Consider the following 63772-nt stretch of genomic DNA (forward strand, 5'->3'; position numbering starts at 1 on the left):
TCACTCTGTATCACTGCGTGTCACTATATCACTCTGTGTCACTCTGTATCACTGTGTCAAGGTGTCACTCTATCACTGTGTGACCCAGTGTGACTGTGTTACTGTATCACTCTGTGTCACTATATCACTCTGTGTCACTCTGTGTCACTGTGTGTCACTATATCACTCTGTGTCACTCTGTGTCACTGTGTCACTCTGTCACTGTGTCACTCTGCATCACTGTGTGTCAGTATATCACTCTGTGTCACTCTGCATCACTGTGTGCGACCCAGTAGTGTGACTGTGCACGGCGCTTCATACATATTCAGTGCAGCGAGTGAGAAGTGGGTTCAGCCCCGTCCTGCTCCTGCAGCATCAGCGCTCACACTCACTTCACCGTCGTCACCCCGTTTTTACCGCATCATCGCCCCGATCAGCGCCGCTCTCCGCGCAGCCATGTAAGGGAACGGGTAAAGAGCAGCAAAGCGTGGTAAAAAAGAGCAGTAAAGAGGTAAGAAGAGTCCGCTGCAGGACCAGCGGTTTACTCTGTGTCTCGGCTCCTGGCTGGGAGCGCTTCTGTGTCGCTTTTACTGTAGTAAACGTGGGACAGTCTGTATACGTACAATACGTGACTCGTGCGTGGGGGTTCATTGATATTTGCCTTAGTTCATATTAATTCATATTTGTAAGTGTTTTTCCAGCGCAAAACGCACGTGACCTCTGTATATTTAAATTTAATCAGCGTAACGCGCACGTCTCTTACTTCTTATTTCTGTTATATATTTTCTAACTTTGTCATTATGCACTTTTTTGCTGGATAACTGTTACTGTCTGTCCCAAGCTGTCACTGCTCACCGCCCTCCTCCATGTCCAGCGTGAAATACCATGAAATACCATGCATGATGATTTTGAACTTCCTCAGTCTTAGTTTTCACCGCGTTACGGTGTTTTACACTCACTTTTTTACAGTCGCCTTACGTCATCACAAAAAAAGCAGTGTTTCCTTGGGTCTCACTCTGCAGCCTTCAGTTCTGCTCAGTAAACTGAACTTTTTACCACGTTTCCAAGCCCAGCAGTACGACTGTACAGTGTTCACCACAGTCCGGCAACACTATAATAATGTTTAAAGCTAAATTATGGGAATATTTTGATGTATGTTATATGTGTCATCTTGCTGCTGTATATAACATGGTGATACACTGCTGATGGGGTAAATAATAGTAAGGGCACTTTGTTCACATTTCCCCTTTAATTCATGGACCATCGCAGAGACTGTTGCCAGTTTCGTTAGAGCCCTTCTGGAATTTTCTGGGACTTTCTTCTTGAAATCTACGACGGCCACGCGAAGAAACGCTCGACACAAGACTCCAAGATTGGAACTTGTGCGCTTTGGTCGCAGGGCCCTTCCATTTGTGACCGTATTTTATCGTTTCCGTCGTTACTTTGTATTTGAACGAACCCTGAATTCAAAGCATCTTATATGTTACGTGAAGAAGGTGTAGAAAAGTTGGGCAGAAACAACAGCTGGGATGAGTCTGCACGTAGAGTACGGTCCCGAGTTCGGATTTCCACCTCCTTCCATCGCCTTCCACCAGCTGTCCATCGAGGCACGTGCCCCGCCGCCCCATTGAATTGTGGGATATCAGGTAAAGCATACCTGTCTGATTGCAGGAGACGCGTCGGAAGAGCAGCATGGGAAAAGGCTTCTTAGTGTGTGTGCTGCTGCTGGCCATTTCCGCTGCGGCGAGGGCCCAGGTGAGGAGAAGGAAAGGCCAAAGGGCCAGCAGCCTCGTTCTCCAGGATGAAGAGAAGGGTGAGGAATCCACCTCTGGGGTCCTTCCTCCGAGCGAGGTTTAGTACTTCAGCCACACGGACATCAAACATCACGCAGAGTTTCGAATGAGAACTGCAACCGTGTCCTTCCGACCTCTAATCCCATTGTACCTTAAACGCGGTGCACACTTGTACCTCTGACCACTGGGTATCAGCAGGAAACTGCATTCACAACATGCACTAGTATCACCGCTACCCATTTGTATTTCATTTGCTCGGGCGGAAATATTTCATTAGAATTCTGATTTCTATAGGGTGTCATCAACGCCAGTATAGAACTCCTGCCAATATCCATTCAGCTGTAAACTACCGATCAGCCAACCTCATGGTTCGCTCACGATTTAGTCCATATTATACCGGCTGCCCGTTTCCACTCCATTCCCTCGTGCAGAAATACTTAAGTCCAGTAATGGTTTCTGTAGGACATCTAGAGCGCCAACGTGGAACCCGTGCGACTTTCCTTCAACTCAGCTGATTTAAAGATGCGTAACCTCTGCTCTTCAGGTACCGCGTGCGCGATGGAAATTGCATTTCTCCTGGACAGCTCTGAGAGTGCCAAGACATTGCTGTTTGTGAAGCAGAGGGAGTTTGTCCTCAGCCTGGCAAAGCAGATCGTGCAGATGCGGCTCAAGCCGCACGGGCGGGAACTGCGCGTCCGCCTGGCCGTCCTGCAGTACAGCAGCTCCGTCTCGGTGGAGCACAGCTTCCGCGATTGGCAGGACCCGGACACGTTTGAGGAGCGGGTCAACGCCATGGTGTACATCGGCCACGGCACGTACTCGTCCTACGCCGTGGGCAACGCCACGCGGCTCTTCGTCGAAGAGACCAAGTCGGACAGCGTGCGGGTGGCACTGCTGATGACGGACGGTGCGGATCACCCGCAGAGCCCAAACGCGGTGGGCGCGGCTGCCGAGATGAAAGCCCGTGGCGTCAGGCTCTTCGCCGTCGGGCTGTCGGACCGGGCGAGGGAGGGGGTCAACAGCGCCAAGCTGCGCTCCATCGCCAGCAGCCCGCCGTCGCAGCACGTGCTCAGCCTGACAGACGCCTCGCTGGAGAAGAAACTTCTCAAGGAGCTTGTGAGTGCGGCGGCCTCACGGGCCGAGAGCCCGAGGGCCCTTCCCCTCCGAACAAAACAGTTGAACACCGTAGTAAATGCGCTCACACCTTGCGTTCGTCTAGCTCGCAATCCATCTTAAACACCGAGTCTATTTCATTCCCACTTCATTCCCCGCTGCTCTCACATGAGTCCGGCACAATGATACCCATCCTGGAAATTGAACCTACAACCATCTTTCTCAATAAGCCCAGTGTCCAATTCTCGGCTTCATGTACTGGAATTAAATTTTCCAGAACTCTATGTATGGTGCTGTACGATCCTTCACATGCCGTCGCGGGGTGGTATTCGCACATCATCTCAATGCGGGGCACGCATCAATGGGGGATTGTCGCCGACTGGGTAGTGGTTCCCCTCTCCCGCTGTTCCGTCTGAATTTTCCACAGAAGTCCGAGTGCCAGACAATAACATGGATTGTGTTGCCCCCCCGAAGGTCATATGGAATGTGTCCCAACAGGGAGGCCACAAATCATTTTTTATTTTCCAGAGACAACATCAGATCATAAGATTAAAGCTCTGCTGTGACACTGAAGGAAAATCACAAGCATCACAAATTCACACAGAAAAACCGAAGTCATCGGCTCAACCCCCTCGGCTGTTATTATCTTTGGTCCGTGATCACAGCGGCGATTTCTAACCGTTCGCCTGTGTTTGTTCCTGTTGATCCTTTTCAGTCTGAAGTCGCCGCCGAGGGAGTAAGTACTCGCAAGTCCAACACTTCTGCATTCTCCCGCTGCTGTCTTCCACAAATGTGAAATGTTGCTCCTAACGAAAGGGCACAATTCTCTGCACATGTGGGCCTGGATGGAAACTTCTTTTCAACCTGAGGTCAGATGTGTTGTTGTGGGATTCACTGGATCAGTAGAAATCTGACAAAATGCACCTTTCAAAGTAAGTGCTATCAGTCTTATATAAAGCGGTTCTCTTTAGAATTTATAAAACAGGCATCACAGTGGAGGCAGTGATTTATAGCATGCGGTTTTGTCCGGAGGGGAGTGTGGTGGCGCGGGGGGCTCGGCCGGGTCCTGCTCTCTGGTGGGTCTGGGGTTCGAATCCTGCTCAGGGTGCCTTGCGATGGACTGGCGTCCCATCCTGGGTGTGTCCCCTCCCCCTCCAGCCTTGCACCCTGAGTTACCGGCTTAGGCTCTGGCTCCCCGCGACCCCGCTTGGGACAAGCGGTTTCAGACAATGTGCATGTCTGTGTGTGGCTTTCGTCTGCCCCTCATCGTGAGTCTCTCTTCCAGTGCCAGCAGCAGAAAACTTGTTTGTGTGATAAAGGCGAGAGGGGACCCCCTGGCTACTCAGTAAGTGCTCTTCCGTTTGGGACACAAGGCCTTGCTCCACGTCTCCTGTCCACCTCTCCCTTGCACTTTCTCAGTGCGATGGGAATTCCACATTCTCTATGTTTTCCTTTCCGGGTTCCATTTGTGGCCCCGTTGTTGCGTCTCCCTCGTCGAATCACAATTTTCGGAGGCAGGATCAAGACAGCGGACATTCCTAGTTCCTTTCTTTAAGTGCTAGATATACATTTACGTTTATTTATTTAGCAGACGCTTTTCTCCAGAGCGACGTACATCTCGTAGAAAACACGATGTGTGCATTAAATCACCAGAAAGAAAGACCTGGACGCAGACGCGTGATTCTAAAGCCCAGTTAGTTTGTTACTTTCCACCATATGAACCAAAGTACATCCCAAGAGTAGCTGCATAAAGGTTTATCCGAATATCGACAATTCCTCATCACATTCCTAATCTTTTTTTATAGCTGTAGATCATGGATCATATAGATATAAATATACTCCCAGTGTTCATGGGATAAGTGCAACCTGATGATGGGGCGTTTCTAGTTCTTGGACCTTTTCCGGTTAGAATTTATTCTGGAGCACCTACGTTAGCCCTGCGCTACGAAGTTCGGAAAGTCTTGCAATACTGAGGTGCACGTTTAGAGAAAAGGTGCGGCTCCTATTGAAAATTTCGGAGGTGCGCTTCTGAAAAACATCCCTTTCCAGCAGTGCTGAGAGAAAGCCGTAGAGGTGTAGGAAAGTTGTGTAGGACGGATGAACGAGGAGGGCTGAGCATCGGGAGCCTTGCTCCGCGTGCTCTGTTGTTGCTGGCGGAAGAGGAAAGGCTGGGATGCGTCTGTGTTCTGGTTCCACTCCTCCGCTTGGACCCCGTGTGGGAATCCAGGCCCAGCGAGCCACAGAAAGCCTTAGATCCGCATCCAGGCAGGACATCTTACAGCGCAAGTGTAGCGGGTCTCCCGTCCGCCCCCGGCCCTCCCACCGGCGCCGTTTATAAAGGCTTTGTTTTCACAAAGCCATTTTTCAAGGAAATATTTTGCGGATCTGACTGAGGGGAGCACTGCGCAAAGAGCCCGCATCGAAATTAGAAAGAGGACTGGGGCGAAGAGGTTGAATCAATGTTGTCTTTACTACAGCAGAGTGGAGATGCGGAGATTTGCACGCGAGCTCAGATGTACTGACATCGATCTTGTCAGAGGCGCGCAGTGAGACTGAAACGAAAACAATCCCCCCCGACATAACTTCTCTCGGTAGAATTTTCGCACCTTTCAGATTAATCAGCCGTGTGCCGATGCTGTCAACAGAAGAAAATATGAGTTTTGATTATAGTTAAATCCATCGTCACTGTCTAGGTAATTATGTTGTATCATGACATTCTTCCCCACCACGTGCTGTAGAATATGTATATTGTGTTGACAATACCTGTCGAATATGACGCTGCATTGTAATTAATTCAGCGTCTCACCATGTTTCGAAAGTCTGAAGGTGTTTTTCTATCTAGGGAAAAAAGGGGGATCCTGGGGTTGATGGAGCTCCTGGTTTAAGGGGACCAAAGGTAAGAAGACCATGGTCAATGATCAGGGATCTTTAATGACCACAGATTGGTCGTCCATCGAAAAATCTCCTTGACACACATCACAGTATTTTTACCGTGTTGCGAGCACACATGAAAACGTGTGAGACCGAACATGGCGCGTTGAAGAGTCGTCTTCTCACCGTGACTTCTGCTCTGCCGAGGGGGAACCCGGAGCGAACGGCCGTCCGGGAATCGAGGGCATTGAGGTACGCCATCAAAAACCTTCCGTCCTTCTCTTCTGTTACTGTCCTATCCACACCTTTCATAGCATTCAGTGCCAGAATTAGCACTTAATATACAATGTAGGGTACAAAATTGAGCGTCGCTTCTATATGAACTGATCCATTTTCTAATATACAGGGGCTCATTTTATTTTATTGATTTCCTTTTATTTATTTATTTAATATAATAGAATGTCTGGGAATAATGAATTTGGTAATAAATGCCCCCATCTTAAAAAGCTTCATCAAGATTAAGATTTTGTGTTAATGTTAATTTCCTCGATTTCTCCAACTGTGTCATAATGTAATTCCACATGAAAGAATCTTGATTTTGATGAAAAATTATCTCAGTGTATTGCTTCTAGTTACTTTTAGAAGATTATCAATTATATGTAAATCTTTGTGAATGTAAAATTTTTTTATATTGTAAAACATGTCTAGGAAGCACAAGAATAAATTCATTTGATTATTACTGAACACATGAGATAATAATTACGAACAGTGTGGGACTACGCCAACACCTTTTGGTGGCAAGTAAACTGAAATAATAAGAATTATTTCCTTTTCAAAATATTGTCTTTTGTTGTAGGGAAGGCCAGGATTTAAAGGTGAAAAGGTGAGATTTCTTCTGTTGGGAATCTATTAATTGTTTAACGGATGGATTATATTTTTAATAATGCGTGATGTAAATTATATAATGTTTACACTTAATTTGTATATCAATAACAGTACATATTATATTATATTATATTATATTATGGGGGTGCAGTGGTGCAGTGGGTTAGACCGCAGTCCTGCTCTCCGGTAGGTCTGGGGTTCGAGTCCCGCTTGGGGTGCCTTGTGATGGACTGGCGTCCCGTCCTTGGTGTGTCCCCTTCCCCCTCCGGCCTTACGCCCTGTGTTGCCGGGTAGGCTCCGGTTCCCCGTGACCCCATAAGGGACAAGCGGTTCTGAAGATGTGTGTGTGTGTGTATATTATATTATGGGGGTGCAGTGGCGCAGTGGGTTGAACCGCAGTCCTGCTCTCCGGTGGGTCTGGGGCTCGAGTCCCGCTTGGGGTGCCTTGCGATGGACTGGCGTCCCGTCCTGGGTGTGTCCCCTCCCCCTCCGGCCTTACGCTCTGTGTTACCGGGTAGGCTCCGGTTCCCCGTGACCCCGTATGGGAGAAGCGGTTCTGAAAATGTGTGTGTGTAATATTATATTATATTATATTATATTATATTATATTATATTATATTATATTGTGTTCTCTTTCGAATTAGACAATACGTGGTTTGGTTATGAAAATGTGTTTTAATGACGTATCTGTAGCTACGGTTTATTGGAACACATTTGAGAGACATTTAGAAACGTATCATTACCAGAAAGCTTGAACACCGGTAGATTGTTGGGAATTTGAGAGGAAATTGTTGGGAAATGTTGGGAATTTGCTGAACTGTCTATGGCCCATGGTGTGTTCCAGGGCGAACGAGGTGAATGCGGGGCCCCCGGCCTGAAGGGCGAGCAGGTAGGTGCTAAGAAGGCCTCCTCGCACCCTTTCCGTCCATCTTATGCCTCACCCTGCCTTCCGCTGCTGCTGCGGTGACTTCAGAGGACTCATACATTTGACTTCCCGCAGGGTACGGAGGGACTGCAGGGACCCCGAGGACCCAGAGGAGAACAGGTTGTTCCTCCAAGTTGTATTTAAATCCTTCCTCTCTTAAAGAAATGTAGCCTTTTCACCTATTAACATTAACACATTACCTGCCAGACTAAAATTTCCACTTTATACTCTGTTATACCCATCTTACAGGTGTTTTGCACTCGTTTTACAGGTGTTTGGCAAATGTGTCCAAAAATGTGTTCTTGGTACCCACAGCATTTCCTTTACATTTAAGTCTGTGATGAGAGTGTGAGAGATACGTGTGTCTTCTCGTGTTTCTCAGATGAAGTCAGGTGGTATTAAAGTGTTGTCATTGCTGGATCACACAAAAGAGATCTTTAAAGGCGAAATGGTATCAGTGCCATTAAGACGCAGGAAGGAAGCCTTTTTTTTTTTTAAATGGAGGTACGTGCGTCCGAACGCAAAGAGCGTGCCATACGGAGCCCCAGTAGAGCATACCTGCCCAAGTGTCCTGAAAAAGCACCGATGGACCCGCGTCTTTCGCCTCGCTCTTCAAAAATGAAATAATCAAACAAAGATGCGGAAATCCATACGGAGCAAAAGCCACTTCCCAGATCTGCACTTATGGAATGTGAATTAGGGATTATACGTAATCCCGATCATAATGTGCCTACCTACAGATGTGAATCCACCCTTGCAGAGTATTATTCCAATTGGGGCGGCACACTTTGTCCTATAGGATTAACGCTGGGACCGGGGTCCTCAGCCACACTCTGCTCTTTGAATGGCAGCGCCTCCAGCGTTGGCGCGGCTCCAGGCTCGAACCAAACGGGCCCTTGGATCCGAGGGTTCCGCCCTTCTCCAGGCACTCTCCCGGTTGTTGCAAACAACAAATTACGGAAATCCGCAACACGTTCATTTGTGCAGTTTCAGCCCGAAGGTTTTAAGTATTCTGCAACTCTCCGATGTTAAATCTCTAATAAGTGATGTTTATTTTCACCCCCTTAGTTGACACTTCAATCTGAAGGGGTGCACAATTTGTAGTATTTTACCTGAACAGTGTAACGCTGCATAAGTTTCTCAAGGGTACTGTAACAGGGCTCCTTTGGGATGAGAACAGACGATGCTCATCAATATGCGACCAGTAAATTTCATGATTCTTCTGTGTTTCTTCTTATTGCTGCCATTATTACATTCCCAGTAAGTTTTGCTTTTTCAACCTTCAGTATTGTGCCTTACGATTATAAGCTGCTCATCTACTAGAAATTTTGCTGATTCCTGCCTTTTCTTCTCACAGGGCTCCCCTGGACCACCTGGAGATTTCGGTCCTGAGGGTCAGACTGGACCTAAAGTAATTAAAATGACATTCATGTCAGTGCCATAAAATGTGACTCATTCACTTTTAACCAGGAAAGGAATGGCAGTTATTCTGGGCCTATGCCAAATCGCAGAAATATCATTCTAAATGTCTGAAAGAAAAAATCGTGGCGAAAAAATGCTCCATCCGTGCAAGGCACAGAAGAATTTCACAAAGATGCTTGTTCCGTGCACTACTGACTTCCCATAGCGTCTCAGTCTCAGTCTCCCTCTAAACTTGGGACCAAAACATCAAGAATAGGAATGGCTTCAGAGAAGTTATTTATGGGGGATCTGGAGAATTCCATAAGAGGAATAAACAAGAGAGCCACTATGTCCCTCTTAAGTGGCACACATCCCATGTCTGCTGCAAAACCAGGGTCTAAGAAAAGGTCATGGGGTCACCAGGCAAGCTTAAGGACATGCATAAAACCCCTTTGTGATGGGTATGTCACTGTGGAGTCTTTACTGGCTTCCTGGTAAAGTTCACTCATGCCATTAAAATCGTGACATCTGACACGTTTCTGGAAATAAATACATTTGACTGATCGGAAGATAAAAACTTACAGATTTCATTGCTTTTCAGTGCATGGAAACAGTAGCCAGCGATGCAAAAAACAGTTAAAAGTTGTGGAAATGAAATATTTTACAGAATTGGCAGAGACACTCGAGGATAATCTATTGCCTGGAATTGGTTCTAAGGAAGTGGCACATGGTTTACTGCATTAGGACTGAAATCAGCCCTTTACCCCATGGCTGAGCAAGATGAACACAATTAGTGCAATTCATCCAGCCCAAGTTCTTTGTGTGGTTTGTTACGATGATCCTGACCTGCTTTTGGGAGCCTTTTACCTCATGACCACAGCACTGGTCCCCATACCGAGTAAAAAGGTTTCCTCATATGTAACACCTAGGGTCACCCTAGTGACTAACACATTAATCCTAACTCTCTGTGGCCCTTTTTCAGGGGGATCGAGGACCCAGCGGCGTACCTGGGCCACCAGGGGACACTGGCATTGGATTTCCAGGCCCAAAGGTAAAGCGTGTCTCACTTCCCAAACGAGGCCACTGGAATTATGGCCTTTGCTTAGCAAATATCAGCTTCAAGAAAACGAGAAGATTCTATAGAAGAAGACTCGTGTAGTGACCAGATAACGCCATGTATCAGGTCAGGGATGGACATTCGTTGCAACCTAGAGCTTAACAGGTCAATTTATTATTTGGAGAGAAAATAACATCACTTGGCTTCGTCAGGTGTGGCTGATTTACTAACCAGCAGACCCCACAGCCCTTGTGGGCCAGAGGTAGGGTTACAGATCAAGAGATGGACACACATGAGCTCACTGGATGCTCTCACTCTCATCAGCAGTGGATGTCAGTGGTCCAAGGGTCAGCACTGGTGGGGTTCCTGATATACCTCCTCAGACAGCTGTCCTTCTCATACCTGTGTGTGTTTGTGTCTTTCTTAGGGGGAGAAGGGAAACCAGGGTCGACCTGGTCCAGCTGGTCCCATTGCTGTAGGGGAGCCTGGCCTGCCTGTAAGTGTCCACAGTGTATTATACGCTCTTACATTCAGAGCATAGCTGCCCAATGTCAGGATACATGTCAGATGGAAGGCAGCAATGGACTCATATTCAATAATGGTCTGATATGCAAAGGATCGACCTCATGCTGTCATTTGTTTTAAATATTTTGACTACGCTGCCTGCACCTCTTACATATTTCCATACGAAAAATCTGCGGGACGAACTGATCAGAAAGATGCTGTTGTGTGTGGTTTTCAGGGTTCTCCTGGGCCTCCAGGAGTACAAGGGCCCCAAGGCATTGCAGGGGAAGGTCTTCCCGGTTCAAAGGTACACTACACCAGTAAATTTACCATTAATGCTTAAGATTCATGTCATAGTGCATACATAAATAAAGCTGTTTCATACTTTTTTATTTCAAACTTGAAATATATTCACGTGGCAGGATAGTATCGAGTACTTTGTTGAACAGAAAGTGTTTGGACTTAGATAGAAGTGTTCATTGTGACATTATTTTAGACTTTTGTGTAATTCGCTCTTCGTTGTTTGGCTGATGCCTTTAGCCAAAGCACCTTACAGAGTACGTGTACAATACATAAGTGCTTTATGAACAGAGATGATTTTTGCATTCATGTCTTGGAAAACTGTCTGCGGTGGCTCAGTGACTAAGATGTGAAATATCTGATAGTAGGGTGCAATTGCTGGGGGGATCGTAATAGCCGGACGCTAGCGTGTCCGTGTTCAGTTTGTTAAAGGGCTTCTTGTGCTGGGAGACCGTCAGACTGCTGCGTGGTGCTGAACACTTCCAGAACACTGTCTCTGTTGAATAGGATGCTTGGTCTGTGAATCCAGGGACTGGGTTGTTGCAGAGTACTCTTCAGAAACATTTTTAAATTAAAAAAAAATCTCAGATTCCCTCTTTTTTTTTTGACATTGCAGTTGTGGCGTGTCTGTATTTCAGGGGGATCGAGGGTATGATGGCATCAGAGGGCCACGTGGCCTGCCAGGCCCAGCGATAAAGGGAGATAAGGTGAGGTTCATGTCTGCAGAGTCAAGTCTCAGTCTGCAGAGGTTTTTCAAAGATCCAAGGGAAAGGTGTGCACTTTTTTACAATTTGAAAGGAACTCCCAGTAGTGAAAGATGGTCTGGGTGTGTTTTCAATCCTGGATATTCTATGTGACCTGTAGTGTGACAAAGAGCAGTCGGCTCTCTGGACAGCACCACGCCTTGAAGAATGGGAAACATGCATTTTGGGATGGAAACCGGAAGAGCCGTTCAGGGGTAGACTTCTTCTGCATGTGTCGTGATGAACATTTTGAGATATCTGACCTACAGCTCTCTGCAGGGGAACGTCGGACCTCCTGGACCACCTGGCCCAACAGGATTCCCAGGTTTCGGTATTCAAGGAGAAAAGGCAAGACCAATGAAATGTTGAACATTCAATAGACACGTCATCTCATCTCATTATCCGTTCATTTTTCCCCATCCGTTATTTCTCGTTTGGTTGCTCCCTGGTAAACTGCGAGTTCTGTGCTGCAGGTTCCTGAGATAATTGTCCCGATGTCTGTCTTCTAGGGGGTCCAAGGACCAGCAGGACCTCCAGGTCCTCGAGGGATCCCTGGAGTGGGTCTAGCTGGATCAAAGGTGGGTTTCATATCATATACCAGGAGAGATGAGGTTTGGCCTGTAAAGATGCTTCAATTTCAATTCAGCTCCCTTTAGTTTGGGGAAAGCGGGTGGTATAGTAGTTAGCGCCACTGCCTTTGAACTTGGGGGTTGTAGGTTTGAATCCCATTTCCTGCCGTTGTAGCATTGATCAAGTTACTTACCCTAAATGCATGCAGTGGAAATTACTGAGTTGTGTGAATAACTGTAGGAAGCTCAGTATGGTAAATCACTTTGCAGGAAAGCATCAGCTCAATGAACAAGGGTATTAGTAGGAAAGCACCCCTCACTCAACACAGGTAGGGCAAAAAAAGAGTGACATGTGACAGTTTCCTTCAGAAATACTGTACGCAGTTTAAAACAAGTGTGGGGAAGTGTTGGACTGTAAGTAAAAGGACTAGGAGCGTAGTAAAAAAACAGGGCTCGGAACTAGAACATTCTTTCCTGTTTTGTCACAGCGCTGTTTGCTCGCTCTCATGCCACTCTTGTACAGAGCCGTGGATTGAGCCAACATGTGGGCTGTACATTTTCTAAAGCAGTTCAGGTCAAGTACATTTCATTCAGGAGCTCTGCCGTTCACAGCTCTTGCCGATGAGTAAGAGGCTTCGCTGTAAATGTGTTTTGAAACCTTTGACTGGTTTCTACAGACCGGTACTGTTACAGAAATTCCAGGTGACTTACACCAACGCGAGATGCTTGTCAGTGCACCTGTCAGTCCACATATTTTTAAACGTCTCTGTGCGTTGACCAAAGACAACATTTTGTATATTGTTTGCAAGGTTCCATTTGTTGTGTTTTGTGATGCCGTTCGTGGAGATTAGATCGAAGCCCGGTTCCTAAATTTGAATGCTGAACCACTGATTGCAAAGTGTTCTGCCTTTACCTGGAGTATGGTAACTGAGTTTTTTTCATGTATTTGGCTCTTTGGAGGAGATCTGATTCAGTGGGATGTGCTTTTTTCTCCCCAGGGCAGCCAGGGCTTTCCGGGCGAGCAGGGACCCCCGGGGGAACGAGGAATTGGAGAGCCGGGGCCCAAAGTAAGGGGAGTCGGGAGGGTCCTGGTACTGAAGAGTACCTGACCTGCGTTAGAAAGAGCTTTTTTTTCTCGGTATAAGTCTTGAAGTGTGTCTGATTTACAGCAGCTAAAAGCTTTGGTAAATAGTTTACATGGTTTCCCATATGGAATAGTCATATTGTATCGTACAGGTTATGCACATTATGCACAGCACACGTCCAGTTAGTCGGACAGCTGGTAATATAATGGTTACAGATACTGCCTTTGGACCCAAATCCTACGCCCAGCTGTAATTCTCTTGAGCAAGGAATTTACCTTAAATTGCTCCCGTAAAATTACCTAGCAGTATAAGCGCTAAATAACTACAGTTAGCTTAACATTGTAGGTTGCTTTTGAGAAAAGTGTCAGTTAAATGTAGTGTAGTGCTATACCCTTTGGAAATTGTGCTGTAGGTGTGTCAGAGGGGTTCTACACACAGGGTCAGTGTGATGTGAGCTGTTCAACATCACGTAAATGCCTTGATTTCATTGTTCCAGGGGGAACCTGGGCGAAACGGATCAGCCGGCATCCCGGGAATCCCAGGGGAAGATGGGGCTGTTGGTGCTAAAGTGAGCATGACTACATGTGCAATGAAATCTACTGCGATGACTTACACTTTAGGGGGTAGCTGGTAGCGTAGTGGTTGGAGCTGCTTCCTTTGGACCAAAAGGTAACAGGTTTGATCCCCACCTCTAGCTGTGGTACCATTGAGCAACATACTTACCCTAAAATTGCCCTGGTACAATTACCCAGCTGAATAAATAATTGTGATTGTTACGTTGTAAGTCATTTTGGAGAAAAGCATCAGCAAAATTAAGAAGTTTACACAAGCATGAGCTGTTCTTCCTCTAATGTGGGATTCTGTTTCACATTAGTGTACTTCACTGTCTGTCATGTTTTTGCCCCTTCTGTAAACGCTCCTGTCTTAGAAAGTTGTAATTTTTATATATTAATGTCTGATTTCATAACTAACGTCAGGGAGAAATGGGGCTTCCCGGGTCCCGAGGGCCAGAAGGCACTCCTGGGAAAGGTGTTCCTGGAGAAAAGGTACAAAGTCAACGTACACTATGTCTACGAGAACATCCTGTTCAATGCTGTCTCTTTAATTGAGAGAGGATACACATCCTGGATATCCACAACTATGGACAAAGTCCAATTTGAGCTTCGTTGACTAATTCTGCTCCATCAGCCATTTGGTTATAACAGGTTCCTCTGAAATGTGGGGAAGGGGTTATTCACAAGAGACATGAAATGTGTCCCTTCTTCTCATCCAGGGGGACCGAGGAGACCGGGGTCTTAGGGGTCTGCCAGGAGTAGCGGGTGCTGTGGGTCCAGCGGGGGCCAAGGTGAGAAGAGTATAATGAAGATCCAGGTGTTGGGGTCATCGAAACATAACACCAAGTCAAGTAAACCCAGCAATTAAATATAAAGCTATAACTTCAGTTATGAATGGCCACTGAAAGCAAATGTATAGCAAATCCACACAGTCCAAATCAGAATTTCATACTCTGTATTATCCTACATTATCAAAAGTAAAAGCATTACCTTAGAGTATCAGAAGAAACCCCTCCATACTGCCTTTATTCACTTTTATATAATTGTCTAAATATGCGTATTTATTAGTTCATTTCTTTTTTCCTGTGTGATCCCAGTCATTTCATTCTTGTCTAGTCTATGTGCACTCTTACATTGTGTCACTAATCTGTTGTTCTTTTTCTGTCACTCAATTTGTGCGTGTGGGCTGTTGTAACCTTTTGCAATTACAGTACCTTTGGGATTAATCCAGTAAAAGTGGGGGTAAAAGTGGGCTCAGCTCCTAGTTTCACTTACATTTCCATGAATATGATTAATTTTTACTTTAAAAGCATCTCTGTTTCCTGAATTGGCTCTAAAACATCCCTGTTGCACTATTTTATTTTATACAGTGCATTATGTTAATATGCTTCTCATTTGTTTGTTTTCAGGGAGAACCAGGAAGTATGGGTCTGATGGGAGTTCCTGGTCCACCGGGACGTGGTCTGCCTGGGGTCAAGGTGGGCGACTCATATCCTAGCTGATCGGCGCCACATCGGGGGTTCTGTTGCTCCATCGCCTGATGCTTCACTCAATACCTCTGTGTACACTGAGTAGAGGTGTCTCCTCTGTAACCGCAATGTTGTGGGTTTCAGCCCAGAGTTGCACTGAAGAAGCCGAGGCTGTTCTCAACAGGAATGGTCTGAACTTGATTGTAATGTGAAGCTGCCCTTCAGCTGGCTGGTAGCATCTCCTGATGTCTCAAGTGGTTTTGAGTCTCAGGGGTATGGGGCGAGTCTACAGGCCCACCTACCACTGGATTGCACATGACTTCCACATTGCCTCTGTTGGCATCTGAGCTCATTCCCACTATGTGTACATGCTGGAGAGCTCCCCAGGTTATTTAATTCTGTGACGGGGACTACCAAGCGTCTCCAGCCGCTACCCTGTGAAAGCGGGTGGGTGGTGTTATGTGATGTTAGTGGCTGTTTCAATGGACCTCTGAGCAGAGGCATGAAAGTTGAGGTTACCTGTTTGCGCTTTGTTGATGGCAGGGCGAGCCGGGTCCAGCCGGGCCAGCCGGACCAGTGGGGGACCCTGGAATCGGATTGGCGGGCTCGAAGGTAAACCGACCCCGCCAGCAGTGAGAGTTGTAAGCATTTCAGTGTATTTGGCAAAGACCAAAAAGAGCTGAGCCCTGTGTGTGTGACTGTTTCAGGGTGACCGTGGATCACCAGGCCCTTTGGGACCACCTGGACCAAAAGGGGATGGCTATTCTGGGCCTCAGGTTTGTACAATCTGTGTGTGTGTGTGTGTGTGTGTGTGTGTGTGTGTGTGTGTGAGACACCAAACATTCTTTGTTTTCGTTCTGACTGGATTCCACTGCTAGTGGACGAAACCCCGAGTGGTTGCCATGATACTAAATGTGAGGATGGCATAATGGTAAAATTCTGTGCGCCTCCAAAAAAACCCTTCCAGGTACTCACACTTTTATTCCACAGGGGCCGCCAGGTGCACCGGGGCCACCGGGAGAAATCGGACCTGAAGGAATAGGTTTACCAGGCCCTAAAGTGAGACCACAGTCACAAATGCCTTAATATTTTTTCTTTAGCGTCTTAAGAATTCTGATAAGAGAAAGGCAATAACTTGGCATTTTCTCGATTCTCTTACATGTTTAGGGAGACAGGGGCACCCCTGGTCTTCCTGGGCCGTCCGGACCACCAGGAATCGGGTTCCAAGGAGCCAAGGTGGGAGCAAACAGTTATATGGTTCTTCCGCATGGTCCTTGGGTTCTTGTGCTGGTTAAGTGAACATCAGATTCTTCTGTTTGAAGTTTTCTTTCAGATTCAGTCCTTCACAAAGTTGTGATCTTTTCTACATTAAGCTTTTTTGTTTTTGGACATGGCTTTATGGTCCAGTACATGGGAATGGTCTCAGTTTTAAAGAGAAACCTACTTGTAAAGGTTCCCACCTTCAGAGTGCCACCTGTGCTGTTTAAATTCCAAGGTAAGAGGTAAGAGGACACACTGGTCTACAAGTGACACCTGTCTGTCTCTCCGAAGGGCTCCACTGGTCAACCTGGTCCACCAGGTCTTCAAGGTCCAGCTGGTGAAGGCATCCAGGGACCAAAGGTATGGTCTCCCTGCCTTTGATAGTCCTGTCCATTATTGAGTGAGCTTCTCAGAGGATGCTGACTTTTCACTTTCAGCAAAGAGAGAAGGTGTTAAAGAGTTGGTTCTAAGAGTTGTTATAGTTAGTTACAGTCATAAAGAAAAATTTATCAAATTTTTTATGCTTTTACAATTCTTAAAGATGAAGGGCTGATATTCCCTTGCACGTGCTATGCCGCGATTATCTGGTCATGCTGTCAAACAAAGAGTTTTGAGTTCCAAGGTCTAGACTCAGGTTTAAAAATTCTTTGATTTCCCAATCAATTATGCTTCTCAAACAAGGCAATGGACCCCCAGATAAGTGCAATTATAGTCCTGTGGTATGATAATCATTATAGATGACTGGGCAACAAGTATAACATTTGCAGTTTAACAAGGGTTTGTGATATCCTGACCAGTGCAGTGTGTGTCCTGTGATCTTCTGTGTTTATCAATTAGTTTATTGGTCCGACATTTTATGTGCATTTGAAATGTATGGTTCTTGGTGTGAGGGTGTGGTGGTGCAGCGGATTTGGCCTGTCCCTGGTCCCTGGTGGGTCTGGGGTCCTGCTTGGGGTGCCTTGTGATGGACTGGCATCCCGTCCTGGGTGTGTCCCCTCCGGCCTTGCGCCCTGGGTTGCCGGGTTAGGCTCCGGTTCGCTGCGTCCCTGCTTGGGACAAGTGGCTTCAGTCAGTGTGTGTGTTCTTGGTGTTTTTCCCCCTTTATGTGTAATATGTCGCGGCCTTTGATGGACAGAGCGGCTGCAATGCAAAACGAATTTCAGAGAAATCTCACAATGAAGTTTGAACATGTCATATGGTATTTTAAAAAAATTTAGACTGAACTTGCAGAATCCATAGACCAGTGAAACAGGCATGCATTCCTGAGATATGTCTGCATAATAACATTTTGTGGAGTTGCTCTTCATAGGGAGAGCCTGGATTCCAAGGAACACCGGGTCCTCGAGGACCCCCAGGGGATGGCTTTCCCGGAGAAAAGGTATTGGATGCTACACTGGACCAGTGCAGGATCTCTTGTTCGTCGTCATCGCTCATCCGCTTTCGATTAACCCTCCATTATTCCACAGGGAGACAGAGGCTTTACTGGAGAACGAGGGAAGAAAGGAGAGAGGGGGGATTATGGAGAACCAGGAAGTACAGGACAAGTGGTATGCATGAAAATCCATTCTGACCGAGTTACAACAAATTCAGACACAAGATGAATCACTGAAACACGACACATCGAGACCGAAGCTGGACACATGTATTGCGGTCATGCTTTCTTCCGGCACGTCCCATTCCAGTCAAAATCTTGAGTACACCTGCTGGGAAGAGCTTTTCTCACAAGACATTCGACAAACAGGTTTGATCAGGACAAGGCGCCACGCCTCCCCAGCTCTTCTGCTGCAGCTCCAAGAGACATGGGGCACTCGTGGGTTGCTTTGCTTTCACTCTCCTCTCCAGTTCTTTCCGTAGAAGCACTGCCCAGGTGTACTCAAACTTTTGACTGAAAAGTGTAAATCTTTGTAGAGGTGAGCGCCAGTGCACCGCAGGCACATATGTGTACGTGTGTGTACGTATATGTGTTTATGTGTGTGCACAACATGGACACGCTGTGGTCTGGATGGCCCAGTACGGCCCCGCAGACCTCCGTCCGTTCCTCGCGGAGTAAATGTAGCTCCACAGAGAAGTAAAGTGGACTCTCTCACTACAGGGAAGACCTGGGCAGAAAGGAGAACCCGGTTTAACTGTGAGTAGTTTCACAGCAATGTTTCGCTCTTCACTGCACATGCGGGTCCCTCGTTTATCTCGATTTTGACCTTGCTGTATTTTTTTTTTTCCAGAGAGAAGAAGTTATTAAAATAATAAGGGAAATATGTGGTGAGATGCTTTTTTTAAAAAAAAGATTATGGACGATGTTTTCTGCGTGTGCATTTCAGCAGTTAAGGAACTGTTTCTAAGGATCAGTGTTACTGTTACCTTAAAATGACCCAATATTTCTATGTAAGGTTACAAAAGTCCTGCATTCTAATAAATAAGCTGTCATTTTTGAACTTGATGGGAATCCTGGAATTTATCACATACAGGCTGAGAGAGAATTGAGTGTTCCGTGGAGTCTGGGTCAAACATGCGTAGTGATTTGATGGATTTTGACGCCTTTTTCAGGCTGTGGGATAAAATGCCGGGAGAGCCCCCTGGAGCTCGTGTTCGTGATCGACAGCTCAGAGAGCGTGGGACCCGAGAACTTCGACGTGGTGAAGGACTTTGTGAACGCCCTGATCGACCGCGTATCCGTGAGCCGCGAAGCCACGCGCATCGGCGTCGTCCTCTACAGCCACATCAGCATGGTGGTGGTGAGCCTGCAGCAGCAGTCCAGCCAGGATGACGTGAAGGCCGCCGTGCGCAAGATGCCCTACTTGGGCGAGGGCACATACACGGGCAGCGCCATCAAACACGCCAACCAGGTGTTCCAGGCCTCTCGGCCCGGCGTGCGGAAGGTTGCCATCGTGCTCACCGACGGCCAATCGGACCGACGCGACGAGGTGAAGCTGGAGGAGGCCGTACGCGAGGCGCACTCTGCCAGCGTTGAGATGTTCGTGATTGGGGTGGTGAACCGCACTGACCCTCTCTACACAGAGTTTGCCAACGAAATGAATTCCATGGCCTCGGAGCCCAGCGACGAGCACGTGTACCTGATCGACGACTTTATGACGCTTCCTGGTAATGGCTGTGATGATGGCGCCACGTAATCTCACATAACCAGAGAAACAATCCGCACTACATTCAGCGTCCTGTTTCATTACCTTTTTTTATGCATATTTACATATTTGCCTAGAAAACACTTTTAACTACACCATCAGAAGTCTGCCCAGCTATTTGGTTTTGTTACCGCTGCAGCAATTTACGTTAAGTACAAATTCAAGTCAAGAAACAAGTTTGCAGCTGTAGATCCCCACCTGGGATGGTAAACTGACACCTTTCAATGTCAGATTCAGTTCTTTCATTCACTCCCACATGGCCACCTGCTGACCAAACGTCTGAGCTATCAAACCCTTCTCTCCACCTCCTCATCCCTGTCTCCTCCCCCTTCCTGTTGTCGCCACCCCCTCATCCCTGTCTCCTCCCCCTTGCTGTTGTCTCCACCCCCTCATCCCTGTCTCCTCCCCCTTCCTGTTGTCGCCACCCCCTCATCCCTGTCTCCTCCCCCTTGTTGTTGTCTCCACCCCCTTCCTGTTGTCTCCTCCCCCTTCCTGTTGTTTCCTCTCCCTTGCTGTTGTCTCCACCCCCTCATCCCTGTCTCCTCCCCCTTGCTGTTGTATCCACCCCCTTATCCCCATCTCCTCCCCCTTGCTGCTGTCTCCACCCCCTCACCTCTGTCTCCTCCCCTTGTTGTTGTCTCCACCTCCTCATCCCTGTCTCCTCCCCTTTGCTGTTGTCTCCTCACCCTCATCCCAATCTCTTCCCTCTTGCTGCTGTCTCCTCCCCCTCACTGCTGCAGCCCTGGAGAGCAAGCTCCTGAGCAGGATCTGTGAAAGTGAGGATGGAACGCTGTTTAGCCCCATCCCGAACTCCTTCCTCCCGCCCGGGACACCTGTCGTCACTGATTTGCGACCCCAGGAGATTCCCAAGAGGACTGACACCCCCACTTTCAATGGAGACTATGTCAGGATAAGCAAGGAGGTGAGAAGACTGCCAGGGTTCTGGAAAACATTCAGTACGATTTAATATGAAAAATTACTTCAAATGTTAAAGGGTATAGAATTCTAAAAAGAATTATATACGTTAAAGTACATAGCCCTGATAAGCAAGACTTCTAAAACTATGGTTGAGCAATAGTTGATTTTATGTTTTTTAAACTACCACCCCCACCAACCCCCCAGCCAGGACCACCAGGGGAGCCATCGATACCACCTTTCCCCCAGGGTCCCAAGCCAGGTAGCCAGACCACCCAAGCCAACACAACCAGGACACTGAACGAGGATGAAGAACGCCGTAACAGCCTGACGGGTGACTTGGCAACGGCGCCTGTCAGCAGCGGAAAACGTCCTCTCCTGCCTGTCACCTCGGCGACAGGAGCACACATACCTGTGAACGAAGTGTTGGTTCTGGCGACAAGGCAGCTGTCCCCCACCCGCCTGCCTCCATCGACAGTGCAGGACAAATTCGTTTATGGTAATTTTTTTCATGTGTTTCTTTAATGGCGCAACTAAATCGTCCCGGCCGTACTGTCTTGGCAGTACGTGATGCAGGGATGCAGCACTGACCTTCGACTCCATGACTTCCTGCATGGCCAGTGTCACACGAAGTACTGCACTGAATGACCGTGCTTAGTGATGGAAGTGGAAGATGATACAGGGGTGGTGTCTGTTTGCTGCTATACACTCTGCTTACATTCACATTCATTCCTTCAGCTGTATCAAGCATGACTGTCTAGTGCAAACTAAAGAATCGACAGCAACGAGCCTGGCCAATGGCTTCGACATCCTTCAGCATCCTTGGACTATAGCCATACTTTGATGGACATTCTGATCTTTAAGTGAGAACACATCCATCACAGGACAATGCCCAGGAGGGGTGGGCTGCCACTGGTACTTGGATACCAGAGGTTCATTTTTCTCCCCTTCTTCTCAGCTGGCAGGAGCTGAGTAGACTTTGTTGTGAGATGGAGGTGGATCCTGTGGATGCTATGCGGGTAGTATCTGCAGGACCCCACGTCATGCATCAACGTTTTGAAAGGACGGACTCGAGCGGATCGATACTCCCAGGCTCTTAACCGATGAAGCAGGTGAAATGAGCGAGTTGCTCCGTTTCACAGAGAGCTCCCGACAGTAAGGGAACGGACCAGCTGGGAGGTGAAGGATCTCGGTTTTGGAGACATTGAGTTGTTGATGGCGGAGATCCATTTTCTTTCCTGATCTCAGGCTCCTCGTCTCTTCTGAAATGCATTCTGTTTACTGAGTACTATGTCACTTTGTAGAGAAACGTATCTGCTGAAAATTGAGAAATGTAAATGTACGAGTCGTGAAATGCGTCCGCTTAAATATATAAAATGACACCTGTCCTTCTTCGTTCTCGTTTTAGGAAAGGGCTGTGAGCAGGAGCTGGACCCGGGCCCTTGCCGGCAGTACGTGGTAAAGTGGTACTACGACAAGGCAGCCGATTCCTGTGCGCAGTTCTGGTTTGGTGGCTGCAAGGGCAACCAGAACCAGTTTGACACGCAGGCCAGTTGTAGACAGGAATGCGTGCGAGGCTGAGCAGAGGCAGAAGGGTGTGGTTGTGCCCCAAGCGGCACCTGATGCAACAACCCGAGGGTTCCTCTTTAAGGGGCCTGTGGAACCAGGAACACCAGCACCAAAGAGTCAAACACACATCGGGTCATTTCCAACCGGCTTGACCGCCTTTATACCTTACTGTGCACACTAGCTCTCTTTAAATGGCTTTTCTTTTTAAAAACTGGTCAAGCGACACGCAGCTCTTAAGGAAAATGAACAAAAGCTATGTACAAATGGGAGCCCAGTCGACTGTAAATCAACAGTGTTCTGTATGTTGATCTTACGTTTTCTGCGTGCGTTAAATAGTATTTCATTTTGCATTGTCATTTAATTCGGGTTATTTGTTAGATTTTATACGAAAGAGGTTGAGGCTATTTAGGTCTCACCATTTTTTGAGTGCATTCGTGTTCACGTAATTTTGTATTGTATATTGTCGTGCTTAAAATCATAACGGAGTATATAAATGAAGCCACTTTATTTAGTGATTATATCACATCGCCGCAAACCTAAAGGTTCAGTTTTTTTCAGTTTAATTTATGTTCCTGTCAATTTTATTTTTCTCAAATTACACAAAAATGTTCCATCTGTGATTGCCATGAAAATACTTTATACAATTTTGCATAACGTCAATAAACATAAGAAAAACATTCATGTCTTTAATGTAACGACGAAGATGGTGGACATGGGAGGCGATGCTTTAAAATACCTTGAAATTCCAGTACCATGTTACTGAGCACAGTGAAACTGCTCTTCATTCACATTCATCTGATACTCTGATTCGTGTGCGTTTCATTTCAAACGCTACAAATATTTGCCATGGAAGGAAATTTGTATTACTTGTTCTTAATTATCTGGTCAGCTGGTTTCAACAGGAAGACTCAGCAATTCAGTACACAGCTGTTAACTGGCGCAGCTGAACGTACGTTAGGTTCAATGAGTTATTAAATTGAAAAGCAGACTTGTTCTGGTATACCAAGCGCACCTTAATGTAATAACTAAAATACTAACATGGAGTTGTATGTGGACAGCCCATAAAAGGAGATTTTTAGACATATAACAGATACCAAGTAAAAGTTTAATTGGTAAGAGAGTAAGTTGTACAATACATATATTGAATTGCAGCATAAGTAACCAATCCAAAATTAGACATTTTTAAACTGAAATAGTACTTGGTACAGCTCTGTAAACACCAGCTTTTGGACCCAGAAGAAAATATAGCAAGACAGTTTACCTGTCTGTTTCTGTCATCCACCCAGCCATATAAACAGTGTAATTCTGCTTGTGTTTAAACAACACACACACACATTTTCTGAACCGCTTGTCCCATAGGGGGTCGCGGGGAGCCGGAGCCTAACCCGGCAACACAGGGCGTAAGGCCGGAGGGGGAGGGGACACACCCAGGACGGGATGCCAGTCCGTTGCAAGGCACCCCAAGCGGGACTCGAACCCCAGACCCACCGGAGAGCAGGACCTGGTCCAACCCACTGCACCACTTGTTTAAACAACATTAGGCATAATTATTAATACAAACAACTGTAATTCAACTGCCTTCTACAGTGTTTACTGTTTACATGTGGTGTTTGTAGATGTCGATCAGGGTTAGCATGTTCTGCCCGTGTCTGCATGCGTTTCCTTTGGGTGCTCTGGTTTTCTCCCACAGTCTAAAGGCCCGCTCTTCAGGTGGATTGGTGACTCTGAAGTCACCCATAGTCTGTGCAGGTGGGTGGGTGTGTGACTGACAGAAAGTGTGTTTCACTTGTGTATGGATGAGTTATTCATTACAATTAGTGTATGTAGCAGCTTAAGTCACCTTGGGTGAACTAAAGCATGGTCTGATAACACAAAACTGTTCGCTGGAAGTCGTTTTGGAGAAAAGTGTGTGCTAAATGAAGAGATGTAAATTTAAATGAGACAAGGAATATTGCATGTTTCTTTAATGAGTCAGTAAACATTCGACACCAATAGGAGCTCGAGGAGGAAACAATATTTTAATTCATTTTAAATGTGTTTTAATTTTAAACAGCACCAGTCACGTTTTTCCTGGAAGCGATCTTACTCTTTGCTGCCGAATCCGGATCAAACCTGAACTTGTACCCATAAGGACGGAGGTGGTAAGTGTAGTATTCCAGCTCGTACATCATTTGCGGAGAGATGTAATGAAAAGACACCGCCAGGTCTGAGCAGCACTGGGGACCCTGGAAAAATAGCATCTAGAGTTTAGGAACAAAGCTGAAACCAAGAGGGGTTTTACTTGAATTGCTGGTTTAACTGGTTCTAACATCCATCTCTGTGGGTTAGATACATTTAATTTTTACAAAACTCCATTTCTATTCAATGTGCATCCACTGTAAATGAGCCCCTAACTGTAACAGTCATGATTTTGCCTGTCGAGTACACCGTGTGGACGGTTACTCACTTCTTCAGGGGGGTAGTAGTCGTAATAAAGATACCATGGGAGTGAGGATTTGGGTTTCCTCACTATGTAGCGGTCTGGTGGAAATGCATGGAAGGTCTGTCTCTGCTCAGAGTCTCTGGAGTCTCCTGCTTCCACTTTCATGTTCTCCATGCAGGTCCCCAAGCCCACGTCCTCCAAGTCAGTGAAATGAGTGCAGCTGCCCGATTTAAAACCTTCTACAAATCTCCTGAGGGCCTCTTTGCTGAGAACATAGCCAGCTCCCCCGCTCATGTATCCTTGTTTAACGAAAGGGGAGAACCTGCGGCCAAAATATATTGGTTTGGACGTGTTGTGCTTTGACAGAAGAAAGCGCAGATTCTCGATCACCACATACGTGTCGTCGTCAGCTTTTAAGAACCAGTCCGCATCATCAAAATGATGCTCGTGGATGTAGTTGAAGGCCGCGATGGTCTTCATGTAAAGGTGATCTCTTCCTTCGGTGACATTGAGCCTCACTGTGGGGAAGTCGCTCTCCTCGGAGCTCATGAACAGCACGTGGTTGCAGTGCTGTGTCCACGTGGCCTGAACATGGCAGGTTTTGGATTTGAGGTTTTTCGGGCCCGTCATAACCCAGCACAGCACTCGCACCGTTTTCTGTAGGTGGACTGCAGTCCTGTTATCGTCCCCTGGGAAAACAAATGACAGCCGGAATGTCAGTGACAAAATCGTGGAATGGGCAGCTGGCAGGTTGAGGGGGGACAGCGGTGCAGCAGTTAGTCCTCCTGGGCCGTGAGATCGGATGCGGGATTGGATCCAGTTCAGCCTATGTGAGGTTCACATTCGTTTTTGCGGCCGTTCCCTCCTACAGCGCCGAGACATGTGAGGTAAGGACTACAGATTCTTTTTCGCGTGTGTGACTGCAATGTGATGGAGTGGCGCCCCGTCCATGGGGTACCCTGCCTCACTCCCTCCGCTTCCAGGACAGGCTCTGCACCACCGCAGCGCTGCACTGGACAGGCAGTTATTGATAGCGAATGAATGACGGAGCACTCCTCAAAACAGGTGGAGGAACTATGTAGACGCACACGGACATTGTGCGACAGTGTGTGAAATGTTCCCAGAAATGTCTGTGTTCTTCCCATGCAAATTATCGCCCATCTATCCTGTAGAACCTGCTCGGCTGGCTGACGTAAGTGCGTGTGTATTACAGGAGATTTCCGCGCACTACTAACAGAATTTATTACACTTAAAAAAACTGACTGCTTCTTATTTATGTCTATGTATATTGTAACATATATAGACATAAAGAAAAAGCATTCAGTTACCTTGTACCGTGTACAATAGACCCATTTTCCCGCCCAAAAAACTGGTCTATTCATTATTGTACACAGCTGTATTGTGGGTAAAATGTAAAGAAGTGTTCAATCACTGGGGGGGACTCAGGGCGAAAATAATGAATGAGCTAATTGATCTTGGCAAAGGAAAAGAAGAAAACCTGGGGGTGCTAAGCAGGCTAGGAAGGTTGGTGTGAGGCACAGGTTCTGGAGGGAAAAGATCCCTGAACTGACACCGTAGTACCGCTGCGCGCCCCGATATATGCAACGTGCCGACTGAGTTCGGAACCACACTGGGGGGGGGGTAATTCTAACAGTACTGGGATTTATGGAAGTTCTGTACAAGGACACGGACTGCTGCCTCGTCTGCGCCCAGCGACGGTAACAACTAAGTCAAGTCTAGCAGACCGCGCGCGCATAGATAACTCGCTCGGCTCCTCTTCCGCCCCCACCCCCCCCCAGCTCCCGCGTGCTCTCTCACATGCGCACTAAACAACTCTCACGTCACACGCATTTCCTCAAGCACACTCTAAAACATAGAATGCAATGAAGCTACAACACACAACTACTTACGATTAAACAAATAGCGCAAGGTATTACAATAAATTTGTAAACTAAGTTTCGCCATTAAAGCAGAGGTTAATACTTCTTTAAATATTCAGTTACCAAGAAGAAGAGATTTCAAACTTACCGTTCCGTCCGGGCTCCGACACACGTGTGTCAGTAATAATAATAATGTGTCTTTATTAAAATATCAAGTTGCGGGGTCCATACGACGTCCGAGTACAGTTTAAAGAAATTTGCGGGAAATTTTCACGAGGAAGGAGGCGCGCGCACGCTAAAGCGGGATACCTGCGCGAAAAGTTGCGCATCCAGCAACCCCCCTCCGCGGTTACCTTCGTGCAGGTGATGTTGCAGGGGACCTCCGTAGCTCTTCACGTGCCTGTTCCCCGAGAGCGCGAGGCGGTCAAAAGCGTTCAAAAATAGGTAAACGAGGCAGAAGCCTGATAATCCTCCGCAGGAGAAAAATATTTTCTGCGAGTAGTCCATCCCTGAGAAGAAGTATGTTGAGTATCTGCTGGAAATAAGAAAGATTGAAGGAAGCCGATCGATCATTTAGCATAACATTGTCATTGATAAAATAACACGGGGATGATGAATTGCCACATGATCATCCTGTCTGTGCGCGCGCGCGCGCGCGCGCGTGTGTGTGTGTGTGTGTGTGTGTGTGTGTGTGTGTGTGTGTGTGTGTGTGTGGTCCTGGAGCCCTGATTTCACCGGTAGGACCGTATGTGAAGTAGCTTAATCGCGCGGCGAAAAGTCCAAAAAACGCAGTTTGCCCCACGCCTCCTGCTGTCACGGCGCGGCGCGGCGCGGCGCGACGCGACACCTGCTCACGTAAGCACAAAGAGCATTTTAAACACGAGCACGGGACGCACCCGTGCCGTGGGCATTTTTCCCATTGCGTCCTGCAATGTTGACACAACTGCTACGCGTTCCTGGGGCATCTGATTTCAAGTGACACCACATGAAACTATATAAATGTAAATACATTTAGGCTGTGCTTACGATATGGTAAATTTAAGGGACACACACATACATACACCATCTCTGAGGCCACTTATTCCATGCGGGGAGCTGGAGCCTATCCGGCAGCGCAGGATGAGGGGACACACCCAGGACGGGACGCCAGTCCGTCCCAAGGCACCCCAAGTGGGACTCGAACCCTAGACCCACCGGAGAGCAGGACCCCGTCCAACCCACTCTGCACCACCTGGACGGGACACCTGTCCCCCTTCTCACCACAGTGAACCACTGTGATGCATACCACGTTTAGAAAGTGAGTTATCGTAGGTTATCATAGAACAAGGGGAATGTCTTTGACCAGCAAAATGTTTTTAATCTAAAAAAAAAAAAAACACTTATAGTATCTGTTGACATATACTAGTTGAATTAAAAACAGGCATCAAAAGGCGTCTGTCCAGTCCCACGTGAATTCTTATGCGGTAATGGCTATATACCCAAAGTCGCACCGTTCTGTACTAAAGACGTGTGAAAAGGATGGAAGGAAGTCTTTTAGGCCTCAGTGGAGGGACTCGAGTAATGGACTTTATTACTTGTTGCTTTATTTTATTTTCCAGCAGAATTATTTTACTTTCAGAGGCGCGACTGATCCGCGCGGACTCCAAGTTACCAGCAGCGCCTGCAGTAGCTCTCCAGGCCGCTAGGGGGCGGGCGGCAGTCAGGGGTCCCAGAGAGGCGCACAGCTCCACAGGCAAGCACTACACTGGTCACGTGACCATCGATCGCCTTTTCATAGTGAAAGAGGGCAACTTCGGAGCATCTCACGGAGCCGTAGGTCATTAATTAAGGTAAACTGGGTAGCTCCACCGCTTAGGCGCTTACTTAGGAAGACGCTGCGCTTTATTTCGCGCGCGCTCGATCGTGTGTTTGTGACAGGACGGGTGTGCGAGGTGAGTCTGGGCTGTGTGGTGGTGGTGGTGTAGCTCTGAGACCCTCAGTCGTCACTCGATAATCGATGGTTAGGAAAGAGTGGAAACGGTCGCGCTATGCACATGTAAACTTGTGAGCGCGTTCCTGTGTGTGTGTGTGTTTTTAGTCACGATGGCGAACGCGGCACACGTATCCAGGATTCTCTCCCTGTACAAGCGGATCCTGCTGCTGCACCGCTTCCTGCCCATTGAATTGCGGGCCCTGGGCGACCAGTACGTGAAGGACGAGTTCCGGAGGCACCGCGCTGTCACCGCGCCGCAGGACGTGCGCAGCTTCCTGAAGGAGTGGGAGGTACGGCCTGTCCCCGCCCACTTTCTGTGTCCCCGCCCCGTTGCCGTCTGGGCTCCCGCCCACTTTCTGTGTCCCCGCCCCTTTCAGGTATATGTTCCTGCCTCTTTTCTATGCCCCTCCCCCGTTCATGTCCGTGACCCCGCCCTCTTTCAGTGTCCCCGCCCCCCTGTCCCTGTCCCTGCCCACCCGCTGCTCCTGCTGCAGTTCCCCGACAGAACTTACCCTGATCTACTACAGTAAGAATACCTTGCAGTGTAAGTTGGAGAGCTCCTCCCCAATCCAGACTTTATTCCATACCATTAAAGATAAAATGCTCCCAACGCTGAAAAACACATCCACGTCATTCATAAATAAATGTTTCACAGCATAAACACAAAAGAGCTCTGATCACACACCTGTCCTTCCTGCTGTACAGAAAAGAATCAGGTTATAAACAATTGTAAAATTAACTCTTTAGGAATTCAAAGATGGCACTTTAAAACTCCTCTACCTTTAGAAGTGTTTTAAGAAGAACAGTAAAAATTTGTGATGACACCTTGGTACTTATGGGTTTATCTTAAACATGAACCCTCCAGCGTTACTGTATTATTTTCAGCTGTGTTGAAACACACATTCATGCAACACCATAAACACATTTAAAACAGTATTAAATATCAAATGGTATTAAAAATGAATACAATCACTTAAAACCAAACAAACTCTTTAAACAAACATCTGCTTCCTCCCCAGCTACAGGTACTGTAGGTCACTGTAATAAGTAAATATTTTTGCAGTTTCACTGTGCTTTGCAGGGCACTCGTACACAGCAGGTGGTTCGAATCCTGGTTGTTACTGAACACAATGAGAGTATTTAATTGTGGGATCTCATTTAGACTGAGGACTGTGAGGAAATCCTGCACGAGTTTTCAAACCATACCCTGTTTACATGTCCTCTTACCTGTTACCATGGGCTGGTATGAACACTGTGTGTGAACTCCACGGGTATGGCGCTGATGCTCTGACTTCTGTCCTCTCTCTCCCTACCTCCCCCTCTTTCCTACTACTTCTCTTCATTCTCAGTTATGTTCATTTCTTCATTTTATTCAAGCAGTTTGGGAGCAGTACTTTTCTCCAGAGTGACAGTAAGAGTACAACCTTCTCCACTGTTCTACCTGAGTCATTTATTCTGTAAACCACACGGTGGCGCTGTTTCTAAGGTTTTAAAGAAACAGGGCCACATATTCAATGTAATAACTACATTTATTCTTTTAGCTGATTCTTTTCTACAATGCAGCTTACAGTGTTAAGCTACTTCACAATTATTTACCCATTTATGCAGCTGGGTAATTTTACTAGAGTAATTTTAGGGTAAGTTCCTTGCTCTAGGATACTATAGCTGAAGGTGGGAATCAAACCTGTGACCTCTAACCACTGAAATGCCAGCTGAGTGCTCGAGTCAAATAAATCTGCAGAAGTAATAATGAGCATTAAGCAGTAAAAATGAGTGTAAACAGGTTGTAGGACAGAGAGGGAGGGAAAGGGAGAAAGGGTGTTGGCGCTGTACCTGTGGGGGGGGGGCACTTAGAGGGCAGCGAACCTCAGGGTGATGCAGACAGAAACTCAGCGAGATTGAGAAGTTTTGGAGTGTTTAATGAGGTGCCCTGACTCAGGATCGTGCTTGACAAGTGATTAAACAATTCCCACAACCTCTGCAAGCATACAAATGCACACGAGCTGGATCCGCTTCGAGGTTTATCTGAGCACAAAAGGGCAGCGCTTTTAATGCCAGCTGATGCTAGTCGCTGAGCACGGTGTTCTCAAATGTACCGCTGCTGCTCAAGTCCCGCGGAGTCGGAAAAAGACTTTAATGGGCTCGACCAAACCTGCTTCAGTAAATATGTACATGTAGAAATGTAAAACGTGTGATAATGAAGTAAATATGAGTAGTACTAGTAAGTAGTTTACTGGCAAGGGCAACAGGTGGGGCTTAAACAGCGACATACACCCATAATAAATCCTCCATTTTCAAAAACACTTTTTATTGACATTGATTCAAAAGTCACTTTTCTTGTACAACCCATAGTAAACATGGTAAAGTGCATTTCACCAACAGATACAGACACGTGATTCACAAAGAACAGTCAATTTGTCCCATACCACCATTTTTGCCAGCATACATCACACAAATAACTATATAAAATTGATAGATTTAAAAAAAAAAATGTAGTCATTACTCATTAATGTATTGAGTTTATGGAGCTGATAGATCAGGAGAGAAGTGGGTCTGAAATAGATGTTCTGAATGTTGAGAAGGATTCAGCAGTTCTGAGTGACAGAGGGAGAACATTTCACCACAGCGAAACCAGAACTGAGAACATGCAGGCTTTTAATCTTGCTACACGTATCGGGGAACGGGTCCATTAATAGTCTTGTAGGTGTCATCAGTCTCAACTTTATGGGCAGCAATTGGAAGCCAAGTGGAGAAAGACGAAAGCAGATGCATGGAAAGATTTACTACATTTACTTTGTGAATATTCTCAGTATTTGGTCTTTCATAAATTATCACACCCTCTTATATGGGTGGCACAGCGAGTAGCGCTGCTGTCTCACAGCGCCTGGGTGGTGCGAGAGAACATGGATTTGATCCCCGCTCAGTCTGTTTGGAGTTTGCATGTCCTCCCTGTATCTCTGTGGGTTTCCTCTGGGTGCTCTGGTTTCCTCCCACACTCCAGAGACATGCTGTTCAGGTTCCCCCTCCCCCACAGTGTGTGAGTGACAGAGAGAGTGTGTTCCACTGATGCATGGATGAGTAACCCCTTGTAAGTAGTGTATCTAGCAGTGTAAGTCACTACGGTGAATAAGGTGTGTGGGCTGATAACACTACATAGTATCCATTGTAAGTTGCTTTGGAGAAAAGCATCTGCTAAGCAAGTAAATAATGTATCTGAAGCACCGTATCAGCTGTCCACTGAAGAGCAAGTCAAGAAGCTTTTGTATCACAGCCATTGGAAGTGGTTCTGGATCCGACTGTAGCAGCACAGTGGCACGGGGGATGAGGTTTGCAGCTTCTGGGCTGTGGTTCAAATCCAGCTGTGTCCATGTGGAATGTGCATGTTCTCCCCATATTTCTGCCTGTGTGAGACACCTGTCCATTGCAGAGTTTAAAAAAATGACTTAGTGTTAATCTATTTACAATTATGTATGTGTTTAGGGAGAGCTGGTAGCATAGTGGTTAGCGCTACTGCATTTGGAGCAAAAGGCTGCAGGTTCAACCTCTGGTTCTAGCACCCTTGGGCCAGATACTTACCCTAAGTTGCTCCAGTAAAATCACCCTGCTCTATAAATGGGTAAATAATTGTAACCTTAACATTGTAAGTTGCTTTGGAGAAAAGCATCAGCTAAATGAATAAATGTAAGCTTATTTATACAGGTGGGTAATTTTACTGGCGCAATTTAGGGTAAGTACCTTACTCAAGGATACTACAGCCGGAGGTGGGAATCAAACCTGCGAGTGTTGGGTCCAAAGACGGCAGATCTAACCACTGAACTGCCGGCTATACCAACTTAGAGTCACCATCCCATCTAAAATGCATGAACCCTCTAAACACGGGGAGAACACGCAAACCCCACACTGAGTGATGAGCATTGGTTCATATGGTGGAAAGTAAATTGTACTTAAGAATCACATGTCTGCAACTACGTTTCTCTTTCTCCTAATGTAATGCACACATCGTATTTTCCATGAGATGTACGTCGCTTTGGAGAAAAGTGTCTGCCAAATGAATACATGTAAACCGAACCAGGTTCGAACCCACAGCCAAACAGCTGAGGCACTGAGACAGAAATGTTACCTGCCGCTTCACCGTGCCGCCCTGCCGATTGTCGTTTCAGCTGAGTTCCCTTCATGTTCTACAGCCCAGTTAGCGGGCCTTTTGTCAGATAATAAACTTTTATTCTAGGAACGCGGTTCAGTTTCCCTTTTACTCTGATCTGCGACTGGTACAGAAAGGATCTCACTGGGAGGCCCTTGTGGTCCAAGATATCATTCAAGGTTTTCCCTCAGAGCCACATGAACTTCAGGATGAAGAACATGATGCATCTGTTTAAAAATGTTTACTCTGCACTAAATAAACTTTGTTTTCCCCATATTGATCTTCCCATAATATCTGAGAAGATGCTTAAAAGTCACGATATTACCTTGTTTTTATGACACGAAAGGGTTGGAATGGACACGCTTCAATGCAGAGTGCTGTCCCCGATCAGTTTTTCTTGGCAGAACCCAGAATGGTTTGCCGTGTAACCGACTCCAGGCCTCTCGGACCCTCGCATTTGACACGTCCAGATTGGCGAATCGCCGCTCTGCCCCTTCAGTCGCAGTCGGACGGCGAAGGCAGGAGCGGGCGGTGGGCAGGCAGCCCCGCAAATGTGATTACAAGCACTGAGTGTTCAATCTAATCTGGTTAGAGAGGAGGCTTGTGGGAATTTTCTTTCCCTAATAAATCGGCCGTATGGAAATGGAGAAGCTTTCCCTAGAGACGCACCAGAGAGCGATGCGGCTACATAAAGCTGCATTCGTCCCGGCGCCGCGACCACACGGTCATTAGCTGATCGGCTCATAGGCCGAGCGGTGTGGGCGGAGCCTCTGCTTTTCTAAGCTCGGGGCCGTACCGACGAATTCCCGGCGGGCAGCGGAAACGGCTGTGGCGTTTCTGATTTTAGGAGAATTACTCCAATAACTTGCAGGGAAACAGACTGACGCTCAATGTACTGCATATTTAAACTTTCACTTGTAATAATTCATCACACCAGGCCATTAAATGACTGCAGCCAGGGTACCTTCTTGGTTGTGTGTTCCGACAGTGAGCTAAGATATAAAAAAAATTTAGAAATAAAAAAGTCGGTGTGTATTATGTTATTTACATTTATTCATTTACCAGATTATTTTCCCAAAATGACATATAAGTTAATATTTAACTGATGCCTTTCGTCGAAGGTGATTTGCAGTGTTAGAAACGCTAGATGTAGTAAACAATCTACAGTCATTTGTACAGCAGAGCAATGTAACACACACACACACACACACACACAATGAGCAATTTAGTCACCAGTTCACCTGAAACATGTCTTGGGACTGTGGGAGGAAATCAGAGCACCCAGAGGAAACCCATGTGAACACGGGAAGTAGATGCAAACTCCACACACACACACACCTACGTCCAAGTGCAAAGCCCAGGAGCTGTGGGGCACCAGCGCTACCCGCTGTGCCGTCACGCCGCCCATTATTGATGCGTTGCACAGCATCCGTCTCATTACGCCCCCCCTGGAGATGGTAACGTGTGTGTTGTGTACGGGTGAAACGTTGGGACTTTAATATGTAGGCGGCGCTGAATCGTTCAGTTTGCCCAAGAGTCACTGTTTGCGGACGCCGTGTTCTCAGGTGCTCGGAGAACACGTTCCTTGTGAAGATGAGTACATCTAATGAGATTACGAAGAATGGGGGCGAGGCGCGTCACTCGCGATTTGACACCCCTAAAATGTAATCGGTCCCGAGTTCTTTTCAATAACGCATCAGAACGAATCTCGTTTTTGTTATGAATATAAATGGGACTCTAGTGAGATCTGTCTCCATGTCATTACATCTCGCCTGCCTGCTGGAATTGGGCTTGATCCAGGGGACGTATCAGACTTGAAGACATTTGGTTGCTGAGATCATTATTGGGGAGTGCACCCATAGTGAGAGAAATGCTTGTAAGTTATTCTGGATTCAAAAACTGTGCTAAGTGCACTAATACGGTCTATTTATCGATAGAAAATGTGTGAACCTGAATTGATGATGAAAAAGTATGAGCAGTAAACACATCAGTCGTTTAGAGTCATTTGTGAGTGCATGTTGGCGCAGCGGGTAGCGCTGGCACCTCGCAGCTCCTGGGCTGCGGGTTCAAATCCGACTCTGTCTGCGCGGAGTTCGCGTGCTCTCTGCGTTCGTGTGGGACGTCGGTCCAAAGACGGGCGGAGGATGGCCTTGGAATACCACTTCCGAACCCGCCTCCCCAATTCATGTGAAAACCGGTTGACTTGTACTCAGCGGCACTTACCCTACCCAAGTGGTTTTCGCTCCCGTCGCTGGAATTTTCAATGAAACTAACGTGTCTGTTGCACATTTTTGCCTCTGTGTAGCCAAGGTAATCCTCGAAGCGCTCATTTGTGTTCTTTAAGACATCGAAACGTCAGCGGTCGCCTGTAAGTAGACTGGAAGGTGGCGCTCGGTGCTCAGGGAGGTGGTCAGTCCAGGGTCGTGAGCTCCATAACCCCCAGGCACATGAAACGGCACTTTTTCAGTTAATTTCTTAAGAAGATCTTTTGACTTTTGTGTATTTTCTTACGAAATTCGAGTCCTTTCAATTATGAATGGCTCTTCTTTTCGAGACCCGGGGACACTCCCCCGTGTGGTTGACTCACACACACCTTCTGGCACGCTGCCATCGTTCCATTAGTGACATTGAAAGTTGCGCTGCTCCAGGAGCACCGATCGCTCTCCGCTGTGCCCTGAATGAACAATCTCGCAAGCTTCTGTCCCGTTTCCTCCGCAGAGCTACAAGGACACCCTGCAAGCTCAGGTCCTGGAGTCAGCCGGGAGAGGCGGGAAGACGGCCGCCTTCGGAGCCAAGCTCTCCGAGGAGAAGCTGGCGCACTTTCAGGACGAGCAGATTGGCCAGTTGTACGAGCTCATGCTGGAGTCCCGTAAGCCCAGCCGGCAGTTCCGCATCCAAGAGGACGACCCCCGGAAGTAGGAGCGGAAGTGAAGCGGCTCCTCTGTGTGGTCGGGCCGCGTCGGGGGCGCGCTGACTCACCTCCAGGGGCGCGGTTCTTCCTCAGGGACAGTTCCGGAAGAAGCGCTAGACTCGAGCCAAGCCCACGGAGAAAGCTCTTAAGACTGTAATTATATTAAAGTGTTCTCCAAATGCTGCTCGCCAAGGCATTGCCCCCATTTCTCTGCCCGTGTCTTTCGCCTGTTTTCACGAGAGGTTGGAACCATCAACATGCTCATTGTGGCGGCTGTCCTCTCCGAAAACTTATTTCCGAGAGCCTCGAGTGGCACCATTGCGTCCTCGACGCAACCTTGACTTGTTCGGGGCCTTGCTGTCAAAAAAGCACGGACGGGGGGGGTCTCGTCTGCCTTCCCTCGGCTTAGCGGCCAATGCAGAAGGAACATCTTAGTCGAAGCCGCGTCGCGGTGTGCTTTTGAGGGATGAGCCGCCTTCGGCTGCTGCGCAGTGTTGGTTCTTCCATGCAAAGTGATTTATGCAGGTTTCTTTTCACCAGATTGCATGAGAGAAATATATAAACGGTTGTGTATCTGAGCCACATTTTTAAGACTACCTAATTTGGCTTTCACTGGTATGCTCCCTTATGTTGTGCCAATTGTCAACGACTCTTGTTTCCACCTTGTTGGCTTTTTTATTTTACTGCAGTCGTACTATATGCTGGGTCAAGTCAAACTCGAACCCTTGCCGCACATTACCACCTCGTAATGGGGAAATGCAGATTCGGCAGACATTTCCTTCAAGGGCTCCGGATGGTCTCTTGACTTGTACCGCAGTGAGCTTGTGTTAACGTAAACAGTCCGGCCCCCTACCATGAGACACATGGGGTCGATACGGCTCCAGGTGCGAGAAGGTCATATCACCTGGGCGGCGTCAGCTCAGACAGCAGAGACAATACCGCACCATCTGTGGAGATTAGAAGATGAGCAAGTCTGATCTCCATTCCCTCCTCCCATGTAGGAGGGAGCGATGGAAAGGATCGCACGTTTACCAACCTTTCAGTGCAAGTTGTGGTACTGAGAGACCTGGGTCAAAGCTGAAGAATCAGCGTGTTTATGTGCTGCTTGATTCGGACGATGGGAGCGGAATAATCCTAAAATAAAATTTAGACCTGCTCTTAAAAATGACAAAAAGCTACCGCCAGAGCACATGGACACCACTTCTGGGAATGGAAGGCACATTAAAGCGGCCCCCGATCACACCGTAGCTAATGAGCACTTAAGCGTGACAACGTGAGACACTTCCGAGCAAAGCAAGAAATAAACGTGCGAATTTGGGAGCAAGCTGTAATAGCCAACATGTTGTAAACGCATTAACGTTGAAAGATGTGCGGAGTCAGCCGTTCGCACCGAGGAAGGCCTTCGGTCACTTAGGAAGAACAGCCTGTGGCGTTCGTTTCTTGCAGCGTCGTTACGCAAATGGAGAGCGGGACTTTATTTAATTGAGCCCAGTAATTGCTCTGTAACAGAGATGAGAATATATTAGTTGAATGGCTCTCCTGCCGCAGATATTCTAGCGCCTCGTTTTCGCCTGTTTGAGCTCAGTTTCCCTAGATGTGAGAGGGGAAAGTAAACGTTTGAGCGTCTCCTCTTCTCCCCACTTACTGAAGGGTTGTTGACTCTCAAACATGGGCAAAGTCTACGTTTACTGCGCTCAAGGCGGTTCTACCCCGCGGGAGACGCCTGGTTTTCTCTGTCCGTGTCCTGCGGTCCAAGGTGGACGTGTGTGAAGAGACTGGAGGGAAAATATTTTTGCTTAAAATGACCACTGTGGGGTTACTCATCCTTTCCTTCATGATTTCAGGCCTTTTTTTCCTTCTTTACAAAATCTCAGACTGGAAACCAGTAATGGCCCGGTGAATGAAAGCTTCAGGGGAATCTCGGCTGTTAATAACCTAATTTAGTCTCATTTCTTAATAGGCTCATTTGCTCTCCTTCCAAATCCCATATTTCTGAGCTTCTTAAAATTTGGTACTGTAGTTTTTTGGGTTGCAGGTTTAGCCAGTGCCTTCCGTGTGCCGGGTCCGGGGTTCGAGCCCTGCTCGGGGTGCCCTGCAGTGGATTGGCATCCCGTCCAGGGTGCTCCCCGCGACCCCGCCCGGGACAAACGGCTCCAGATATTGGTTGGTAGCTTTTCAGAGGCTTTATCCTTAAATTTTCCTGAAAAGTTTCGACGGAATTGAGAGGGGTTGCTGTTGCTGGAACGGCCCCAAATCAGTTTAACAAAACTGTTTCAATCCCATGTACCTGTTTCGTGAAAGTCATCAGGAGTTGGGTTAGGGTAAGAAGAAAACGGGCCACCGCTGCAAGGGTCGGTCTTCGGCGTGACTCGTGGGTTTGAAAAAACATCCCTTAGGATGAACCGTTGGGTTGGAAGTGGGCACGTGCTCTTGAGCAGCCCCAAAACCAAACACGATGCCTTAAGAGCTGCAACAAACACGCAAACAATGCGGAGTCGTGGGAACGAAACGCGCCTGGGTACCTAATCTTTGCCCGTGTGTGCGGTACGCTTTTCTGGGTGATGCCGGTAAACAACACTCCAAAGTGTATTTTGAGTAAACAAGCGGCGAGGCTCGCCAGAAGGTCGCCGTTGGAGGGCACGAGCCGGTGCGTGGTTAGCGGTGACTCACCTCCTCTCGCCGTTAGCTGGAGGAGCTCCACCGGGCTCAAGAGCGTTCCGATTTAGCAGGATGATTCTAAGCGAACAATTTACCGCTGCTGAAGAGCGTGCGCTACATCATCGAGCAGAGTTCGCCTAGTTAAATGCTTGTGGATAGTCTGACTTTGTGGCCCGAGTTTGTTTTTAAAATTAATAACGGTAATCCGCTGGCATAACGCAAGTTGAGGGAGAAAGTAGTGTCATTAGAAAGTTTCCAAAGCTCTGCTGGAAGATGCTGTGAATCGAGCTCGCGGTGGAGCCGCACGTCTTTCTTCGCGTTTGGGTTCGGGGCTTTCGGTGCGAACGAGATGCTCGGTACAGCGCGGATTTAACGAAACGCTGAGCTCTAAAACGGGAGCGACGCAAGAAGCCGAGTGAAAAAGGTTTCGGAGGCACCGGGAGGCTTTAACTCTGAGACATGAGCCTTGATGTCACGAATCTGTACATCTTGTATCTGAGAAGACCAGGAATTACGGTGTACCCCCATTTTCTTTCCATAGCAGATTATACCTATTATTGATCATGAAATCAGCACGATTATGACAGTCCATTATTAAATTACCTCAAAGGCACAGCTATCCAAAAAGGATCCAATAAAAGCTACAACGGGGTATTTTCTGATGTGGCTCCTGCGTCATTAATGCAGTTCCTTTCCCAGAATTCGGAGCTGCGGGTTTTTGCTGGCGTGCCCAGTTCTTTGGGCACTGCAGTACTTTCCGCTGTGTCCGCAGAAGAAATGTATGAAGCGTTGCTTACTTTGTAAAGGGCACCTTGAGGTCCTCCAAATCACTGTCACATCCTTCAAAAAGTATGGATTTTGGAGCCATTCGAGAGCGATTTAACATCCAGCAGCAATGTGCTCTTGCCTTGAAAGAGAGGAGCTCTCAAATTTCCCCTTCCGCCTTTGGAACTCGGGACGGGGGTATTGTACCATACCGTACCGTGTACGGTTGTGGTGCTCCCAGTCCTTGTCCGGTTCTTTGGCAAAGTGCCGACAAGACTTATGGAATAGACTCGTTTCAGAAGTTAACTTTCCGCCGCAAATGCCCACGTAAGATCACCCAGCGCCTTTGCATTGCTAATACTCAAATCAAATGCTCATCAGAATGATGTGTAAGAACACCATTGATTATTAAAAAGGTAATTTGACTAGATTTATTACCACTACTAATATGGCCACCATCCCGGGTGTATTTTTTAATATTTTGCATTTCCTGTGAGAAGAGGCTTAAAAGCTCTTCATGAGGTAAGTGATGTAAAAAAATGTTAAAAACGAGAAAAAAACCATTAAAATTCCTGGACTCGGCGTGAGGGCGTGTCTTCGGTAACCATCTGTATGAAGCTGGCAATATTCACCTTACCAGTAATTACAGAACTTCAGTTTTGATAACCGTGCATATAAAACACATGACGGCAGTAATGTTAGCAGACACTCAAAACTCCACATTTTTCCAGCATTGCACAAACAAATTTTCCCTTTGTTCACCGCTGACTCTGTAGTCCAGGATCTTGCTTACTTCATATTCATCTCTTAGCAGCCTTTGGACAGCAGGAACTTCCCGCTAGCTGTGCATTGTGAGATACTGAGTGTGTTGGTGGGTATTGGGTCTGTGCCCCGACTCTGGAAGAGCAGGACGGCTCCTCTCGTGCTCCTTTGACACCGCTGAACACGTGCCGCGGTCACTTCTGTCCCCTCCAGTGGCCGAGCTGCAAGACACGACGCTCGGCGATGCATCGCCCTCGCTCAAGATGGTCCTGGCTAAGGCAATGCATGAAGTATACAGTATATTGTTAGTCTTCTGCTGGTTACTAGCAGAGTGAAAGGTCTTCAGATTGAAGGTGAGCAAAGATGAGTTGCTCTAAAACAGCGATGCAGGTTTTCAGTCATTTTTTATTGCTCTCTGCTCTTGTGGACTTCAAAACTGCGGAAACTCTTCTCAGGGTACCACGATGTACTGACTAAGCCAGGCTTTTGTAAGGAGTAAAATGTTATGTACACCACAAACGAACACTTGGGCCAAGACAACCGAAATGATGCACTAGAAGTCATTCAAGTGTTCCATCACGCAGTTTTGATGGAGGATGTGTCGACGCCGAGGGCACGGTAACACCCCTGTTCTGCATTGTTCTGGCTGTTTAACCCGTGGCTTATTCAACGATATGCTTCAATGGAAAATTGTGACTCACGGTCACACTGGGATCCAATTAATTTCGCAGAACGCCATTACTCCTTCTGGTACACTTGAGGGAAGCAGCCAACGCTGATCATCAGCAGGAAGCATCCTAAACGGCGTGAGGAGGCAGCGTGGAAAAAGGTCCAGATTACTGTTGATGCAGGGGGATGGAGACACTGAAGATTTCGACAAGTCCGCTCGGAGCGACAGAGGGGCACGTTGCGTCTTCGCCGTGTTGAGAAAACAGGCCATTTGTTCAGGAACCTCTTATATTCATAGAATAATTAATAATAATTCATAGAACTGACAAACTTAAGTTTCTAGGGCATTCAATTTAGTGCCTCTTAAAATTGGGTCTGTTAATAGTACTTGATCGTCTTCAAAAATGTCAAGCAAAATCAAAGGCTCTTCGTGCGGATAATGGCCAATGAAAATAATGCCGCGCCACATCATTCAATATTTTCATGGTATTGTTCTCGTAATCTGCACCCAGTCGTGGAGAAGTCCCACCTGCCCAACCTCATTTCGAGCACGCATTCATCTGGGCCATAAAAGAAGTCCAGCCAACAGTAGAACCTTCAGCCAGTCATTCAAGGTATCAAGAATAGAAAGTCTGGAGAGAGATTGTCACACAAATTCCATGAAGCCAAACTTCTGACTGCAAAACTGCCTTCTTCTTGGGACTCTTTCTGATTAACATCCATTGTGGCAACTCAAAATAGCTCACAATTGCCACCAAAACGCCATCCTTATCAGTCCAGAGCTAGTTCCCCCAAGACTAAAATAATTGGCCCATAATATATTTTCCATTTTTAATGAAGCCATGATAGTCCAATTATGGAAGTCTATTATAAGGGTTTGCATCAACAGACTGCATGGCATTAAAATGCAATGTTTTCTCTGGCAGTAGCTTTTGCTGGTCCACATGATTTCCCATTCATTAGTTCAACCTTTAATGAGGCAGCATGGAGATGTGCCACCTACACGGGCAGGCTTTGCCGAAACCTCTGCACCCAGATCGAGCTGACGTATGCAAGTTCTCCTGAGTCTGGCAACCTTGAGCACCAGAAGATTCCAGTAGTGGCCTCTTGGAGACTTTTTTTTTCTTGAGCTTGGCAAATTCCTCCATCTCTGTCTCCCATACCAACATCTTGCCTTTCTTGGATTTACAGGATTGTCTTCTTGGCCAGTCTGCCATGGGACATGTATTTTGTGTGTTCTCATATGGGATGAGTAGTGCAATGTTATGAAGCTGAGAATCTCACCACCGTCTCCTTGAGCAAGTTACTTACTAAAGGGTCAATCAGAACCGCTTGTCCCATACGGGGTCACGGGGAGCCGGAGCCTAATCCGGCAACACAGGGCGCAAGGCTGGAGGGGGAGGGGACACACCCATGGCGGGACGCCAGTCCATCACAAGGCACCCCAAGCGGGACTTGAACTCCTGACCCACCGGAGAGCAGGACCCAATCAAACGCACTCCACCCCCCTTGCTAAAGGGTACTACACCCTAAATTGCTCCAGTAAAAATGACCCAGCTCTATCAATGGGTGAATCATTGTAAGTAGCTTAACGCTGCAAGTTGCTTTGGAGTAAGGCGTCAGATAAACGAAAAAGTAACGATTCAAATTTAAACTTTTCCAAAATCTCAGTGGAAACCAAAACCATGAGATATCAAGCCGCTGATATAATGCGCTGAAAGTCGTCCAATTTCTTCAAGTGCCGTATGAACGACCACCGTCAAAATGCAAAGGAATTCGGCCTGAATTTCACATCCGGCTGTAACAATTTAGGATGATGATAAAACAAAACTCATTCTCTAATACCTTGTAAAAAATCCTTTCTTTCCGTAGCTCCCCGCCGAAGAGAAAATGACGGCGTCGGATCTTAAATCAAGTCCAGGGCACATTATCCGTGAATCAGTTTTGTCTGCGATGTGCTACAATGATATCTAAAAGAGTAATTTAGGTGCCAGTTGCTTTTCATACGATGGGATGAACAAGCGCCTTGCTCTTTTATTGCATTTTTTTCACGCAGTTTACTTGTTCTTTCATTTTCACATCTCGGAGAAGTTAGCGGCTCCACGAGGGGTTTCCCATCCTGCTCTTTAGCGGGTTTCTTTGTAAATAACGAAAAGCCTCGGCGCTGAGGGGGAATGCTTGATGACTTCAGCTTAGGGAAACGCATCATTGGAAAGTGCTTAAACTGCGCAGCTGGAAGGAAAACCAGCAGTTCTGGAGTGTACAGACACACTCGCGCGAACACACACCAGGCCCGGTACTGCGCACCCCTCGGCGACGGCGACAGCCCGCCTAAGGATCCAGATCCGTTGTAGTGCAGGACAGAAAATGACCACAACTCGTCTTTCGCAGCGGTCACAGGAAAAGCAGTATGTGATTGGTTATGTTTTCACGGTATTTATGTTGCTCTTCTGCTTGAGGCTGCTAAAGTTCAATCTCTCGTTCTTCTGCTATGTACGCGCTATGTGGGGACGGCTGGTACCCTAGTGGTTAGAACCGCTGCCTTTGGACCCAAAAGTTGCAGGTTTCGATCCCACCTCCAGCTGTAGTACCCTTGAGCAAGGCACTTACTGTAAAATTGCCCGGCTGTATAAATGGGTCAATAACTAAGTAGCTTTGGAGAAAAGCATCAACTAAATGAGTTAAGGTAGGTGTGTGTAACCCAAGGTGTGACAATACACTGCTCCGCTTACATACATTCCTGTAAGCAGGTGAAGAATACCAAGGATGTATTGTGTAGAGCGGGGGACGTGGTGGCGCAGTGGGTTGGACTGGGTTCTGCTCTCCGGTGGGCCTGGGGTTCGAGTCCCGCTTGGGGTGCCTTGCGATGGACTGGCGTCCCGTCCTGGGTGTGTCCCCTCCCCCTCCGGCCTTACGCCTTGAGTTGCCGGGTTAGGCTCCGGCTCCCCGTGACCCCGTATGGGGCAAGCGGTTCAGAAAGTGTGTGTGTGTGTGTATTGTGTAGATGCTATGAATGAGAAATTAACAGCCATTCTCCATCTGTGGATACGAACACTGACTTCACACCTGGTTGCCGAGATGCCATGGATCCGTATGTAAAAAGCTATTATGTCATAGCAGCAAAGATGTAGAAGAACGTCAGGATGAGAGCGGTTCTCCTTCCAGCCTGGGGTACACGTGCAAATATATTTGACCTTTGTGTTAAATGGAATCCCAGTTTAACACTCCTATCTGGGCATAAGAGATGCATTTTAAGCCACCTTTGCAGCTCCTTCTGTAGGGATCGTCTTCATTTTTCATCACTGGAAAGCCTGCGCTAGGAGGAAGATTCATGGCGCGCTGAGTTCGGAAACAATTTATCGTTCTATTCCGAGGTCCTTCGCAATAAATGACGTTCTAACGCGCTGCCGCGTATATTTTTAAAAAATTTAAATCGTCATGGTTCATTTGTGGGACCGAAAGCAAAGTCCTGTGACGCAAAACAGGCCAACGGGGTCAATGCATCAGGTAATGAAGTTCGGCCGTTTGCGCTGGGAATAAATAAAGGGTTTCGCTTCCTGCGCCGAGGGCCGCGAAAGGCGGCGAGCAATATTTTTCAAAGGCGGAACAATTAAAATTGCAGCAGGAGAGTGTGCCACACGCAGTCCCGCACCGTAGTGTGTGTGTCGGTAATGAATTCAAGGGATTCTGTCCCCGCTAAACCCCTGACAACTTTTTAGAGCCCCTGTGCCCATCTCTCACTCCCAGCCTGCCAGCATCACAAATTAAATTACAGAATTGTCTGTCACCGCTGGGGATTTATTGTTATTTTTGCCATGATGTGCTGTTATCCAGAGACTTACAATTTTACCTGTTTATACAGCTGGATATTGCTTTGCTGGAGCAATTTTCAGTGCCGTTCTCTGGGGCACGAAAGAAGCCCCCTCTGAGACTTCAGCAAGGAAAATTAGCGCATGGTATCTAGCAACTTGAATTATTCATAATATTATTATTTCCATCAAGCTGAATCGATGCCGAGCTTAAATAGGAGTCGGAATGCAAAATATACAAAAAAAAAAAAACGGGTCATTTTAACATGGCTTTAAATTCCACTTGAAATTACGAGCAGTGTGTTCGTGAGAATAGGTGCCAAGTGGTCACTAATCGATGAAGGGGTTCGAAAAGGTCTCTTAAAAGTATGTTAATCGGTACCAAGCAGGTACACAAATGCACGCGTCTGTCGGGGTCACTGGTTTGGAGCCACCGCCGCCACTAAAGCAGCTCCGGGGTGTCTCCCTCAGGTCGTCTCTCTTCTTTATCTTCAGATCGCCGAATGTAGGGTCGTTTGCCGGGCAGAGTGATCAGAACACGCCAGCGTTCGAAAACGCTCGCAAATTTTCAAAAATGTTTTTTTAAATCCCACCCGCTGAGCAAATTGACAATGGCAGCTGGTGAAAGCCAAATTCACACTGATGCCTGGGAAAGGTTGGCACCCCACTCATTTACATATTTAGCAGATGCTTTTCTTTAAAGCCTCTTACCATGTTAAGCGACTTAGTTATGTACCCATTCATACAGCAAGGTGATTTTACTAGAGTAAGTACATTGCTCAAAGGTACCATAGCCAGAGGTGAGATTCCAATCTATGACCTTCTGCTCTACAGGTAGCAGCTCTAACCACTATGCTACCAGCTGTCCCTAGAAGGGGTAGCACAGCAAGTGGCACTGCTGTCTCACAGTGCCTGGGTGGTGTGAGAGGACATGAGTTCGATCGCCGCTCATTCTGTGTGGAGTTTGCACGTTCTCCCCATGTCTGGTTTCCTCCGAGCGCTCTGGTTTCCTCCCGCACTCCAAAGACATGCTGTTCCGGTTCACCCATAGTGTGTGAGTGTCAGAGAGAGTGTGTTCCACTGATGTATGGATGAGTGACCCAGTGTGAGTAGCGTATCTAGCAGTGTAAGTCACCGTGGTGAATAAGGTGTGTGGGCTCATAACACTACATAGAGTTCATAGGAAGTCGCTTTGGAGAAAGGCGTCTGCTAAGTGGATAAATGTAAATGTGGAAGTTGGAAGAGCGAAGGAGCATACAGTGCATCGATTGCAAAGCAGTAGAATAACTGTTTTGGGGTCCAAACATACTATCAGTGATACTCAATGGAGTTATTCCCAAATACTGGGAGGACAGATCGGCCTGTACTGGACGCTAGGGGACACATCCCCCCGATCTCCACCATTACACCTGTATAATGATGGATCACAGAGCCCATATTATACCTCAGTGGGCTTCTCCTGTACCAGGTTATGCCCATTAGACATATATACATAATACATACAGGACAGCTGGTACTGCAGTGGTTTGAGCTGATGCCCGTGAACCCAAAAGGTGACAGGTCCAAATCTCGCCTCCACCTGTGGTACCCTTGAGCGAGGTACTTACCATACATTTGCTAAGTAAAATTGCCCAGTTCTCTAAATGGGTAAATAATTGTAGGTAGCTTACCATTGTAAATTGCTTTGGAAGGAAGTGTCAGATAAATGAATAAATATGCATATATTTGTAGGGGTGCCACAGCGTGCAGCACTGCCTCCTCACAGTGCCTCAATGTTGTGAGAGAATGTAGGTTCAATCCCCACTCGGTCTGTGTGGGGTTTGCACGTTCTGCATGTGTTTCCTCGGGGCGCTCTGGTTTCCTCCCACAGTCCAAAAACATGCAGTTCAGGTAGACTGGTGATGCTAAAACTGTCTTTAGTGTGAGTGGCTGATGTGTGATGGGCAACTGTCCCAACCAGGATGTATACCCCCCCCCCGAGCCTTGCACTCAATGATTCTGGGATAGGCTCCAGCTCACCATGACCCCGATCAGGACAAGTGGTTATTAAAATTTGATGGATAACTATGGTGCACAACATAGGTAACTATGTGACTTTTGGATAACAGCTGTCCTTCGTCCAACTCCAAACCATTTGCTGTTATCTGCACGCTCGTATTTCAGCTGCTCTTTGCATTTCGTGCCCTTGAACTCAATTTACTTCAGTAATTTCAAAGAAATTTCAATAGACCGAAAATGTATAAATAACATCTCTGGCGCAGAACAACACGTGAAGCATTCAGATCACGCCGTCCCGGAAGTTGCTCAAGACAGACCTTTTCTCGGTCGCACGCAAAGCATCTTTTTGCATCCATCATCCGCTCAACGAACACGCAACAGCCGTGAGACGTTGCGGCCGCAAAGGTAAATAGGCAATAAAATGATTTTTTTCTTCCTCTTAGGGGCCGCGATGCTGCCAGATTCTTCCAAGTAAATAAAGGCTTTGTTTTAAATGCGTTCTGAAGGAGAAGCGGTGCCTTGATGGAGCAGCGGTGAGTCACTGCTGGCAATTGACGCAGTAACCGAGGGCGCCCAACGCGCATTACTTAATGGAAGACGTCTTCTTGCCATGCGCTCGGGTTCGAGAGAACGGCTGATTTACAGCCTTCGTGCTCATTAAATCACGAACGGGTCTGGCGAACACCGCATGGGTGTAATGTGTGTTTTATTAAATTACATCATCCGGTAACATGCCAAAAACTATACCAACTAACCGAAATAAAACCGGACCGGTGCGGAGCTGCTCCGAAGGTGTGAGGGTAGAGAGAGAAGATTTAAAAAAAAGAAAAAAAGGGCATCGGTGGTTGAAAAGAGGGAATGTGAACGATGTTGGTTCGCTTGAGTTGGACTTTAATGAGGGATTTAAAGGAAATTTGGGTTGAGTGATTGAAATGACTATTCCTTCCGCGTGGTGTATAGTGTATAGTCTGCTGTGAATCCAAAAGGTGACAGGTTCAAATCCCGCCTTCAGCTGCGGTACCCTTGAACGAGGTAGGACGCAGGCGGAGATAGGCCTACCCGTGTTCGGCTCACCCATCGCTCCTCGCGTCTCTGAGGGCCTGATCCATGTAGGAATAGTGAGAAAACCATCTCCCTCCCCTCGGTGCGTCAGACTCATTCTGCACCATTTCATTATTTAACCTGAATATGCCACATCAAAAAAATCGAGATCTAACCGTTGGCGTTTGAACTTTTATGTAATTTTCACCCGCAGCTTGAAGCAAGTTCCATATTTCCTTACCTTAAGCGCAACAAATTAGCCATAAACGCAGCGGATTGAAAAAAAGAAGCGAGCAGTGGCTTGTTAAATTTCTTTTCCAACTTTTCTGTTTTCCCCCCAAGAAGATACTTGGGTAATTGAACATGACAGATTTTATGAGCAGAAAAAAAGAAATTTCCTTCCCACTCAAAGCATATTAGAAATTACCTTATAACTGGATTTATAGGTATTAAAATAAGAATTCAAATGAGCGTGTGTTTTCCTGAGCAGACACGCCGTCTGAGCGTAATTGGCAATCTTTATTTATATATTTGCTTGTTTGTTCACGTTTTTGTTCCACGCAAGCCCCGTTTCCTAGCCACCGCCGGGATGTCGCTGCTCAAGCGGCGCCGATCCGCACGCTGATGAACCGGCGTCGACGCGCACAGCTGTAACGCGGCTGTTCAAAGGACGCTCCGCACGCGCTAGGTAGGTGTGCGTATGGGAAGCCCGTGATAAACCGAGCACATAATTCCAGGTGATGAACGGTGACGCACAAGGCCAGCGTCCTCTTGGGTCAGCTCATAGATCCTCTCGTTTGTCAGAAGAGGTCTTCGGAATGGCGAGAGCGCACGAGAGTGTTACGCGATGATGACGGCCGAACTACGGTCTCCGAAGCCGTCGGTACAGCTTTCCTTGGCCGCTAAAGTCACCGTTGCGTTTTCCATTTCTGCACTTTCCCGTGGGTTACGCGTCCGTGCAGACAACGCTCGCTGCCACCCACAGCTGAAGGTGACCTCTTGAGTATTGCGCGCACGCAACGAAAGAGAAACCTGCGTCGCTTTCTTCGGACATCTTAGTTTTCCCTCCAATTGCAACCAGCAGCGCCTCCAGCAGCTCAGTCCCACAGCTGGGCCTTGGTACTGAATCAAGTGGGATGGTTTTTTTTAAAGGCGCACCAAGGTGTTGAGGGTTGGCTACGGGTCTCTAAAACTGTCACAGCTCGAAGTTAACGTTTCGCACCTTCTGCGCCTTTGTTTCGCGCGCACTTGCGTATTCAGAGCTCGTACCCTCGCCCGCTCTGCCGCCCCTCAATCGCCTATAGAGGCGGCGACATCGGCCCCTTCCTGGACCCGACCCAACAGCGAAATTGTGGTCAGCCAGCGATACAAGCGAAGCACGATAATATCCGAACCGCTCAACGCGAAAAGTAAATAACTTAGGGGTTTTTTTTCAGAGTGACGGCTGGCATGAGAAAGGAGAAACCGACGGAGCGATGATGAGCTATGAGGTTCTCTCGGCGATTGTTCGTAACGTATTCATCCGTCATTAGCACACAAGCAGTTGCTGCCTCTTTGCGCCCTCTCACTAAACCCCCCATGGACTGTAAGAGTCATTCTGTATTGAGAGTCATTTGCCGTGCGATGAACAACCGTCCCCCTGTTTTCTCATCGCCTCGCTCCCTGTCTTCGTGGGAGAGAGCCCCTAGAAGACTCCTCCGGGGCGGAGGCGGCGGCGCCGTTTTCCTCTCGGAATGAATCGCCGTGCCTCCTCGCACCTCCCACTCGGGCTTTTCCGACAGTGATCAAATACAGTTGTTCGAAGGCACCGTGGGGCAAGAGGTCTGAGCCTTACAAAGGATCCACAGAAAGAACTGAACCCGCACCTTTTTGGAGGCCTCTTATGCAAGATATGTGGTGTCCGCTGGCCGTGAAACCCCTTGTAACCCCGTACGGTTTTCCCAGGAACCCACCATCTATGTCCAAAGGGCAGCGACGGAGCTCTAGGAAGCTATGTCAACCTGCCCAGGGCTCGTTCTGCAAAGTAATATTTTCGTGCAAAATCATTACCGTTATAAATTACACTTGATTGATCTGCTGCAAAATATTCAAGGTATCTCATCTGCTGGAATCTGAAAGCGACAGACGTTCTTAAAAATCACAGCGATGCAGTCGACTCTGCACCTGCACAGCAGCAATCTGTAGCGAAATAACCCGTGCTGAACTTTCGGTTGCCAACCCGTTCAGTGTTCGTACAGCTTCAGTAGGAACTCTTTTGTAAAATATCTAAATTACTGGTGTTTTACTGGTACGCAAAGCTTTCATTTTAAAAAGTACACACATCCCAAAAAAAAAAAAAAAAAAAATCATTTTAATTTGAATTAGAGCAATGCACTTCCCACAACAGACAGACTGATAGAAAAATGACGAACACAGCTAAGGTTTAATCAACGTTTAATTAATTCAGTGCTCAGCTGGAAACAGAGCAGCGTACTGCACAGTTGGCCTCTGGGGATATTACTGAGAAACCCTGAATTTTTCAAATCATTTTGCGCTCTTACAGCTATGATAAGTAAAGAAATTGTCTCTTGAGGCCTCATCCTTATGTGACGAAACACTGGATGTAGTCGGAAATAACTGTGATGCTCTTTTATCCGCACCATTTGCATTGTGGGAGGCTATAGCCAGATATCCATGTGCTGAAATCGGACTCCCGGACATGTTGAAAAATTATTTTTACCCGTTGAACTTTTTTTAATTTTTGCAAGGTTTTTTTTTTTTTTTTGTTTTGTTTTGTTTTACTACCTGGAGTTCCTGCATCCCTGTTGTGGGGCGTGAGCCCAAGACCCACTGGCCCAGCGCAATGCCAGCAGCACCTCCCACTGCAGTGCTGGATCCGGATACGAGCGCGGAGGATACTTGGAAGCGCACGCAGACGGTCCCTCAAGGACACCAGAGAAAACCTTGAATATTTATGAGCTGGCATCCATCATCCATCCATTCCATTTGCGATGCAGGACCATCAATAATCAAAGCGCAAACGACACAGGCTGTAAGTCCGCACAACTCTATCGCAAACATCCCCCCGATTTACAATGTCGAGAAACATGACAAAGTCATCGTTTCAGCTTAGAGCTTTAGGTTACGTCTCAGCGAATGTACGCCCAATGAACGTAACCTTGTTGTGCAAACCCTGCTGTACCGTGCAAAGAAATTTGCCCTTGAGTTTTGTCAATTAAGAGTAATGGCCTCCAGCTCCAAGGCGCATGTGCAAATAATTCGTTGCCATAAGGACAGCCAATGAGGAGGAGCCAGACACTTTCACGCATAGTGGCAAAAACGCCGCATCGGTCCAGTACGGCGGCAGAAGACGACAAGCGCCATGCAGTGTGTCGCAGCCCTGAACTGCTATTTACACCGTTTTTTCTTCTCTTTTTGTAAAGGACCAGTGGGATGGGGAGAGGAGGAGGGGCGTTGGTGCAGAAACATGAGAGGATGAGGTCATAGACACATTTTTTTCCTTGTTTCATTTGATTACTGAACAAAATTATCCAGTACCAACTGGCACGGTGTGGAGAAAAAGTAATCGCCCCCTTATGCTTAATAGCTGGTTGCACCACCTTTGCATTTAATCCTTTTGCTGAACTTTCCTCCAAAGCAGCTTGCAACGATTTACCCATTTTCACACGTGGGTAATTTTTACTGGAGCAATTTAGGGTGAGCACCTTGCTGAAAAGCACTAGAGCAGCGGATAGGATTGAAACCTGCAACCTTCAGCTAGGAAAGCAGCAGCTCTAACATTACATTACTTGCTGCCACCCGTAACCGCAACGTCTGCAACTACGTGCTTCCTCTAACTTGGCGTCGGTTTTTCATCGTTGCGGAGGAATTTTAACCCGCTCTTCCTTGCAGAACTGCTGTAATTCAGAAGCGTTGGCCGGTTTCCAAACGACGCATTTCAAGCCCCGCTACTGCATCTCTGCTGCGGCAGGGGCAGCGTGTGGCACACGACTGTACAAGAATAGAGGAAAATTAATCAAATAATCACGCGGCCTCGTTCTTTTTAACAACACCACCCTGCGTACTGTAATCTGCCCATCCCTTCTACAGACTTGCATGTAAAAACAGCAGAATTAGCACTACTAGGGTAGGTAAGTGAGAGCTTTCAATTTAATTACTCATTTTGTTAAACTTGGGCTGGTTTATTCTTATTTTACTGTATCTGAGGGGTATGGAGCGTATTTTTACTGCTGATACCAATATGCTGAATGCTGTGCCTGAAGCATATATGGACTCTTGCTATTTATGAAGGGCACACGATTACAAAGAATGAAGGAAAAATCAATCTGTCGTCCCCTATCACACACATTTTTGATACATGAGTACTTATGATATATGCCCCTCCCACTTTCATACAGCAAGCCCACCGCAGGCTTTCAGTGAAAAGACTTGTACGATCCAGGGATTGACCGGGGCTCAGTGTCCTTGAACATCAGATTGCAGGTCTCAGTGCAGTAGTGCATGTAAATACTGTATATCTGTTCAGACATTATTAAGTTATTCCCAAGTTGCTTCTTTTTTATGTATTATTTTTAAAGAATATCAAGGGTGTAAAGAAGCAACTCAATGAGGCTGCCCTTGTTACCTTCCTAAACCCGGTGGCACAAAATGCTGCTGATCGCAGCTCTCGGGAGGAGCAAAGATCTAATAAAAACTGCAAGTTCAATTTCCCAACAAGGAGCATTAATATTAATTGCTTTATATATACTTAATGAGTAGAGCCAGAAGATACAGCTGTACGGTGAGGAATATTCACATGGTTCATCTTGGGGGTAGGTTGAGAGGGCAGTGTGAGGATAGGGGACACAGTCCTCCGTGCTCGATGAAGACCCCTGCGGTGGCCGTCTTCAGCGATGGGTGACACCTCAGCAACGCACCTAAGAGAGGGAACGGATCAGGTCAGCAGCCAGCCTCAGCGAAGACGCACAATCATCTTCCATCAAAGTTCTACTGTCTTATGTGACATCCTTCCCAACTTTTAATAGCTGTGCTACCACACAAGCTTGCTGTTTTTTTTTTCCCCTTGCTGAGCTGAATACATTTTTGTCAAAGATACAAGCTGACTAGAACCGTTAAGTCATGCATTAATGCATCACGGCGAGCAATTGTCTTTGTTCCATTGTTTGAATGTAAATTACGCTGCGTTTGGAGTTGCGTAAGCTGTCCTCTTAACATTTCACGCACGTAGCAGTTCACGCCAGCCTTAAAGTTCTGCCTGATGGCACCCCTCACCACCCATATCACACATGCCGTGAAGCACACCCGAGAGGGTAAATGCCCATTTTGGTGACAAGGCGAGCACTTTTCGCCACCTGCAGTCTCTCTTCCGTTACCCAGCACTCTCCTCGTCCATGGTTCGCTCAGTAATTCCTGCCCCGTTTACCTTCTGTTGGCTTAGCTGCACATTACCATAAATGTGTCAGAGGGTAAACTTCTTGGAGAAGGTAAAAGTTGCCCACCTGTTCAGACCATTCCCTTGCATTGGTTTCTATTACTGAAGGTTCCTCAGCATTTCAGAATGCTGCTTTTGTTCAAAGGAACTGTAGGAGGTGAATACTGCGGTACGGGTGCTTCCCTTCATACCTGCAACGTGGCTCTGTCCATCCTCACACGGAATGGTGGTGGGTCAGCAGGTAGCCAACCTCTGCTGATGGGAGCACAGCACCAGCCTGCTGGGATTTAAGGAGGTGGTGACACCTCATCGTTCCACCGGATAAAAAAAAAAAAAATTACATCAGTTACCACTATAATAATGCCTTGCGTCATAGATGTGAAAACGACAGCGGCAGAGCATGCCTGAGCGCAACAAACCCTGGGTCAAAAAAAATTTGCAAAAAGCAGTCGTCACCGAGATGTGTAGAAAGTCCCAGACCCAACCTCCACACCACTGTTTTCACACACTAGCCCCATTGCCTAAAGCTTCTCTTGCAACAGAGCCCTTCTGTTTCTTCCCAGCACCTGAATAATGCCATCTGCACACGAACGTGGCCAGGTTTGTGAGGGGACGTAGGACAGAAACCCATCTGGCTGCCTGCCTGGTACACATATATAGGTATAAAACCGATTACATAGAGGGGAGGACTAAGTGGCTGTTTGTAGGAAGTGATAGTGTAGATAAAGGAACCACACTTTGACCACACTCGAACAGGTCCGACCTTCAAGATCCTTCTCTTGGCACCTTCCTCTGGCCCAGAGAGGAACATAGAGATACCCATTACTGGGTCACCGACATCATGTCCAGTCCACGTCCTCCACTGAAGTGGTTCCTCCCATCGACAAGCCTCTTGAGACTGTAGCGGAAAAGTACAGTGGCAACGGTTGGTTGACGTTGTCCGGATGTTTGCATCGCCCTGTTAGAAGCAGACAGTCTCTGCGAGGTATGAGGAGAGCGGTTTGCTGCCCAATGAAAAAGACAAATAATTTAAAGATGCTCATTGTAGCCTGAGCTGCTTGTGAAAAAGAAAAAAAAGAAGAAGAAACTAGCAGAGGGTCTGTTCCTTTATTAGCTTTAATTCCGAGCAAAACAAGCTCCTGCCGAATTTACAAAACAGAATGGTAAAACATCTCATCAAGCAATTAGATTTCAACAGTGAAATTTTCTTGGTCTGCTTTAAAGGTTTTAAAAGGGTGCATCTCTCTCATCCTTCTTATTTATCTGATTCGATGGGGTGCTGAGCGAAACCTTACTTATCAGCCCAAGAAGGCAATTTACCAAGATGACGGTGAACCGCAAACATAAAATATGTTTATGTGTCTGCTGCTTACACAAACCTGAACAATTCTTTCTGAGGAAATTTATAGATACTTGTTCAGTGCACTTCTGTGCGAGTCTGTGCTGTGAAGGAGCGCAGTGTGTGTTCAGCTGCTCTTCACATTGATCCGCAAGCGTCAATCTCGCCTCTTCAGTTGGCGGTGAGTGAAAGATGAGATGCGGTGGCACGAACCTTACCCTTATGGGAATTCATCCATCCATCTTTACAGGGCTTCAATTAATCAAGGGTGGTTTCTGGAAGACCCCTTTCAGCTCCATTACCTGACATGGAATTCAGAAAGGGCTCTACATCTCCAGTCTGCTGCCCTAATAGTCCGCGGGGCTGCTGGAGTCCTTTTTACACATCGCATTAAAAGGATCAAAATCTCTGATGATGCCTAAGGAACAGTATAACATGGCTTCCAATCTGACGGACAGGCTAGGAGTAGCTGTACAATGATGGGGCTGTTGGATTAAGTGTTATGGCAGCAGGCAGGCAAAGAGACTCCCACAGTAGACACACACACACACACACACACACACACTGTCTGAAACCACTTGTCCCACGTAGGGTTGTGGCGAGCCGGAGCCTAACCTGGCAGCTCAGGGCATAACGCTGGAGGGGACACACCCAGGGTGGGACCCCAGTCCAGTACAAGGCACCCCAACCAGGACTCGAACCCCAGACCCACTAGAGAGCAGGCACAGACCAAACCCACTGCACCACCGCACCCCCTCAACAGCAGACAAACCTTGAAAATGTAGTGTTTGACCCAGTCCCACTTAGAAAACTGAGGCAGAAAAAACGAGAGGTGTTTCTCTAAAAAAGGCAATAAAGACCACCATTCCATGTCATACTTTACAAAGGACAGAATTTTAGACAGCTGCTACACTTTGGTGACTTTCACCAGTTCTAAGTTTCTGCTTGAGGACCTAATCAGAAAGTTCCTACGGGAAGTTTTGCATGTTTTTTGTTGTGGCCCCTACTGGGCACAACTTTCCCGAGCATATCCCTTCATCCTTGGGTCAAGATTTTTTGGGGCTTCTTGGGTCTTTATTCATACAGGAAGAAGGGAAACATTTATCCTTTGAGAAAGGCCAATGCAGAGGAGAGGACTGGGTACTCATTTTTGAAACATTCCTCGCAATAAATAGAGACCTGCAGCCAAGATGTCCTCTTCCCCAACACCAAACGTTTCTGAATCCTTCTGTTAGTTCCCGTATTGAATGAGGTCTTTCTGAAAGGGTGCATTCCAAAGTGTGCTATCCGCCGTTTACCCGCTGTACTGATGTTACCTTCAAAAACAGAAGAGACCTTGAAGAGTAGAGGCATGCATTGCAATGCCAGAGACCTTTGGTACTGAAACAATTCAGAGACTTTAAAAAAAAAACTCTTCATCATTCAAGGTAAAATGTCATGGCAATGAATGGCGTCTACGCGAAGGGCAGAGGCTCATTTGAATGATCTGAAAAAAAACAGGCATTCCATTAACGTAACACACTTAAACATCCTTGATTCTGAAAAAAAACCATAATAGCTACAAATACTCCAAAGTGAAAAGAAATTCTGATAAAAACAGCAAATAATTAAATGAAATGAGTGTTACGATTAAATGATTTCATCATTCCTGTTGATGAAAGACAGAATCTTTCAGTTCTGTCCCACATCCACACAGCAGTCTGAATCCACAGAGCACATCTGGACCTTGGAGTCTTGGTCGGGCCATGTGAAGTTGAATGTCTTGTGCAGGTAATGGGAATTCAACAGTTGGGCTGTTGCTCTGAAATTAAAAGACTGGGCTGTTACACCTCAGCTCTGCTGCCTTCAGGTGTTCCTGCAAACTGTCAGTGAAAAGCTTTGCTGTGTCTTATGTCGCAGTCACAAAGCAAACACGTCACCCTTCCCGAGAGTTTTCACCAGGAGGAATGCTTCTGGGATTTGTTGGGCCTTGGGACTGAACTCATAGCCCTGCTCTTCCAGCATATCAAAATGCGATAATTTGCAGGTCCAGTTGCAAACCCTTCATTCTGCAAAAGTTCTCCCACTTTGGATAAGCTCAGATCTGCAAGTCCGTGTGAGGGTCTTGTGTGACATAATTTCCACCGACTTTCCAGACCTTTCTGCAACATCGGATGATCTGTAAACTACAAATACCAAGGCTGGTTAAAAGGCCATTTTGAGTCTTATAGTCTTTGAGTTTACACATGGATCTACTTTCTCTCCTATATGAAAACAACCTTGACACAAGGGCCTTGCTGAAACAAAAGTGACTGAATGAACGAGAAGAAGAGTTGGTCTTTATGACTCAACACTACGGAGCAGAAAGAACCAGTGAGTCACCTTGCGAAAAAGACTCTTCACCAGTTATTTAGAGATTGCGTCAAAGCCTTCTTATAGGCTGATGTAACAAAATGCGACATCTACCCTCTTCCAGATCATCAGGCATGACAAAACACTCAACCTCCACCTTCCAGGAGCCTTGAAAGAGTAGGACCTACTCTCACTCCCATCTGGAAGTGATTTATGACGTCTGCGAAGGTTAGATGATCCATCTTGTCTATTCATTTTACAGCTGCTCTTGACTCCACTTAATGTATGTTTCTTAGTGCTGTATGGCTGAAGCACAATAATGCAGAGTTACTTTGTGGCTGGACAATTCTTTTGGCTTCCATATTCCTGAGTGTCCCTAAACCGTGAAAGACAGCCAGAGCCGCTCTCGTTCGCTCATGAGCGTTACGAAGATTGATTAAGGTAATGGCTCCCCACTCTTCCTGAGTGAATTCTCCTTTATCAGACTTCTTTACAATAGAGCAGTTAGAACAAGCAAGATCCTTCATGGCTCCTCTGTGGATCTCTAAAGGCTCACAATTACGCTTCATGTGTATAGCGTTCAAAATTGCATTTTATCGATATAGCAGAGGCCCTTAGATTGTTCCATGCATTTCACATTTTAATAAATAGATGACTATATACAGTATTATAGCAACTTTAGAAAACTAGAACTAGAGCAAAGTCTGCCAGGTGCCAGGCCAGTCTGTGTGCCAGCAGCTGTACTACATCACTTTAGTAAAAAAAGTCACATAAAACAGGATCATCATTAAACATAAAATGGGAGCCTGTGGCTTTTACACAAAGAGAGAACATAAGTCACAGCGCTAAAATAACCTCCATTTGTGCCCACAGATTAAGATGTGGTTTTCTTTTACGGCACGAGAGGGGTTATTGACCACAGGGTGACACATGGGACGTAGCACTCCAGTAAATGGCTCCGAAAGAATTACCTAAACATGTGGAGGAAGGATGCTCTTTACCACTAGATTAGTGGCCCCCCTTTCAGTTTCAGCACCAATTAGCCAGGACATGAATCCTTGATGGCACAACACCATGTCCATTGGTACGAGTAACTAACTCACGGTGTCATGAACGGGGAATGCAAAATGAATGAGGATTTGTTGAAACCGTGGGTTTAATGCATACCGACTGTACCGTCAGCACTACATTTTTAGCAACGCACACAATTGCTTTCGGAGACAGAGCGATGTTTAAAAGTTTGAATAAACTTTGCAGCTGTGGGAGGCCAACCTTTGACATGACTGAGAGATGTGCGCAGCCAACTGCCTCTCCGTGGTTGTAAACTAGGCCTGTAGAAGGAGCAGCTGGTCAGAAGACTGGGGACATTGTGGTGGAGAGATATCCTCTTTACACATGCTGATTTGACTAGAGTTACTGCTTTAATGTGATATATACATATTAGCTACCAATGTTTTTAAGGGAGGGGTGCAGTGGCGCAGTGGGTTGGGCCTCGGTCCTGCTGTCTGGTGGGTCTGGGGTTCGAGTCCCGCTTGGGGTGCCTTGCGACGGACTGGCGTCCCGTCCTGGGTGTGTCCCCTCCCCCTCTGGCCTTACGCCCTGTGTTACTGGGTAGGCTCCGGTTCCCCGTGACCCCGTATGGGACAAGCGGTTCTGAAAATGTGTGTGTGTGTGTGTGTGTGTGTGTGTGTGTGTGTGTGTGTGTGTGTGTGTGTGTGTGTGTGTGTGTGTGTGTGTGTGTGTTTTTAAGGGTTTTCTTATTTGTTCGCTTATAAACTCTTTGGCTTCTGCCACCCTTGCTGTCACGCCCACGACTGCACGCCGATCGGATGCACCTGCAGCGCATCAAGGAGACGGGGCATAAAAGGGCTGCCCTGACATCCCAGGTCGCGGAACCTCATTCAAGCAACCGCAGCCTCCACGATCGCTTGCGATGACCAAGTTCTTCACCCTCCTTGTTTTCCCGCTTTCCCATTCCCTCCCAGTACCCCCGTTCCGATCTCCCGACCTCCTGCGTTTGCTTCTTGACCAAGATTCCGGCTTTCCTCCTCTGGGCAACGTTTGCTAATCGGTGACCTCCTGCTTGTTTTTGACTACTCTTTTGTCTGCCCCTTCTCTGATCACGCAACCGAATAAAAACGTTCACCTGCATTTGGGTCCGATGCCTCTCTTCCTGGTGGCTGCGATGGCACTTGCTCTCTGCGCTCTCAGTATAGCCCTGTACCTACAGCCGCAAGGCTACAAAAAAGAATCAAAAAGAAGTATGTCAGAGTTACTCAGTTACATTACATAAGAATGATCAAATTCAGCTGTTTGGATTATCATGTTCTTGTTAGGTATAAGGGGGGGGGGGGGCGCTGGCACAGCGGGTTTGGCCGGGTCCTGCTCTCCAGTGGGTCTGGGGCTCGAGTCCCGCTTGGGGTGCCTTGCGACGGCCTGGCATCCCGTCCTGGGTGTGTCCCCTTCTCTCCAGCCTTACGCCCTGTGTGTTGCCAGGTTAGGCTCTGGCTCGCTGCAATCCTGCTTAAGACAAGTGGTTTCAGACAATGTGTGTGTGTGTTGTTAGGTATATTGCCAGTGTGTATATCATCCTGTATAATAATTGCACCATGGAAAAGTTTATGTCTGTGCCATTCTACATCAGTTTCCTTTCTTCGGTCATATTGTGTGCATTGACTCTAGAGTGGGAATGCTGGAGGGCACTTAGTGAAAGGTATCACACGCTAAGGCTCTTCTGCTATTCACGTCATTACAGGCTGGCCCCCTTATCCGCTTATCCCACAATTCACAGCAGCAAGAGGATCCCCTCGAAGTCCAAGTAAAACACTTGAAGATGCAAGAAAAGAAAGGTCAGTTCACTCTCCAGATGACAGCCCACTAGAAGGAAAGTCTACAGAGTGCTGTCTCTGTGGCTGTTTAACCCAGACCAATTATCAACAAGGACCTAACCGTTCTCCGTGGTCTCTGCTGCCTCCCATTTGGGACCATCTGGTCTCAAGTCCATCATCAGGTTCCATACACTGCCAGCAAGATTGCTTCCAAAGGCAAGAGTTAAGTGCGTACTGATCCAGTGAGACTCAGGGTTCTGCGTCTAGTCCCCTCTCCGGATGGTACCTCCACATCCAGCACCTTTACCCCTGTTCAGTGCCCAGTCATGATTTAAGATGACTAGGATGTTCAAGATCACTCTTTGCATATGACTCCTCTGATGTGTTTTTCAGAAGTATTACTTGATTGCCCTTGATTGGAGAGTCACAGCAAAATATCCATCCCTTGCAGTGTCAAGGAGAGATCACATTTACGTTCATATTTTTTCATTTAGCAGACGCTTTTCCCCAAAGTGACATACATCTCAAAGAATACGGTTTGTGCACTACATTAGGAGAAAGAGACATAGTTGCACACCTGTGATCCTTAAGTAAACTTAGTTTGTTTCTTTCCACTATATGCACCAATGTTCATCGCATGAGTAGGTGCGCAAAACTCAGAATAGACAAATCCTGGTCACCTTCTGAAATTTTTCTTCTTTGAGATACGCAAGGCAGAGGTGGAGAGACTTCATCAGCCGATGTGCCCAACAGCACGGGAGGATCTAAAGATAAGACTAAGAGATACACAAACATTTATATACAACACAGGAGTAGCGGTTGTGTAAAGGCCTATCTGGGGATGATCATAAAGTTGCAGTGCATGAACATTTACACCATACATGAGCAGGAGAGACCTTGGGCGAAGTGAGTCCGGAAAGGGTGAGTTTTCAGACCCTTCTTGAATGTATACAGAGTTTCAGCAGTTCTGAGCGAGAGGGAGAGGTCATCCCACCACACTGGAGACGGAACCGAGAACCTCTGTGCTTTACCTTTCGTGCGCGGGACCACCAAGGGGGTGGGGTAGCCGGTACCGTAGTGGTCACATCTGCTGCCTTTGGATGCGAAGGTTACAAATTTGAATCCCACCTCAAGCTGCCGTACCGCTGAGCAAAGCACTAACCCTAGAAGCGATCTAGTAAAAATTACCCAGCTGTATAAATGCCTAAATAACTGTAGGTAGTTTGACAAAGTAAGTTGCTTTGGAAAAAAGTGTCAGCTAAATGAATAAACGTAAACTCTGAGGGTGGAGCCTTTCCTCAACTTGTGTGACTGGCAGCTCTGACAATACCTCTCAAAACGAGACGTCCAAAGTAACAGAAATCAGTAATCTCGGCGGAAGACGGCGGAGCTTTGCGGCACGACGTCTTGCCAGGGGGAAGGATGTCTTTGGCCCAACCTTGACACACACTTCCTGTTACCTGTCACAGGCAGGGAGTATTGACAGTGACATTATGGCCACTGGAGACGGGCCAAGGGGGATGATGTTAGGTCTGACTCACCCGCAAGAATGAGAATTATAAAACGTACCGAGAAAAATAATAATAAAAAACATTACGCTAATGAGTGCTCTCGCTCTTATAACTCGCAGGGAGCAAGGACTTGGGTGAGTTTGTTGCTTTATCACTTGACCCCTTCACCTCTGTTTTTTGCACCGAGCTACTTGGCGTCACGGCAATGAAGAAAAGCCGTTCCATTGATCTCTCGAAGCCCCGACGCGCTTCCTACCTTAATTATTCATGAAATCCAGGATTAGCGAAAGGTTACTTTTTAATGCCATTTTTAAATGAACGTCGATAACTGTTAACGCGCTGGCGTTAAAGAAAAGCCGGTTTTGCGAAAAAGATTCCGTAACCTTACACAGGCCGCAAGTCAAGGGTCGGCTTACTGTGCGATTAATGAAAATCACGCATCCGAGTAACAGTGTAGAATATTCATGCTTTGCTGCTGCTTTAATAGGCCTGCAATTCTACCTGCCACTGGGAATCCTTTCAAAAAACACCCTTGTCACATCTACACCATTAAAAGACAAGCTGCTGCCTTCCTGCTTCCCCCCAGACATCAAAAGGCATCTTAATATGCATGAAAAAATGTTTAGTGACTGCTAATGAAAATGAAAATCCTTATATAAATACTCCACCATCACACTACTTTTGCAGTGTTTTCAAATAGGCTCAAACTTCTATTGCCATATATATATAAATCTCTCTCTCTCGCACTCTCTCTATATATATATATATATATACATATACACACACACACACACACACACACACATTTTCAGAACCGCTTGTCCCATACGGGGTCACGGGGAACCGGAGCCTACCCGGTAACACAGGGCGTAAGGCTGAAGGGGGAGGGGACACACCCAGGACAGGACGCCAGTCCGTCGCAAGGCACCCCAAGCGGGACTCGAACCCTAGACCCACCGGAGAGCAGGACTGTGGCCCAACCCACTGCGCCACTGCACCCCCTTATACATATACATACATACATATATATAAATCTATATATATATATACTGTATATATACATATTGCTCTTTTTTCAGTATACATTTTTAGAACCAAAAATGAATTAACAAATCATGAATACTTAGAGTTTTACTGTTAGCATGTTTACAATTATTTATTTAGCAGATGCTTTTCTCCAAAGTGACTTCCAATTCATTCTCTGTAGTGTTATCAGCCCACACACCTTATTCACCGTGGTGACTTACACTGCTACATACACTGGGTCACTCATCCATACATCAGTGGAACACACTCTCTCTGTCACTCACACACTATGGGGGAACCTGAACAGCATGTCTTTGGAGTGTGGGAGGAAACCAGAGCAGTGGGAGAAAACTCACGCAGAGGACATGCAAACTCAACACAGACTGAGTGGGGATCAAACCCATATCCTTTCACATCACCCAGGTGCTGTGAGACAGTAGTGCTACTCACCATGCCACCCATGCATGTGTGTTGAACATGTGTGTGTGCATTTAAAAAACACTAGAGTACAACTCATTTATTTGTTTTGTAAAACTCGTTTTGGAGTTGGAGGACACTTTTACCACCTGTGCTGCTACTCTGTATTGTACCCTAGGTTTCGATGATGCCGTCATTGAGGCAGCTAAGGAAGATTACTGACAAGCTGCCATCTGACTCGTTCAGTTCAGTGTTTATGAAATAACTCATATTCGTACATGGTGCCTTTTGACCTCCAACCCACTGCGTATTATTCTGTGATGGTCTATTTGGTCGTGAAAAATGTAATTTTAAACATAATAGCAGTCACTATGCCGAACTAAAACATTAACTGAATTTTTTGGCTTGGTCTTGTCATCCAATGTATTCAACATGCCGGAATATGCCCAGTGAAGACATGCCTGTGCATTCTTTGTATCTGAGATAATATAGTTTAGGATTGCTGTAATAAGTACTTTCCGTCTCAATGAACTGTGGCACAAGGTGTCGTTTTTTTCCTGATGTGCTTTCTGTTTATTATCAGTTTGGGTCTTTCCATTTCGCTCCATTTATTTTCTCAGATTTCCTGCAGTTCCTCATTTACACAATAGTTTGCAGAGTAAAAATGAATCAATTCAAAAAACTCGTTCTCTCAGCCAACAACATGTGTGAATGTATGTGGAAGACAGAGTTGAAATAATGTCCATAAGAAAAGAAAGTACAATAACAGAGGTCATTATGGCTCTTAATGTTAGAGTTGTTCTGAGTCAAAATCTCTGCTTACTGTAATTTACAGAAAAAGTACAAAGCTGAGATCTTCTTTGTTATACTTTTATAACAACCTCATGTAACGGGGTCCCATACAATAAAAAACTGCCACAGCAACTTATGAAAATATATACCCAATTTTTCATATTATTGGCTCATTATTCAGGACAGTTTGTCTAACAGGTAGATTATATGTAATAAATAATCGTGTTATGTGAAGAATTTATTTATTGTAAAATGAAATGGTACAAAACATGATACGTACATTAGAACACATATTTTGTCCAGTAATGTAACATATTTTAAAAGAAAACATTACATTGAGTGGAAACTTTTATTTTCCCAATGTAAGCAATTTTTTCTTTCTGAATATATTGTTTGCTTTCCCTCCATACATACATACATTTATTTAGCAGACGCTTTTGTCCAAAGTGACTTCCAATTAATTCTAGTGTTATCAACCCACACACCTTATTCCCAAACACTGTCATTCGTGTGGAAACATATATGACGTCTTTGCACACGGACACATATTCTTTTATTTTTATTGCCATTACAGAATGCTGGCTACCACTGTGAAGTGTTTGATGTGTGTTCCACAAGCTACAGTAATCCAGCGCACTTGGGTTCCAGTGCAATAACCTTGATCAGATTACAGTATGGAAATATTTTCGAAAGGCTGCTGCTTTATTGCAGCTGATCGCATCATGCGGCCGCTAATCATTTCCACCAGGAAACTCTGCCTGCGTAGCCCACAGTTACACCCTTCCAACTGCCTGTGTTCCGTCACTCCACACTCCCCCACCACCTTTAGCTCCATCACCGCTCTCTCTTCTCCACCCCCCACCCCCCATCCCCGCCCCCCTCCCTCCCTCTGGAAGCCACCCTTTAATTGAATAAGAAGCCACTTAGTGGAGGATGATTA

At 46.7% G+C, this 63772-nt stretch overlaps 3 protein-coding genes across 4 annotated transcripts; 2 read left to right on the top strand and 1 right to left on the bottom strand.

Annotated features, from left to right (window-relative positions):
• Positions 1 to 293: 293 nt before the first annotated feature.
• col28a1a (collagen, type XXVIII, alpha 1a) lies at positions 294 to 22724 on the top strand. Its single transcript, XM_018754439.2, has 35 exons — positions 294 to 490; positions 1651 to 1792; positions 2317 to 2888; positions 3601 to 3621; positions 4171 to 4230; positions 5728 to 5781; positions 5964 to 6008; positions 6613 to 6639; positions 7486 to 7530; positions 7642 to 7686; positions 8924 to 8977; positions 9950 to 10018; positions 10452 to 10520; positions 10767 to 10835; positions 11467 to 11535; positions 11851 to 11919; positions 12081 to 12149; positions 13139 to 13207; positions 13722 to 13793; positions 14203 to 14271; positions 14499 to 14570; positions 15189 to 15257; positions 15792 to 15860; positions 15956 to 16024; positions 16239 to 16307; positions 16416 to 16484; positions 16800 to 16868; positions 17818 to 17886; positions 17975 to 18055; positions 18601 to 18636; positions 18731 to 18767; positions 19053 to 19607; positions 20386 to 20567; positions 20768 to 21059; positions 21969 to 22724. Exons 2-35 carry the CDS (start codon positions 1672 to 1674, stop codon positions 22139 to 22141), a joined length of 3579 nt encoding a protein of 1192 aa, XP_018609955.1. The 5' UTR covers positions 294 to 490; positions 1651 to 1671; the 3' UTR covers positions 22142 to 22724.
• An 878-nt stretch (positions 22725 to 23602) lies between these two features.
• c1galt1a (core 1 synthase, glycoprotein-N-acetylgalactosamine 3-beta-galactosyltransferase 1a) lies at positions 23603 to 27282 on the bottom strand. Its single transcript, XM_018754440.2, has 3 exons — positions 26785 to 27282; positions 24576 to 25240; positions 23603 to 24354 (listed from the first exon to the last, which is right to left on the bottom strand). Exons 1-3 carry the CDS (start codon positions 27002 to 27004, stop codon positions 24175 to 24177), a joined length of 1065 nt encoding a protein of 354 aa, XP_018609956.1. The 5' UTR covers positions 27005 to 27282; the 3' UTR covers positions 23603 to 24174.
• Positions 27283 to 27890: 608 nt separating this feature from the next.
• Positions 27891 to 39363, top strand: sdhaf3 (succinate dehydrogenase complex assembly factor 3). 2 transcript variants are annotated; one of them, XM_018754442.2, is made up of 3 exons: positions 27891 to 28260; positions 28509 to 28693; positions 35263 to 39362. In XM_018754442.2, exons 2-3 carry the CDS (start codon positions 28514 to 28516, stop codon positions 35461 to 35463), a joined length of 381 nt encoding a protein of 126 aa, XP_018609958.2. In that variant the 5' UTR covers positions 27891 to 28260; positions 28509 to 28513; the 3' UTR covers positions 35464 to 39362. The 2 variants fall into 2 exon arrangements, with proteins under 2 accessions (XP_018609958.2, XP_018609959.2); XM_018754443.2 differs by lacking the exon at positions 27891 to 28260 and adding an exon at positions 28271 to 28362 and having other exon boundaries at positions 35263 to 39363.
• The last annotated feature ends 24409 nt before the right edge of the window (positions 39364 to 63772 follow it).

This window comes from Scleropages formosus, chromosome 23 (genome assembly GCF_900964775.1).
Source record: "Scleropages formosus chromosome 23, fSclFor1.1, whole genome shotgun sequence".
NCBI classification, from domain to species: Eukaryota; Metazoa; Chordata; class Actinopteri; order Osteoglossiformes; family Osteoglossidae; genus Scleropages; species Scleropages formosus.

What these genes read in the sequence shown, in the direction of transcription:
- col28a1a (XM_018754439.2), top strand. Translation starts at nt 1,672, where the DNA reads ATGGGAAAAGGCTTCTTAGTGTGTGTGCTGCTGCTGGCCATTTCCGCT. An exon ending in TTGGAGAGCCGGGGCCCAAA is followed by an intron (nt 13,208 to 13,721) that starts GTAAGGGGAGTC and finishes TCATTGTTCCAG; the next exon opens with GGGGAACCTGGGCGAAACGG. An exon ending in AAGGCATCCAGGGACCAAAG is followed by an intron (nt 16,869 to 17,817) that starts GTATGGTCTCCC and finishes TGCTCTTCATAG; the next exon opens with GGAGAGCCTGGATTCCAAGG.
- c1galt1a (XM_018754440.2), bottom strand. Translation starts at nt 27,004, where the DNA reads ATGATCGATCGGCTTCCTTCAATCTTTCTTATTTCCAGCAGATACTCA. An exon ending in GCAACATCACCTGCACGAAG is followed by an intron (nt 25,241 to 26,784) that starts GTAACCGCGGAG and finishes TTGTTTTCCCAG; the next exon opens with GGGACGATAACAGGACTGCA. An exon ending in ACTACTACCCCCCTGAAGAA is followed by an intron (nt 24,355 to 24,575) that starts GTGAGTAACCGT and finishes CTATTTTTCCAG; the next exon opens with GGTCCCCAGTGCTGCTCAGA.
- sdhaf3 (XM_018754442.2), top strand. Translation starts at nt 28,514, where the DNA reads ATGGCGAACGCGGCACACGTATCCAGGATTCTCTCCCTGTACAAGCGG. An exon ending in GCTTCCTGAAGGAGTGGGAG is followed by an intron (nt 28,694 to 35,262) that starts GTACGGCCTGTC and finishes TTTCCTCCGCAG; the next exon opens with AGCTACAAGGACACCCTGCA.